At 49.7% G+C, this 72,089-nt stretch overlaps 1 protein-coding gene across 1 annotated transcript; it reads left to right on the forward strand.

Annotated features, from left to right (window-relative positions):
• The first annotated feature begins 12,365 nt into the window (after positions 1 to 12,365).
• Positions 12,366 to 24,363, forward strand: metrnl (meteorin, glial cell differentiation regulator-like). Its single transcript, NM_001017107.1, is given in 4 exon segments — positions 12,366 to 12,811; positions 15,887 to 16,275; positions 23,066 to 23,125; positions 24,043 to 24,363. Coding segments are annotated over 4 exon segments (861 nt in total). The 5' UTR covers positions 12,366 to 12,713; the 3' UTR covers positions 24,357 to 24,363.
• The last annotated feature ends 47,726 nt before the right edge of the window (positions 24,364 to 72,089 follow it).

The raw sequence follows: 72,089 nt of genomic DNA on the forward strand, positions 1-72,089 counted from the left end.
GCTGGGGTAAAACTCGCTGCCGCCTCGGATGGGGGAAATAACTTCATATCAGCGGGGCCACCGCCTTTTGTTTGATATTGGTTTGAGGTAGAAATAAATTCCTACGCTTGAGCCAAAAGCTGCGGTTTCTGTCAGGATTTGTAACGTATGTAAAGCAAAAACAAAAAAATCCCGTTACTATGGCGGCAGCCCGGAAAATGTCATTTCCAGCACAATATTAACATTCCTCACTTTGGAACGAGGGAGAGTGATCCCATATTTTAGCAAAAACCCTGTTTAAACATTTTTCCCCCAAATAAACACAAATCCTATTTAGTAGCCGGAGATACAGCGAAGGAATGCGGCCGTCTGGCTCGTAGCTACCTCATTCGTGCCCGGGAGCACCGCACACACACAGCACTGGGGCTGCACAACAAATCTTTTTGGTGCACAGTTTTTAAAAAGGGGTCCAAAAAAGCATTAACACTGCCACACTGGCCTGGATTTTCATGGGAAAAGGCGAGACTTTTTGCTTTTAAACAGAGCATTTATGGCAATATGCCTTATTTATGATAAAAAAAGTACAAACTTCAGGACCAAATATTGATGTTTTTTTCCCCAGAATTCCAGCACAACTGCAGCTGCATGTTATGTTAAGTCCACAGCAACTTGCTCAGGTTGCACCAATAAGGGTCCAAACTGGCAACTAATTAGGTAAATGGCACAAGTAGTCAGTTGCGGCTAAGGGAGCTGTGCAATTAGGGGTGGTACAGTTGTCCCAGGCACGGTGAAATCCTCTTCCATAAGGGGGCCCGGCCGTATCACAAATATTACGCAAATCATGTATAAAGTTACGGCAAAACTTATGCAATTTAGGGCTGTGACAGACGGGGAGATTAGTTGCCGCGCAACAAATCTCCCTTGTCGCAGGCAACTAATCTCTCCGAAATGCCATCCCACCAGCTAGAATGTAAATCGCGGTGGGATGGCATATGCGGCGCCACGATTTGCCGAAATCTTCTCCGACTTCGAGAAATTGCAGTGCCGTGTATTCCATCCCACTGGCGACTTACATTCTAGCTGGTGGGATGGTATTTCGGAGAGATTAGTCGCCCGCGACAAGGGAGATCTGTCGCATGGCGACTAAACTCTGTCTGTCACAGCCCTTACGTAACTTCCACAAAACTGACGTAATTTTCTTATCAAGCAAAAGAGAGAAGCAGAGAAGCTTTGCAGGGCAAACCCCACTGACCCCCAATGAAGTAAAAACTGAAAATCCCACTGCCCCCAAATAACTGACTGACTTATTAGCTCAATAATTATTCATTGTAACTATTTATATGAACTGTTTATTATAGAGTCACATTAGGGGTGTTGTCAAAATGTTGGTACTGTGCGCTTGTGTTCATGGGGGGTCCTATATCAATTACTTGTACGGAGCCCCAAAGTTTCTGATGGCGGCCCTGGTCACCAAACAAATGGATCTTTGCCCAGGTGTGCCTGAGTGTCCAGGTTTAGGGGCCCACCGAGCTGCCGCCTTTTGGTGCCCCCACTATAGTTGCAAGATTCTGCACCCCTCCCCAGCGCACCACACCCCCTCTGCCATTGGCTGGGAGCACCGCACACCTCGGTCCAGGTGGGGGAAGCACGAGCTCATGGGGGAGCGGGCTGGGTCGGCGGAGCCCACCAGGTTTTTCCCAGTGTCCCTGCTGGCCCAGTCCGACCCTGGGCTGATCCGATTCCTTTGTTGCCAAGTTGGCAATGTTTATATGCCTGGGTATTGCCATCTTTGCTCATCGAATGGTTTGTGGCAGTTCTCAACTAAAAAACCTCAGCAAAAAAAAAATGTAAATAAAGAAAAAAAAAAAAAAGTGGTTTCCCTTTTTAAGCCAAAATTAACTTTTTCTATTTTTTTTTGTTTTTTTTCCAATTTTGACAAATTGAAAAAAATTGCCCTTACCCAGCGCAAACGACATGTGGGAATGTTTAATAAGCGAATGGGTGCAGAGAGGAAGAGGGTGGTGTCTGTCAGTCATCAAATTCGGCTCTCACGCGTTTAAATACATAATGTATATACAGAGTTTATGTTCTGCTGGGGAAAGGATCTCAGCTCCCTGATTAATAGCCGGGGGGAGAAATTCTGCAAAAAGGAAATTTACATTGGAATAAAGCTCCTTGTCACACAGAGTTCATCATTAGAGTGGAAATGGCTTCTCCTTTCGCTAATACAAGTCCGAGAAGGGCTCTGCGCTCCGCTAATAGTGGCTCAAAGGGAAAGTTGTGCCTCTAGTATCATTTTTCCCTTACCTGTAGGAGGAGGTAGGCAGCGGTAAGAACATTTGCAGTTGGTCCTTATTTTTTATAGCCTTAAAGTGTCCCCATGTGTTAATAGATAAGACATAATAATACCAAATGATGAATTAGTGAACATTAATACAGATTTATACTACTGGAGTGTAACTCCACTGTAAATTACCATCAGAGTTACCAACTTCTTGCCCCTCCCTCTGTAAGCAGCCATCAGAGTTGTGACATAACAAACTGTAAAACTTGGATGAAACCAAGAGATATTTCTGTTTATGCTGAAATGTACCCCCTGCCCCCCTCCTACCTGTTGTAGCAGATGCATTGTGTAGGTTAATCTCATCTAGGTGTGTATTGTGTGTAGCCAGCCGGCTCTGTCTGGCCCTCCCCATGTAATTGCCCCTATTGTGAGGGCACACAGAGCCAGACCCCATAATGACACAATACACATAGTTACCCCTTGTGAGAGCAATGCTCTGTCTAGTAAATGCAAAAGACTGAACTGGGCATGCTCACTAGGTGGCTTCCCATAGGCCCAGTGGGATTAGCTATGATTGGCCCCTCTGGAAGCTGCCTTTGGGTTGGCAGAAGGAGTCAAATCCTGTTTTGGTTTTACGACAGGGGCTGCTCCCTTTCTGGCTACAAAGGTGGCTGCCAAGAGTTCCAAGGAGCCTTTTGTCTGGGGTGTAACCTTAGCTACGGCAGGACCCCCTCCCCTGTGTTCCCTGGAATCTACCTTAGCTGCGGCAAGAAGATTCCCCCCAACTGTGTGTATTTCCCTATTCCCTAAGGAACAAGAGTGCAGGCTGGCTACCACCTACTGGCTTATGGGAACCTGCTGATGGCTACTTGCCATTTCTCCAATAAACGCCTCATCCTGTGATACCAACTGTTTGCTCTTTGGGTCCTGCCCTATGTCTGGGAACTCACGGCCCTGAGGTTGTGACAAGAGTGTTCTAGTCTCACCCACTGCCTTTGGTGCCCACTCATTTATTGTGCCAGCTGCCATCATAATGTACCATTAAAGTACTCGTTTTAACACTCAGTTACCTACCTCCCTTTGGCTGGGGAGAATTATGGCTTCCAACAATGACAGTGATGCCTTGTCCTTCAAGCCTGGCTCTCCAATCTTCTATTTTCTGAGCAGTGCCATCCTGTGGTAAGGGCATAAATATGGTGTATGCATCAGTTACTGCCAGGAATGAGCTGCTGTACATGACTGCAAGGTTACTATATCACACAGAGAGCTTTGGAAGGGGTTACATTGAGCAGTAGCTAACCAGTTGCCTGCATCTTGCTTACCACCCAATCTATCATGGCTACGAATAAACCCAAAGCAGGTTCAAGTCCTAAAGGTGCAAAATGTACTGCCAAAGAGAGGTTCCTACAGGTTGGCAGTCCACATGGGTCTGAGGGGTCCTTAGTCTGTATGGGAAAAAACGTTAGGTCTGACATCAGGCCCCTGGTACCCTCATATATTAGGAACTTGGGGAGCAGCATTGTAACTTGGTTGCGCCATGCCACCCTGCAGAAAAATCTTTTGAGTGGACCGCACCGTTATATTTAAGGTAGGAGAGGGGCCAGGGAGGTGGGACTAAGGTACAGCAGACCCCATGGTCCGGTCCGTTACGCCACTGTTGGGAGGGGGGGGGTTGGTCTAATGGAGGACAAACATAATTATTTCAGAAGGCCCAACATGCAACCCAAAATTTATAGACGAGGAAAACACAGACTGAGAAAGAGGGTGGGAATAAGAAGCTGAGGTTGACTTCACAAGTGTTTTGAAAGGAAGGGCCCAAACTTTGGGCTGGGGACCTTGGGACAGTCAATGTCAACCTTAGGGGGTTCATAAGAAAGCTCAAACAAAATTGTTGGCCTGAATCTACCTAAAGGCGGCAAGGTTGCCAAACGATCTAATCAAGCCAATGGGCACAGGCACTGTCAGACTGAGGATCTGAGGATCGCATCAATGAGCAAACGCAGTCCCTGACGAATAATCAAACCTGCTCAATCGAGATCTACCCAATTTTAGGCCAGATCTCAGTTGGGTAGGCCCGTTGGGGGTGCCTTTACACAGGCATATAAGATGCCCAATCGGTCTAAAGGTCCCCATACACGGGCCGATAGTAGCTGCCGATATCGGTCCCTTGGACCTAAAATTGGGCAGATGTCGATCGGCCAGGTTCGAAAATTCAGTCGGATCGGGGACTGCATCGGCTCATTGATGCGGTCCCCGAACCGACTGCCCCATTGACGCCAATATAATTCGCCAAACTATCAAATTTTTTTTTTTTCACCTACACGCTCCCCGATATCGCCCACCCGTATGGGGCCTTAAAAGACCTAAATCGGCAAGTAAAATCTGCCCGTGCATGGCCACCTTAGGGTAAGCACCCATGGAGCAACTTACTCGTCCGTGATAGATCACTGCTATCGCAGGTGAGTAACCGAATCCGAAAAGGGTTTCCACCAGCAACAATAGAAGTCGCCGGTTGAAACCTCATCACACAGCCATGATGTGCTCTCAGGGAGATAAAGTCAATATGATAAGAGCCCCCACCACAGGCTGCGGCCAGGGATATGTTTGTTTTCCCAGAGACGTCCCACAAGATAAATATATTTGGACAAAAGAAACCCCATATTTGGATAGGAACAAGTCATGAATAGGAAAAGCGTTGTCTCTCAGTACAAAACCAAGTATCTCTGCAACGGATGGAGCGCTAACTACCTTACTGGCATCGTTGTAGATGGAGACCTCCAAACAGCCATCAAAATCTTGCTGTGCGACAGACTCCAAGCACTCATCGAGCCAGGCCTCGGCATTATACGCAGGGAGAATGATAGACTGCAACGGAACAATTACACATCCTGGTTAGTGACCTTTCATGGAAAGAAGCATTAGAAACACACCTATTGGTGACCCGAGGAAACCACTGCACACAGCAGTTTTCAGCAGTTCAATGTCCCTTTAATTTCATTTTTTTTTTATTTTTGCAGAAATGTGGGTTCTGTACTAACACAGCGCCGTTCCAGCAGGATGTTGAGACAATGTGCATCCTTCACAGGTCGAGGAATCCATCACATGCTACAAGCCCAACCATTGGCTTGGGCTGGACAATATCAACTGCAGCGAGCAGACAGGAGCCGGAGACTGCCGTTAAAGCCAAGAATTCCACTTAGAATATCCCCAGTTCAGCTTATAGTAACCTTTAGTGGATGCAGCATAGGTTTGAGCTCAGCTATGTGGAAGGGATGTACAAAGTCAGAGGAAAGATATAGATAGATCTAAAGAGTTGTTCATTTGGCAAGGTCACCAAGCGAGTGTGCAAACCTGATTTAAGGTGGCCACACATGTGGCGATTTGCGATCTTTTTTGAAAGATCGTTCAATTCACCACTAACGTTCAGGGCTGAAACGGCAGATACGGAGGTAGAAACAATACAATTTCTACCTCCTTTTGCCGATTCAGCCCTGAAGGCAGATTTTGCTCAGGCGCCTTCTATGGCGTCCAATTAACCCGCGCAATCGTCAAGTCGACCGATATCAGCAGCCTCCTGCGATATCGGTCGACTCGCCGACTTGCCATACACGCACCGAGTATCGCATGAAACGAGGTTTCGTACGATATTATCGGTGCGTGTATGGCTAGCTTAAGGCCAGTATGTGGGTGGCCAAATTAGGCTTATCCAACTTGGTCACTAATCGAAGCATACTGTAGGCCAGGGATCCCCAACCTTTCTTACTCGTGAGCCACAGTCAAATGCAAAAAGACTTGGGGAGCAACACAAGCACCATAAAAGTTCATGGAGGTGCCAAATAAGGGCCGTGATTGGCTATTAGGGGCCTCTATGCACCCTATCAGCTTACAGGGGGCTTTATTTGGTAGGAAATCTTGTTTTTATTCAACCAAAACTTGCCCCCAAGTCAGGAATTCAAAAATAACTCCCTGGTTTGGGGCACTGAGAGCAACATCCAAGGGTTGGGGAGCAACATGTTGCCCCTGAGCCACTGGTTGGGGATCACTGCTGTAGGCCTACTTACTCACTGCAGCCCTGTAGCCCTACCCCAGTAGAACTGTACTCACTGCAGCCCTGTAGCCACACCCCCAGTGGAACTGTACTCACTGCAGCCCTGTAGCCACACCCCCAGTGGAACAGGACTCACTGCAGCCCTGTAGCCACACCCCCAGTAGAACTGCCTCACTGCAGCCCTGTAGCCACACCCCCAGTGGAACTGTACTCACTGCCCCCTCCCCTACGTACAACACGGAGCATTAGTAGGAACTGACAGTCAGTAACCCCCCCGGCCCCACACACACACACACACACCTGCCTCAGCGGCACCGGCACTGGCACTGGCAGCGTGGGCTCCGAGGCATCACTACACCGTATCCGTGAGAATGAGGCCCCTGATTGGCCGTAATATCCCACACGGAGCCCTGTGATTGGCTCCTGGCGCTGCCTGTTTCCTACAGCCTATGACATAACTGCCTCAAACCATAAGGGCGGGAGAGATTGTTCTCAGGCTGAATGGCGGGGGAATCTGTGAGGGACAGTGTCCGTGTATAACGGAGCAGCCCCCCCATAATCTGGGGCGTTGGGGTTCCTTCCATTTGGTTCCTCCTGAGCTTTTTTTTACCTACTAAAGCCTTGCCCCCCCCCCTCGCATTAGCTTCCCCCCTGTATGAAATACAAAGGGCGCAGAGACAGGAATGGGGGGAACGGAGTGGGGCCCCCCCTTACAGTCACTTGAATTGGTATCGCCTGCCAGTGGGCGTGTCCGCGTCTATATTCCTCTCAGGGCCTGGTTCTGCCTATGACTGGTCCCAGTGTGTCCATTAGATTGTCAGCTCTGCAGGGGCTGATGGGAATGACCTATAACCTCTGCACAATCAGTACTATATAAATAAAGGATAATGAATTCTTTGTTCTGTTCTGATCCTCTCTCCCTCCTGTTAATGGGGAATATTCCTGATTGTTTTACACTGAATGTAATATCATTTGTTTGTTTATTCATTTAACGTGTGACAATGGCCCAATGATTAACTGCCCAAATAACTACCCCCGACCCCCGGAGATTTCTACTACTGACACCAACAGGGGTTCCTCTCATCTGCCCCTTTCCATACAATAGAGCCCCCGGCCCTGAGTGTCACATGAAACTGCCCCCCCTGCTCTGATACACTGGCTATTGTGTGTCCCTGTCACCCCCTGTGTCCCACCCCAACCCTGTCCCTCTCATTGGCACATCAGTGTCACCCCTTCCTGAGTAACCCCCATCTACTCACATACAGGATTCTGCCAACCCCGTCATGTAACCCTTATGGTCCCAAAGTGTCGGCAGTGACGTGTTTATGGGTCGGTCCCCCTAGGCCCAAACTGTACTAATGGCACCGACGTGTTTATGGGTCGGTCCCCCCTAGGCCCAAACTGTACTAATGGCAGTGACGTGTTTATGGGTCGGTCCCCCCTAGGCCCAAACTGTACTAATGGCACCGACGTGTTTATGGGTCAGTCCCCCCTAGCCCAACTGTACTAATGGCACCGACGTGTTTATGGGTCGGTCCCCCCTAGGCCCAAACTGTACTAATGGCACCGACGTGTTTATGGGTCGGTCCCCCCTAGCCCAAACTGTACTAATGGCACCGACGTGTTTATGGGTCGGTCCCCCCTAGGCCCAAACTGTACTAATGGCAGTGACGTGTTTATGGGTCGGTCCCCCCTAGGCCAAACTGTACTAATGGCACCGACGTGTTTATGGGTCGGTCCCCCCTAGGCCCAAACTGTACTAATGGCACCGACGTGTTTATGGGTCGGTCCCCCCTAGGCCAAACTGTACTAATGGCAGTGACGTGTTTATGGGTCGGTCCCCCCTAGGCCCAAACTGTACTAATGGCACGACGTGTTTATGGGTCGGTCCCCCCTAGGCCAAACTGTACTAATGGCACGCGACGTGTTTATGGGTCGGTCCCCCTAGGCCCAAACTGTACTGAATGGCACCGACGTGTAGGTCCCCCCCGGCCAAACTTTGATGGCACCGACGTGTATGGGCGGTCCCCCCTAGGCCCAAACTGTACTAATGGCAAGGGACGTGTTTATGGGCGGTCCCCCCTAGGCCCAAACTGTACTAATGGCAGTGACGTGTTTATGGGTCGGTCCCCCCTAGGCCCAAACTGTACTAATGGCAGCGACGTGTTTATGGGTCGGTCCCCCCTAGGCCCAAACTGTACTAATGGCACCGACGTGTTTATGGGTCGGTCCCCCCTAGGCCCAAACTGTTACTAATGGCAGTGACGTGTTTATGGGTCAGTCCCCCCTAGGCCCAAACTGTACTAATGGCACCGACGTGTTTATGGGTCGGCCCCCCTAGGCCCAAACTGTACTAATGGCAGTGACGTGTTTATGGGTCAGTCCCCCCTAGGCCCAAACTGTACAATGGCAGTGACGTGTTTATGGGTCAGTCCCCCCTAGGCCCAAACTGTACTAATGGCAGTGACGTTGTTATGGGTCAGTCCCCCCTAGGCCCAAACTGTACTAATGGCAGTGAGGTGTTTATGGGTCAGTCCCCCCTAGGCCCCAAACTGTACTAATGGCAGTGACGTGTTTATGGGTCAGTCCCCCTAGGCCCAAACTGTACTAATGGTACCGACGTGTTTATGGGTCAGTCCCCCCTAGGCCCAAACTGTACTAATGACACCGACGTGTTTATGGGTCAGTCCCCCTAGGACCCAAACTGTACTAACGGCAGTGACGTGTTTATGGGTCAGTCCCCCTAGGCCCAAACTGTACTAAATGGCAGTGACTATGTTTATGGGTCAGTCCCCCCTAGGCCCAAACTGTACTAATGGCAGTGACGTGTTTATGGGTCAGTCCCCCCTAGGCCCAAACTGTACTAATGGCACCGACGTGTTTATGGGTCGGTCCCCCCTAGGCCCAAACTGTACTAATGGCACCGACGTGTTTATGGGTCAGTCCCCCTAGGCCCAAACTGTACTAATGGCAGTGACGTGTTTATGGGTCGGTCCCCCCTAGGCCCAAACTGTACTAATGGCAGTGACGTGTTTATGGGTCGGTCCCCCCTAGGCCCAAACTGTACTAATGGCAGTGACGTGTTTATGGGTCGGTCCCCCCTAGGCCCAAACTGTACTAATGGCACCGACGTGTTTATGGGTCAGTCCCCCCTAGGCCCAAACTGTACTAATGGCACCGACGTGTTTATGGGTCAGTCCCCCCCTAGGCCCAAACTGTACTAATGGCAGTGACATGTTTATGGGTCACTCCCCCCTAGGCCCAAACTGTACTAATGGCACCGACGTGTTTATGGGTCAGTCCCCCCTAGGCCCAAACTGTACTAATGGCACCGACGTGTTTATGGGTCAGTCCCCCCTAGGCCCAAACTGTACTAACGGCAGTGACGTGTTTATGGGTCAGTCCCCCCTAGGCCCAAACTGTACTAATGGCAGTGACATGTTTATGGGTCAGTCCCCCCTAGGCCCAAAGTGTATATAATTGGGTTTATCTGTGCATGACATATTGGGGGGCCCCAGTAGTATCTAGCAGGGGGGAGTAAGGGGAAATCAAATTAATATGCAGAGGCAGATTTGCTGATTCAGCGCATGGCTCCATGGGCTGTAAAGTGATACCAGGGCTCCCTGCTGGGGCCAAACAGTACGAAAAAGAAGCCAAAAAATAATAATAACAAGCATGACAAGTGGCTATTCATAGAGATAAAAAGGCTCTATCTGTTCCATCACTGGCGTTACTGGCATCGCACAAAGCCGGAAATTAATCCCCCCCTCGGTCAGGCACAGACCCTGTTTCAAACTGAGAATCAAATAACAGAAAATCTTTCTATTCCAGCAAATGGATTTAGAGTTCTATTACTTTCTTGGCTGCGGGGCGCAGGGAGGAGGGGCTGGAGAGCTGGGGTGACCTCGGTCAATGTTAATTAGATTGTCAGCTCTGTGGCCAGGGGCTTGAAGGAAAGATACGCTAACGATTTGTGAGTTTAGTGAAGCAAGGAAGAGATCTGGCAGGTTAATGACATATGTGTTAAGTGCATGGTTCTGGTTGCTATGTTCACTGTCCTTAGAAATCAGCCATTGGTTAGAGTTTCAGAATATGGTAGACTAGTAGGCCAGTTAGGGGGGGATTTGGGGTGAGTGCTTATTTGTGCCCTGGGTACCCCTGGAACTATAGCAGGGTGACTGTTACCCCAATGTTTCTATATATCTGTAACCTTGTTATGGGCTAAGGGGGCCCAGCCTGAAGGCCAGTTAGGGGGGATTTGGGGTGAGTGCTTATTTGTGCCCTGGGTACCCCTGGAACTATAGCGGGGTGACTGTTACCCCAATGTTTCTATATATCTGTAACCTTGTTATGGGCTAAGGGGGCCCAGCCTGAAGGCCAGTTAGGGGGGGATTTGGGGTGAGTGCTTATTTGTGCCCTGGGTACCCCTGGAACTATAGCGGGGTGACTGTTACCCCAATGTTTCTATATATCTGTAACCTTGTTATGGGCTAAGGGGGCCCAGCCTGAAGGCCAGTTAGGGGGGATTTGGGGTGAGTGCTTATTTGTGCCCTGGGTACCCCTGGAACTATAGCGGGGTGACTGTTACCCCAATGTTTCTATATATCTGTAACCTTGTTATGGCTAAGGGGGCCCAGCCTGAAGGCCAGTTAGGGGGGATTTGGGGTGAGTGCTTATTTGTGCCCTGGGTACCCCTGGAACTATAGCGGGGTGACTGTTACCCCAATGTTTCTATATATCTGTAACCTTGTTATGGGCTAAGGGGGCCCAGCCTGAAGGCCAGTTAGGGGGGGATTTGGGGTGAGTGCTTATTTGTGCCCTGGGTACCCTGGAACTATAGCGGGGTGACTGTTACCCCAATGTTTCTATATATCTGTAACCTTGTTATGGGCTAAGGGGGCCCAGCCTGAAGGCCAGTTTAGGGGGGGATTTGGGGTGAGTGCTTATTTGTGCCCTGGGTACCCTGGAACTATAGCGGGGTGACTGTTACCCCAATGTTTCTATATATCCTGTAACCTTGTTATGGGCTAAGGGGGCCCAGCCTGAAGGCCAGTTTAGGGGGGATTTGGGGTGAGTGCTTATTTGTGCCCTGGGTACCCCTGGAACTATAGCGGGGTGACTGTTACCCCAATGTTTCTATATATCTGTAACCTTGTTATGGGCTAAGGGGGCCCAGCCTGAAGGCCAGTTAGGGGGGGATTTGGGGTGAGTGCTTATTTGTGCCCTGGGTACCCCTGGAACTATAGCGGGGTGACTGTTACCCCAATGTTTCTATATATCTGTAACCTTGTTATGGGCTAAGGGGGCCCAGCCTGAAGGCCAGTTAGGGGGGGATTTGGGGTGAGTGCTTATTTGTGCCCTGGGTACCCCTGGAACTATAGCGGGGTGACTGTTACCCCAATGTTTCTATATATATCTGTAACCTTGCCATGAGCTAAGGGGGCCCCTGCTTATTTGAATGTGTACATATGGGTGGGAGCTGCCATATTGCTTTCATATTGCCATCTAATTTCCCCCCTCACTCCATTTGTTCCAAGGAAGCACAGGTTGTTCTAGTTGCAGCACGTCTGGGCTATAGATAAGAGCTAACCGGATTAACCAGTCTGCCTGCTGACATTACCCTAAAAATAAAATCACCTTTTAGACTTGATTAATGCTGCGCTCATTACCTGACTCAGAAGTATTTATTGTCTCGTAGTCTCTCCTATAGCAGTGACCAACCTGTGGCCCTGTTGTTGAACTCCCTGCAAGGCTGGAATGCAGCCATTTGTGATTGGAAGCTTTCCCCTGTCTCAACTACTCCCTCAACAAACTGGTGGCTCTTACATAAGTCTATGCCCTTTTCTCAGCATGAAGTACTTTGGAATTCATAGGAAAGGAAAACTAGTTATTCTATTTTTTATAATAAAGAAAGCAGCAAAGTTTTTTAGGTTGGTTTTCCTTTAAGAAGAGTTTGTACCGCCCACTTTCTTGGGCCTCCTTTTGGGGTGGGGCTTATGGGGCTATTTTGTGATTCCTCCCAAACAAGCTCAGAGTGCAGTGAGGAAGGAGAAAGGAAGGACCTGTTGCTGGCTGCTCTGTGGATCCGCCCACTTCCTTGCCCCTCCCATGTGGGTGTGTCCTGTGCACTCTGTACTTGGAGGCTGGGCAGGCAGTATCAGTTTGCACTGAGCTGGGGCAGAGGGAGCGTCTGTGTGGGGCAGAGGAAGAGCTCAGTGCTTCCCAAGTGATGGGGAGATCTAGCCTGGGGGTCCCTGGATTACTACTGTTCAACCCTGGCTGGGAGGTGCCCATCTGCCCTTGCACTGCCCTGTGCCTGCCCGCCTGGATTACTGCCTGCTGCTGAGATTGGGATTTTATTTGCTCATTTAGCCCTGAGATTAGCCAATGTGCTGTGCCAACATGTTAAGGAGGGTCCTGCTGAGCTTCTTCATGGTGATTCTTATGGACCGGGGGACCTCGCAGCAATACTCCAGCGACATGTGCAATTGGAAAGGAAGGTAAGGTGCCCGGGTTCCTTGTGTTGCCCTATGCCTGCCAATGCCTCTGTAAGGTCCTGTGCCATACTGGGTGCAGCCTGTGCCAAGCTCTCCTACTGCCCATTGGGGACTTGTAAAGGCTATGGGGTCTCAAGGCTTTCAGTCTTTTCCCAGTCTGGGTGTTAAAATATATTCTCTCCAACTTGGGCACCTGTTTCTCTGGGTGTTACAGTGTATCCCCCCCAATGTGGGTAACTGGCTCTCTGGGTGTTACAGTGTATCCCCCCTGGTCTGGGCACCTGTTTCTCTGGGTGTTACAATGTATCCCCCCCAATGTGGGTAACTGGCTCTCTGGGTGTTACAGTGTATCCCCCCTGGTCTGGGCACCTGTTTCTCTGGGTGTTACAGTGTATCCCCCCCAATGTGGGTAACTGGCTCTCTGGGTGTTACAGTGTATCCCCCCTGGTCTGGGCACCTGTTTCTCTGGGTGTTACAATGTATCCCCCCCAATGTGGGTAACTGGCTCTCTGGGTGTTAGTGTATCCCCCCTGGTCTGGGCACCTGTTTCTCTGGGTGTTACAATGTATCCCCCCCAATGTGGGTAACTGGCTCTCTGGGTGTTACAGTGTATCCCCCCCTGGTCTGGGCACTTGATTCTCTTGTTGTTACTGCAATGTATCCCCCCCAATGTGGGTAACTGGCTGTCTGGGTGTTACGGTGTATCCCCCCTGGTCTGGGCACTTGTTTCTCTTGTTGTTGCACTGTACCCCCCAATGTGGGCAACTGGGCGAGCAGTAAAAGGACAGGTGTGAGTTGCAGTTTGACGCAGCTGTGAGGCACAAACAAAATTCCTTTACACGGTGGCCAGAGAGCGCACTCCGTTCCTATGGAATGTGGTTTACGTGGAGTGTGTGCCGAGGACTTTCCTCTCTGCCATATGAAGCCACAGGGTGATGAGATGTTTGTTATGCCCCAATGCCAGTGGGTATATATTTTATTCTGACTGATTCAACCAGTTTTGGAAAAGCAATGATTTTATACAGTGCCAGATGCCCCAAGATCAGGGGGTTTGGAAGTCATGGGATGGGGACCCTCCTGTTACACAATATACAGGTTTGTGTTTTCCCAGTTGTGGTGCCAATCTGAATGGTGGGTGATAAATTGGCCACCCAGGCGTTAAACTGTCTGTTTGCCGTGTTTATAACCTGCAGCTGATTAAAGGCAAAGGTTCTTTTCAGCCCGGTGTTTAGCCAGCCCAGTGTTTAGTCAGCCTTTATAGAGCGAGCGATTGTAAAAGCCAGCTGATCATCAGATGTTTGTGCACAATGGGGCATCTGGTGGAGCCCAGCGCTCCCCGACCCAGCGGGCAGGACTGCGTTCCTGAGCATTGAGATGCTGGGCAGGTACTGGGGGGCCAGGGAAAGTAATGTTAGGGTTCACTCACAGGGGGGCCAGGGATAGTAATGTTAGGGTTCACTTACAGGGGGGCCAGGGAAAGTAATGTTAGGGTTCACTTACAGGGGGGCCAGGGAAAGTAATGTTAGGGTTCACTTACAGGGGGGCAAAATTGTACAGAGGTGCCGCCATTCCCTTGGGTGGGCAGCCATGCCTTTACACTGCAGAGCTCTGCCATGAAAATATATTTGTTACTTGGTTCTGGATCACTAAAGTGCTTGGGCCACTCAATATAAATATATAAACATAGTGTTTAAAGAAAGGGTTAAAGCCCTATAGGCACAAAGCACAGGGGGGTTCTGGGGCATTGGAGCGTTCAGCTATGTTCTTGCCTTTCTCCGGGTCACTGCCCTTTATTTATTAGTTGTGTATTCAGAGTAAAATGAAACTGAAATCTGCCCGGGGCACTTAGGTTGGTACAGAGGGGTGTATAGCCGGTGCCAGGGTAAATCTGAAATGATCCGTAGTGCCCAGTAGGGCAGGTACTGACTGGAGTCACTATAAGGGCAAGAGTGATTTATTGCCCCCAATACATACCCACTGCATGGGAATAGGACATATATACAGTATATATAAGAATTAGTAGATACTCTATATTCCTATGGGGGGGGGGCTGGGTGCAGTTTTGGAGGGAAAGAACAGTTAATGGTAATAAGGCACCTTTCAGCCAGGGTTATTGAGAGGGGGGAATAGGCTGCCTAACACTGGGGGTTGGGAGTTTCACTTAAGCCCCCCCAGTGATACCAGCACCTCCGCACTCTCCTCTTTAGCATTTCCATTGTGTGCTGGGTTTCTGTACTTAGCATTTCTATAGCCCTCACTGTCCTGTGGGGACATTCCCTACCTCTCACTTGGTCATTAGTCGCTTCCACCTTCCTAAATGGACTCAGGGTTTTGCATTTATATCTAATCCATATAAGCCGGCACCAACCCACGGCAATTGTTCCATGAGATTCCATCTACATACTGCACTGTCACAGCTCATCCGATAAGCCCTTCCAATATCTACCCCAAATCTCTTCCTAACTGTCCTCCTAGTTGGGCTTTCAGGGGTATCTAGAAGTGCCAATAGGCTTTATCCCACAATCTCACCCCGACTGTCCTCCTAGCTGGGCTTTCAGGGGTATCTAGAAGCACCAATAGACATTATCCCCCAATCTCACCCTAGCTGGGCTTATAGGGGTATCTAGAAGCACCAATAGACATTATCCCCCAATCTCACCCTAGCTGGGTTTATAGGGGTATCTAGAAGCACCAATAGACATTATCCCCCAATCTCACCCACGCTGGGCTTATAGGGGTATCTAGAAGCACCAATAGACATTATCCCCCAATCTCACCCTAGCTGGGCTTATAGGGGTATCTAGAAGCACCAATAGACATTATCCCCCAATCTCACCCTAGCTGGTTTTATAGGGGTATCTAGATCACCAATAGACATTATCCCCCAATCTCACCCTAGCTGGGATTATAGGGGTATCTAGAAGCACCAATTAACCCTATCCCCCAATCTAACCCTAGCTGGGATTATAGGGGTATCTACAAGCACCAATAGGCTTTATCCCCCAATCTAGCCATAACAGGCCTTCTCATTCTGCCCCCAGCCATGGTATTAATTTCTTTTTTTCTGTTTCTTTATAGCGGCCTGACCCACGAGGGCCACACGAAAGACGTTGAGCAAGTCTACCTCCGCTGCTCTGAAGGTTCTGTTGAGTGGCTCTACCCAACAGGCGCCATGATTATTAACCTGAGGCCTAACACTTTAACGTCCGCCTATAAACATCTAACAGTTTGCATCAAACCCTTTAAAGACTCCAAGGGAGCTAATATTTATTCAGAAAAAACTGGAGAACTCAAACTTGTGGTGCCGGATGGAGAGAACAATCCGCACAAAGTCTACTGCTTTGGCTTGGATCAAAGGGGGCTCTATATCGAGGCCACCCCCCAGCAAGACATTAGCCGCAAAATCACTGGTTTCCAGTATGAACTGATCAGCCAGAGGACTCTCTCGGATTTGCACACAGTTTCTGGTAAGGAATCCATCCCTGGGATCTATAGCATCCGCCAGTAGGACTTTTCCAATGGCTCTGTATGCTGCAGTGTGGTTGGTGACCACTAGGTGGCAACATGGAGACAAAACCTGAGGCTGATGTTTCCATTGGAAAAATGTTGCCTAAATATTTAGCTTATACACTAATTAGAGTACATGTGCTAATTAATAAGCTATAATTATGAAATCTGTGCTAGAGGTACAGGTTCTCCTGAAATCCTAATCCCACCATCCCACAAGCAGGATCCAACCCATAGTAAACTGCTGGCATAAGCAGGACTCTAAAGCCGGGTAGTGATTGGCTGTCGGAGATAAGCAGGATCATAATTATGTAATTGATATAATTGCAAGTAACAAGTAGGTTAAACTCAACAACCCGTGTTCTGATACTGTATTTATGGCAAAAAGGGCTGGCCGGTTCTGGTTAATGGGAAACTCAGAGATTATGTGCTGTCAGTCTCACAGGGATCAGCAAGGGAATTTATATTTATAGATATAAGCACCTTAACTACTGGGTGTGTACCTACTGTATATCCTCACACTTACCTACACACCCACTGTTATAGATGTGCCATTAACTCTGCCTAACACACCCCCCCACCCACCCAGGCCCAAACTGTACTAATGGCACCAACGTGCTAATGGGTCGGTCCCCCCTAGGCCCAAACTGTACTAATGGCACCGACGTGTTTATGGGTCAGTCCCCCCTAGGCCCAAACTGTACTAATGGCACCGACGTGTTTATGGGTCAGTCCCCCCTAGGCCCAAACTGTACTAATGGCAGTGAGTGTTTATGGGTCAGTCCCCCCTAGGCCCAAACTACTAATGGCACCGACGTGTTTATGGGTCAGTCCCCCCTAGGCCCAAACTGTACTAATGGCACCGATGTGTTTATGGGTCAGTCCCCCCTAGGCCCAAACTGTACTAATGGCACCGACGTGTTTATGGGTCGGTCCCCCCTAGGCCCAAACTGTACTAATGGCAGTGACGTGTTTATGGGTCGGTCCCCCCTAGGCCCAAACTGTACTAATGGCAGTGATGTGTTTATGGGTCAGTCCCCCCTAGGCCCAAACTGTACTAATGGCACCGATGTGTTTATGGGTCAGTCCCCCCTAGGCCCAAACTGTACTAATGGCACCGACGTGTTTATGGGTCGGTCCCCCCTAGGCCCAAACTGTACTAATGGCAGTGACGTGTTTATGGGTCGGTCCCCCCTAGGCCCAAACCGTACTAATGGCACCGACGTGTTTATGGGTCAGTCCCCCCTAGGCCCAAACTGTACTAATGGCACCGACGTGTTTATGGGTCAGTCCCCCCTAGGCCCAAACTGTACTAATGGCAGTGACGTGTTTATGGGTCGGTCCCCCCTAGGCCCAAACTGTACTAATGGCAGTGACGTGTTTATGGGTCAGTCCCCCCTAGGCCCAAACTGTACTAATGGCAGTGAGGTGTTTATGGGTCAGTCCCCCCTAGGCCCAAACTGTACTAATGGCACCGACGTGTTTATGGGTCGGTCCCCCCTAGGCCCAAACTGTACTAATGGCACCGACGTGTTTATGGGTTTATGACCCAAAGTCTGAAGGTATTAGCTGGTCAGTGTTTCAAGGGGAAGCAATCATTCGGCTGGATACTAGGGTCCTTAATCACATGCAGCAGGAAGTCCTATTGTAATGCTATCACAGTGCGCAGTTGGGGGGGGTATATTTAGTGAGAGGAGGGAGACTTGGAAAGCAAACTTGTTCCTTTCCCTACACCCCAATCAATGGGGTTTGGCATAAATCTTTTTATTACTTTTTCACCCTGACTGATTGATGCGCTAAGTGGCATTACCCGCTGCATATTAATTTACACCGCCCTGCCGGCACTGCCTGCCTTTTCGGAGACTTTGACTAAAATCGTCTCGTAAACCGGTTGGCGCTTTGAGCTGACAGTTCTGGGAGTGCTGACAAATTGTCCCTGCTGGCAGCAAGCCCGCACATTAATTAGCCGAGCTAGCGATTTTTTTTTTTTTATATTAAATCAGGTTAGAATTGGATTAGTGCTGGTTCTTAGAGACTTTCTGGGACAGAAAGATTAGCCCGGCATTTAATGTGATTATTATTATTGCTCTTGTTCAATAGGGAACGTACCCCCATATACAGAGAAGGAAAGTTCTGGGCACACAATAAGCTGTACCCCCATACTGTACTGTCTAAGGGAAACACTATGGCACCCCCTACCCATATGTATAAATACAAATATACAGAGAGGGAATGTTCTGGGCACACAATAAGCTGTACCCCCCATACTGTACTGCCTAAGGGAAACACTATGGCACCCCCTACCCATATGTATAAATACAAATATACAGAGAAGGAATGTTCTGGGCACACAATAAGCTGTACCCCCATACTGTACTGTCTAAGGGAAACACTATGGCACCCCCTACCCATATGTATAAATACAAATATACAGAGAAGGAATGTTCTGGGCACACAATAAGCTGTACCCCCATACTGTACTGTCTAAGGGAAACACTATGGCACCTCCCACCCATATGTATAAATACAAATATACAGAGAAGGAATGTTCTGGGCACACAATAAGCTGTACCCCCATACTGTACTGTCTAAGGGAAACACTATGGCACCTCCTACCCATATGTATAAATACAAATATACAGAGAAGGAATGTTCTGGGCACACAATAAGCTGTACCCCCATACTGTACTGTCTAAGGGAAACACTATGGCACCCCTACCCATATGTATAAATACAAATATACAGAGAAGGAATGTTCTGGGCACACAATAAGCTGTACCCCCATACTGTACTGTCTAAGGGAAACACTATGGCACCTCCTACCCATATGTATAAATACAAATATACAGAGAAGGAATGTTCTGGGCCACACAATAAGCTGTACCCCCATACTGTACTGTCTAAGGGAAACACTATGGCACCCCTACCCATATGTATAAATACAAATATACAGAGAAGGAATGTTCTGGGCACACAATAAGCTGTACCCCCATACTGTACTGTCTAAGGGAAACACTATGGCACCTCCTACCCATATGTATAAATACAAATATACAGAGAAGGAATGTTCTGGGCACACAATAAAATAAACCCTTATCAGTTCAGATTTTAAAAGGAAAAGTGCTCCAAAAAACCTCCCCTATATTAATAAGTGGGCACTTAGCAGGCCTGTGAGTAGCTATGTAGAAATTAGTTGGTGGGGGATGGGAGCCCCCAGGCACTAGATTGTTAAGAGGGTAAACACAAGCAAATTGAGGAGGAATGCGTGCAATTCAGCAGTAATCTGGTCCCTTGTGGAAAAAAAAATACAAAATCCCTCTGAAATGTGTCCCAGGCTCCACTCAAAGGTTAATGGGATTATAACTGTGCAGCGGGGAGCACTGAATCGCAGTAACCCGGGGGAGCAGTTTTACTCTTGCACCAAGTGTTTCCTGCAGGGCAATAATAATAATAATATCTGCCACATTGCTTGCCCTTTGTGTGCGACTGGGGTTCGAGGAGCCCTCGGGCATTTGTCCTTCTTACAACCTCCCCCCAGTGCCCATAAGATTGTTGGGGGGGAAACTATATACTTGCCCTCTGGCTTTATAAGTCACCAAGCTAATAATATCCATGTAAGCACCCAGTTTGTAATAGTCCCCTGCCTGGGGCATTTCCTTTACCGGGGAAGGGTCACTAACTAGCCATGGGTAACCCATTAACCAGATTATGGGGGAGGGAGCGTTACTCCAGGGAGGAAGTGACTTTGGTTTAACCTTTATGTTTCCCCGCTTAATGTTAGGGACTTATTATATGGGGTTTTTGCATTGGGCAGTCCTCACCTGCAGAGCTTATAGTCTATAGCTTAATGTTAGGGAGTTATTATATGGGGTTTTTGCATTGGGCAGTCCTTGCCTGCAGAGCTTATAGTCTATAGCAGCTATAGAGGTGTGCTGGGAAATCTGTCCCTCCCCAACTGCCCACCCTGCTGGATTGGCTTTTTATTGGGCAGGGGCTGTAAGTGTTGGGGCAGTGAGTGTCACAAGTAGAAAGGACTGGGAGTAAGGGGCATAGGATGTTACTATGGCTAGTAGCCACTTTCCCCATGTCCCTTAGAAATAAGCAGAAATCACTAGCCCTATGGCGTTCCTACCCCCCCAGCTGCCTTGATAATAATCTCCATTTCCTCCCAATTTGTGTCCCTTATCTCTGTAGCCTGGAAATGAGGGGAATCCTCTACAGAGCAGGGTTTGTTACCCTTTATTTACTGAAAGCCAATCTGTTTGCTGTAAAACTGGGCCGGGGAGGGGGGTCGGTTTGGCTTGTATAGGGCAAATGGTATCCCTGGCAGCTCCCCCTCCAAATGATGGAAAGCCCAGTGAGACAAATAGGTCGGTTAGGGGTTAAGGTGGCCGATTCTTGCTGCCCATATCGGTCCCTTAGACAGATTCGTCAGCTTATTGGCCTGTGTAGGGGCACTTCTGACGGCCTGCCGACCGACATCTGCCCTGAAATTGGCCAGATATTGATAAGCAGGTTAAAAAATTTAGTCTGAATGTTGATGTGCTCCCCGAACTGACTGCCCCCATTGCCGTCGTTATAATTCGCCACCAGGGCCAAACGATCGAATTAGCCTCTATTTGCCCAATATCGCCCACCCGTAGGTGGGGATATCGGGAGAAGATCCGCTCACTTGGCGACCTGGCCAAACGAGCGGATCTTAATGCCGATTGTAGCTGCCGATATCGTTCCCTTGGGCCAAACGACCGAATTAGCCTAAATTCCCCCGATATGGCCCATCCATAGGTGGGGGATATCGGGAGTTGATCCGCTCGCTTGGCGACCTCACCAGGCAAACGGATCGTTACGTGTTTGGCCACCTTTAAGGCCTCCATACACGTTAAGATTCACTCGCACCTACGGGCGGACGATATCGGGGAATGTGTAGGCTAATTCGAATTATATTGGCGGCAATGGGGCAGTCGGTTCGGGGGCCGCATCAACGAGCTGATGTGGTCCCCGATACGACTGAATTTTCTAACCTGCCCGATCGAGATCTGCCCAATTTCAGGCCAGATATCGATCGGCCAGGCCTATCGTTTCTGCCCCTACACGGGCCGATAAGCTGCCGAATCTGTCCAAGGGACCCATATCGGCAGCTACAATCGGCCCGTGTATGGGGACCTTTAGTCTCTTCCCATTATACTCCGTAATAAACCTCCCCCATTTGGCACTCTGTACCAGTCCTTACTGTTCCTAGTAGGACCCGCTGGCATTGCCCAGTAATTAGCAGAACTTGCTCTTTGGTTCTGCTCTTATCCCACTTAATCCACATTCCAGAATGACCCCAGACATCCCCTATGAGACTCCAGGCCACTGTCTATATTTGGTTAAATAAGTGCCTCTGTCTAGACCTCTAATAGCCTGGAAAATTCTCTATAAAGGCAGCGAGTATAAAGTGACCAGGCCGGCCTTACTACGCACATCTGGGCCGGCCCGTTGGCTCGCTCAGCACTAAACAGCTGTGGGGGCCAGTGTTTGAAGTGGAACAATAGTGGGGCTTTAGGTTTCTTCCTCGGGGACAATTGGCTGGAAGGAGCGTACACACAGCTGCAGGGGGGCTCGCAGGGAAAGGAGACCCCTCTTGGCCGGGCTGGACAGGAATTGTGTGTCGGCACAGTAGGAATTGAAAAGCAATAAGCCGTCAGGTGCTGGGGTTAAGCCCTTGGGGGCTTTTATTTATTATTATATAAATAGTGCCCCCTCCTCCTAATCCTGTTCCTGAAAGCACTTCTGCCTATCCCTGCAATTGGGACTTTAGTAACCCCGCTCTGCGTTTCTTTGCATGCGGGTGGGAGCTGCCATGTTGCCTCAATTCTTGTACAATCCTCATTTTGTGAAACAATTAGGACTTTATGATAAACAGAGGGTCAGTAGGAAACTGGAGAGCTGTTGCTGGTTGCACTGGGGCCCCCCCCTGGTTAGGATCGCTAATGTAATTACATCTCCTGGGCCGGCCAGAGAGACACAGAGGGCACAGGCCCCGGCCACCGCCTCGGGTTACCTAAGGATAATGTCCGAATCTGTTAGAGATATTCCCCCCCGCAGGTTTGGGCATCTCCCCTCTGACAATGGCGGCTTTATCCTGGGGGTAGCGGCGTTACACTCCCCTGGGCTTTGGAGGGACGCTCTAAAATGCCGCTCTTTTTCCCTTTATGAATGGGGGTTTGTTAGGGACCCATCCCAGTAAAACCAGCAGAATCCCTGGAGCTGCCCTTATATAAATGGGGAGCCTGTTTGTTTGCTGTATGATGTGCGCAGGGAATATCTTCCCCCCAGCAAACCTAAGATCGGAGTTATTGTGTAATTATTCCCCCATGGCATAAGGGATCATAAGGGATAAGGAGGAATCTCTCGGCAGGTATTTATAGACTGGGTCCGTCCTGCTCAACCAGAAATGTGCCCTTTGTATCCTTCTAAATGCCCCCAGGCCCCGCCCACCAGCGCCGTTACGCAATCCTTCCCTTGTCACATGACTGAACGTGTAAAGGGGACAAAGGTTGTGGCGGAATATTAACGCCAAGTCCTGGTATCATCCCATTGGGCAGATATACTGGGTTTGTCCATCCCAGTATCACCATTATGGTAACCCTTGTACAGTATTAAGCTGCAGATATTAGATTGCAAGCTCTGTGGGACAGGGACTTCCTGCCTGCAGCCGTGGGCCCATTTTGCCCCCAGTTGAAGTCATTTCTCCCGTTTCTGTTTCAGATCCGTGCCGCCCCTGCAGTGATACAGAAGTCCTGCTCGCCGTGTGCATCAGTGATTTCGGTGAGTCCTTCCTATTGGTTCTTAAAATCGGCATATTGGGAATAAAGAAAGTCATTTAGAACAAAAGAGGAAAGAGTTTCTGGTTCTTAGTAACGACCCGAGATAGAGGCTATGAATAAACTAACGAGGCTCTGTTCACTTCTGACCATCAGCTTTGCACTTAAAGGGGAACTAAACCTTAATATAAAATCTTGCTTAATGAAAGATCATGTAATTCTGAGCATGTTTCCCATAAACAATCATTAAACTTTGTTGATGGCTGTAAATATATTTGTCAATGTAACTGCAATTGAAGGCGGCCATTTTCTGACCCCTTATAATTCTTGCAACAATGTATCAAGTCTGCCGGGACTGCTCTGTCTGCTACAATGTTTCACACAGACCAACAGACACTGCTCCCAGTAGCATGTGTAATACATGTGTTTTGGGAAGTTGCTTGGAATTATTTTTTCTTCTGCCTCTTTGCAGCTTTCAAATGGGGGTCACTGACCCCGGCAGCCAAACCCTATTGCTCTGTGAGGCTCCAGTTTTATTGTTATTGTTACTTTTTATTCCATATCTTTCTATTCAGCCCCTCTACTGTTCCTATTTCTCGTCAACCACTCCCTGGTTACTAAGGTAAACTGGACCCTAGCAACCAGATAGCTGCTGAAATTCCACACTCGAGAGCTGTAGAATAAAAAGTAAACTAATTAAACACTCCAATAATAAAAAATTAAGACCAATTGCAATTTCCTTTTAGAATATTACTCTACTAGGGATCCACCGAATCCCGGATTCGGTTCGGGATTTGGGCTGAATCCAGGCTTTTTTGGAAGTATTCGGTTTAACATCCCCTTTAAAACTATCAGTCCAATCTACCTACAGATTTCTTTGGACCATCCAGTAAAATTCTCCCTATGTTTGTTGTTTTGCAGTGGTGAAAGGGACAATCGGCACCGTGACCAACGACGAGGAGTTGCAGGAATCTCTTATCGGGGTGACGGTGGATAAACTGTACAGGCAGAAGAGTAAAATCTTCCTTCCCAAAGAGAATGGGGGCTGGGAGGGAACCATACGGACTCCTCGGGAATGCGGGGTTAAAGCCGGATCGGGCAGCTTCCTGTTCACGGGGCGTATGCACTTTGGGGAGCCCAGGCTGGGCTGCACGCCCCGGTATAGTGACTTTACAAGGATATACCTGGAAGCGAAAAAGCAAGGGTTAAATCCATGTGAAATCAGCACAGACTGAAGGCCGCGGCCGCCATTTTAAAGACGTTTTCGTTGACCCGTTGGGCAGAACTCCCATTGCCAACGACCATTCTCTGAAGTAACTGCCAAGGCTTTGTGGGGTCTGGGGCTTCTCTAGTTATTGGGGGGGCCCAGTATCAGTTGGACTGTGTAGGACCCTCGGCTCTTGTTGGACTGGGACTTGCACTCAAGTACTGAAGGGGCTGCGGGTCAGGGCAGCAGTGAGTGTCGCCATCTTGCCCTGCTCTCTCCTTCATTCTTCCTACCTGGAGGGTTTGGGGTTCACAGCAGCCCCCCCCCCAAAGCAGTACGTAATGACACTAATGAAACGCTGGAGGTACGACCCAAGCCTGCCACAGAACCAGAGCGGACCGAACCTTCCCTTGGGATGATTAAGTTATTATTCAGGGGCATTTCCAGTGCCGGAAGCCCAGTGCCTTGTTGTGCTGAATACGGAGAGAGGGGTTTCCCAAGGAACCATACAGGGGCGTCGGCTCTCTGGGTCGGCAGTTGGTTCAGAATACAGTTGCTTTGTAAAAAGCTTGATGTACAGTTTCTCAAATTGTTTCTTATGAAAGAAATGAAAAGACGCTAAAACTTTTTATTGTTCTTTTTTGTTTTGTTTTGTTCTTTACCCCCCCCCCCCCCCCAAAATGTACATTCGTAGTCTGGCGTTCTACGCAGACTTGTGAATCATTTCTCTTCCAGAAAAATAAAACATTTGCCGGAATAGACTCTTGTCTGTCATGTTAATGATATGCTTTAAGGGGTATTGTACCCCCTACTGTAAATGATAAGGATATTAGCAGTCACTGAGGGATTCTGTGCCCCCCATATAAAGGCACAAGGCTGCAGGCTGAGTTATACAGGGAACTCTGAGTATCACTCATGTATTATAAGGGATAATGTACCCCCTACTGTAAATGATAAGGATATTAGCAGTCACTGAGGGGTTCTGTGCCCCCCATATAAAGGCACAAGGCTGCAGGCTGAGTTATACAGGGAACTCTGAGTATCACTCATGTATTATAAGGGATAATGTACCCCCTACTGTAAATGATAAGGATATTAGCAGTCACTGAGGGGTTCTGTGCCCCCCATATAAAGGCACAAGGCTGGCAGGCTGAGTTATACAGGGAACTCTGAGTATCACTCATGTATTATAAGGGATAATGTACCCCCTACTGTAAATGATAAGGATATTAGCAGTCACTGAGGGGTTCTGTGCCCCCATATAAAGGCACAAGGCTGCAGGCTGAGTTATACAGGGAACTCTGAGTATCACTCATGTATTATAAGGGATAATGTACCCCCTACTGTAAATGATAAGGATATTAGCAGTCACTGAGGGGTTCTGTGCCCCCCATATAAAGGCACAAGGCTGCAGGCTGAGTTATACAGGGAACTCTGAGTATCACTCATGTATTATAAGGGATAATGTACCCCCTACTGTAAATGATAAGGATATTAGCAGTCACTGAGGGGTTCTGTGCCCCCCATATAAAGGCACAAGGCTGCAGGCTGAGTTATACAGGGAACTCTGAGTATCACTCATGTATTATAAGGGATAATGTACCCCCTACTGTAAATGATAAGGATATTAGCAGTCACTGAGGGGTTCTGTGCCCCCATATAAAGGCACAAGGCTGCAGGCTGAGTTATACAGGGAACTCTGAGTATCACTCATGTATTATAAGGGATAATGTACCCCCTACTGTAAATGATAAGGATATTAGCAGTCACTGAGGGGTTCTGTGCCCCCCATATAAAGGCACAAGGCTGCAGGCTGAGTTATACAGGGAACTCTGAGTATCACTCATGTATTATAAGGGATAATGTACCCCCTACTGTAAATGATAAGGATATTAGCAGTCACTGAGGGGTTCTGTGCCCCCCATATAAAGGCACAAGGCTGCAGGCTGAGTTATACAGGGAACTCTGAGTATCACTCATGTATTATAAGGGATAATGTACCCCCTACTGTAAATGATAAGGATATTAGCAGTCACTGAGGGGTTCTGTGGTTATATAAGGGTCATGGAATTCCGAGGTAACTATCCTCATTCTAAAGTAAGAGGTACATTATTTTGTATAATACACAGTAACACAAGAGTCATGTTCTATAAAAAGAAAGGGGTTTTTCACCTTTGAGTTAAGTTTTTAGTATGACATAGAGCGTGATATTTTCACACCATTTGCAATTGGTCTTCATTTTTTATTATTTGTAGTTTTTTTAATTTTTGTTCAGCAGCTCTCCAGTTTGGAGTTTCAACAGCTATCTGGTTGCTAGGGTCCAAATTACCTTGGCAACCAAGGAGTTGTCTGAATGCGAGACTCATCTATATATAGGAGAGAGCCTGAAGAGAGAAACGTTTTATACAAAGTAACAAAAACAATAAAACTGTAGCCTCAAAGAGCAAAGAAGACCAATTGAAAGGTTGCTTAGAACTGGCCATTCTATATATATATACATATTGTTGTTCATGTAACAATAAAGGCCCGGTAACTACTGGGAGTAAGTGCATAGTAAGGGATGATGAACGCTCTCTAATGAGCAGCACTGCAGGGCACAGGGGGCTCCCAAGATAAATGAGAGGGTCAGAAGTCACTTGAGAGACACAGAGGGACGAGACAGTCGCTAATCTTATCGGATTCCCCAGATAATTCTGCTAATTTATCCGAGACAAACTTCCATCAGTGCAAAGAATCCTCTCAGCCGAGAGTAACCCGGAATCCACTGTTATTTGCATTACAAAGGGCAAGTAAAACCAAATGGGGAAAGTCATCTAACACCTTGGAAGTGTCGCTTCGGACGCGGATACATTCCTAACAGCAGCTGTTTTAAAGGGACAGCGTCCCCATTTCCTTTTGTAAGCGGAATATTTATATGTATAAATCTCTATATTCCCTGTATGTATATTCACCATGGGGCGGAAAGCTTATTACTGGGCCTATTTATGGGAAAACTATATACTGCAAAGTTGCTTAGAATTTCGTATGTTCTGGGTTGACTTGCCCTTTAATAGACATCATCAAAGCCTCCTTCCCCAGCAGCAGCTTTCCTTTTGCTCAGCTTTATTTCCAGCCGAGTTCTTACTTGATGGTGATTGCAGACAAAAGGAGCCACTTCAGTAACCCTTCATCCTGCCCCGGGGGAAGGAACGGGGACCATAAAAGGCGGGGAGCAGCGCCGCGAACAGGAAGTCACAATAAAAAGTGGGAAAGGGAAGGTTCTATCCTGTGTAATAATAAGGAAAAGTGACAGGGCCATATAGAGACCTAGCGCTTAGTCTTTATTTCCAGTTATTTACTGTATATACATTTCCGCAGCACTTCACATCTGTCCCTGCCCCAGTGAGCTTACAATCTAAGGTCCCTATCCCATTCCCATCAGCCCCTGCCCCAGTGAGCTTACAATCTAAGGTCCCTATCCCATTCCCATCAGTCCCTGCCCCAGTGAGCTTACAATCTAAGGTCCCTATCCCATTCCCATCAGCCCCTGCCCCAGTGAGCTTACAGTCTAAGGTCCCTATCCCATTCCCATCAGTCCCTGCCCCAGTGACCTTACCATCTAAGGTCCCTATCCCATTCCCATCAGTCCCTGCCCCAGTGAGCTTACAATCTAGGTCCCTATCCCATTCCCATCAGTCCCTGCCCCAGTGAACTTACAATCTAAGGTCCCTATCCCATTCCCATCAGCCCCTGCCCCAGTGAGCTTACAATCTAAGGTCCCTATCCATTCCCATCAGTCCCTGCCCCAGTGAGCTTACAATCTAAGGTCCCTATCCTTTCCCATCAGTCCCTGCCCCAGTGAGCTTACAATCTAAGGGCCCTATCCCATTCCCATCAGTCCCTGGTGAGCTTACAATCTAAGGTCCCTATCCCATTCCCATCAGTCCCTGCCCCAGTGAGCTTACAAGTCTCACAGGCCCGCTATCTTCCATTCCATCAGCCCCTGCCCCAGTGAGTTACAATCTAAGGTCCCCTATCCCATTCCCATCAGTCCCTGCCCCAGTGAGCTTACAATCTAAGGTCCCTATCCATTCCCATCAGTCCCTGCCCAGTGAGCTTACAATCTAAGTCCCTATCCCATTCCCATCAGTCCCTGCCCCAGTGAGCTTACAATCTAAGGTCCCTATCCCATTCCCATCAGTCCCTGCCCCAGTGAGCTTACAATCTAAGGGCCCCTATCACATTCCCATCAGTTCCTTGCCCCAGTGAGCTTACAGTCTAAGCCCCTATCCCATTCCCATCAGTCCCTGCCCCAGTGAGCTTACAATCTAAGGCACCTATCACATTGCCATCAGTCCTTGCCCCAGTGAGCTTACAATCTAAGGCCCCTATCACATTCCCATCAGTCCCTTGCCCCAGTGAGCTTACAATCTAAGGTCCCTATCCCATTCCCATCAGCCCCTGCCCCAGTGAGCTTACAATCTAAGGTCCCTATCACATTCCCATCAGCCCTGCCCAGTGAGCTTACAATCTAAGGTCCCTATCCCATTCCCATCAGTCCCTGCCCCAGTGAGCTTACAATCTAAGGTCCCATTCCCATCAGCCCCTGCCCCAGTTATCTTACAGTCTAAGGTCCCTATCCCATTCCCATCAGTCCCTGCCCCAGTGAGCTTACAATCTAAGGTCCCATTCCCATCAGCCCCTGCCCCAGTTATCTTACAGTCTAAGGTTCCTATCCCATTCCCATCAGTCCCTGCCCCAGTGAGCTTACAATCTAAGGTCCCTATCCCATTCCCATCAGTCCCTGCCCCAGTGAGCTTACAATCTAAGGTCCCTATCACATTCCCATCAGCCCCTGCCCCAGTGAGCTTACAATCTAAGGTCCCTATCACATTCCCATCAGTCCCTGCCCCAGTAAGCTTACAATCTAAGGTCCCTATCACATTCCCATCAGCCCCTGCCCCAGTGAGCTTACAATCTAAGGTCCCTATCACATTCCCATCAGCCCCTGCCCCCCCCCATGTCCCGCTGTAATGGGATAGGGCTGTTTCCAGTGTATAAATCACATGACGTGTGCCGGTGTTTGTATTGTCGGGAAGCCACAAAGTGACTTTTATCTGGGCAGTATCACTTTCAAGGGGGAAAAGAAGCCCCGGAACGAATTGTAAGATCTAAGGGAGAAGCCTCTGAAGTTTGAGAGATCGTGTCACACACTGGCCCCTGGGGTGACAGAGATACAGCTACACACACACATACACACACACACACACACACACTGTCATTTGTTTGGGGCAAGGGAAACCTGCTACTTTGTTTCTTGTTCCAAGAGCTTACAATCACAGCAATCAATCCTCATATGGCTCCATACAATAGGGCACAATGCCTTTATGAAACAGGCATTTCTGGTCGCACGTGCATAGACTGAGGCTGTGTGTCTCCCGCACCGGAAAAACTGGTTCTGTATCGGCCCAAAGTGTGTGTCACTGCCGCAGGGAAGTCTGGGACGTGTGTGTTTGCTAATCCGGCACCAGATGGTACAGAACATTGTGTGCCGGGGATCTCTCTATTTATGGGCCTTTGGAGAAGGTGAAGCACCACCCTGTGCCACTTGGTACTGTACTTGTACTAAAGCACAATGTACTAAAGTGTTGGGCACGTTGGTGGCTTGGGATATACCAATGGGAATGCCCGGGGGGGAAAAAGGAGAAAAGGAGAAAATGTCCCATAAGAACAGCCATGGGGCCACACAGAGAAGAGTCCGAAAGGGGATGTTCACCTTTGCGTTAGGGATATAGGGAGTAATATACTGGTTGATAGGATCCAAATTACCATGGAGACAGTACGGCAAGATGGAGACAGTAGGGCAAGATGGAGACAGTAGGGCAAGATGGAGACAGTACGGCAAGATGGAGGCAGTAGGGCAAGATGGAGACAGTAGGGCAAGATGGAGGCAGTAGGGCAAGATGGAGGCAGTAGGGCAAGATGGAGGCAGTAGGGCAAGATGGAGACAGCAGGGCAAGATGGAGGCAGTAGGGCAAGATGGAGGCAGCAGGGCAAGATGGAGGCAGCAGGGCAAGATGGAGGCAGTAGGGCAAGATGGAGACAGTAGGGCAAGATGGAGACAGTAGGGCAAGATGGAGGCAGTAGGGCAAGATGGAGGCAGTAGAGCAAGATGGAGGCAGTAGGGCAAGATGGAGACAGTAGGGCAAGATGGAGACAGTAGGGCAAGATGGAGACAGTAGGGCAAGATGGGGACAGCAGGGCAAGATGGAGACAGCAGGGCAAGATGGGGACAGTAGGGCAAGATGGAGACAGTAGGGCAAGATGAAGACAGTAGGGCAAGATGGGAGCAGTAGGGCACAACACCTGGACAATATGGAGACAGTAGGACAAGATGGAGACAGTAGGGCAAGATGGAGACAGTAGGAGGAGATGGAGACAGTAGGGCAAGATGGAGACAGTAGGGCAAGATGGAGACACCTGGACAATATGGAGACAGTAGGGCAAGATGGAGACAGTAGGGCAAGATGGGGACAGTAGGGCAAGATGGAGACAGTAGGGCAAGATGAAGACAGTAGGGCAAGATGGGAGCAGTAGGGCACAACACCTGGACAATATGGAGACAGTAGGACAAGATGGAGACAGTAGGGCAATATGGAGACAGTAGGGCAAGATGGAGACAGTAGGGCAAGATGGGGACAGCAGGGCAAGATGGAGACAGCAGGGCAAGATGGGGACAGTAGGGCAAGATGGAGACAGTAGGGCAAGATGAAGACAGTAGGGCAAGATGGGAGCAGTAGGGCACAACACCTGGACAATATGGAGACAGTAGGACAAGATGGAGACAGTAGGGCAATATGGAGACAGTAGGGCAAGATGGAGACAGTAAGGAAAGATGGGGACAGTAGGGCAATATGGAGACAGTAGGGCAAGATGGAGGCAATAGGGCAAGATGGAGGCAATAGGGCAACATAGTACTGTGGGGATGATGACGACACTGCCAACTCCATCCCTCCAGCACAGCCAAACGGGCACAGGGTAGTCACTAGCCAGTCCCTAGTTGCCCTGCATTACCCGGGCCGGCACTAGCCCTGCCTGTAGCCGGTGGGTGCTGCCAGCTACCCCTGCCCAACAAGGTTCATTATCGTTCCTCCCCATGAAATCGATGAGATGAGGCAGATGAGGCAGTTGTTCCCTTCCTGGGAGTGATATCAGCGGAGCATAAAGGCCTTTTTGTTCCATGACAAACTCCCGAAATAACCCGAGAAATCTCTCGTTCCACTCACAGAAACGCAACTCACTGAGCCCCACGCCCTGCAACTCACCCCCGTGTTACCCCCATCCTGCTGCTGCTCAGTCAGTCTCTGCCCCAGCGGAGCTGACAATCTAATTGCTCTAGGGGGCTTTACAGTGTCGGTGTAACAGATTCCTGCCCAGGCAGAGATTATTAAGTTTACTTCCCCTTTAAACTGAGCGAGGGAACAGAGCCTTTCCCAGCTTGACTTTCCAGCGTTTCTCCTGCTCAGGGCAAATGTTTCTAATAAACCTTATTCCCCCCTCGGCTGCCAGCGGAGCGTGACGTGGGGGCAGGGGGGTAATTCAAGGAGGGATCCTGTGCAGGTTTGATGTTGTCAGGAGAGAGGTTTTGGGAAGGGGGGTCGGGGGGGGGGGCACTATAGGAATGAACCACCTGCTGGCACATTGTCTCTAGGAAAGGCCCTCCTTCCCTCTCCCCCCAGGGCAGGCAGCATCTAAACCTAAAGGGAAAGTAAACCCAGTTTATTCGTTCACCTTTAAGTATGTTATAGAAGGGCCATTTCTAATCAACTTTTCAATTGGTCTTCATTATTTATTATTTAATAGTTTTTTGATTATTTGCCTTTGTTTTCTGACTCTTTGCAGCTTTCAAATGGGGGCAGGGCCGCCATCAGGGGGGCACAGGGGGTACAACTCTCCCGGGCCCGGGTGTTTTTAGCTTTAAAGGGGGCCCGGCCGCGCTAGAGTTTCCGGCCCCCCTTTCATCAAGCCCGGCCCGGGCCCAATCTTTGCTTCCGTCTTCTTCTATGTGCCGCGGCTCTCTGCCGCATCCTCGCTTTTATAAGGTTGCGCCCGTGCGTACTGACGTCATACGCACGGAGCGCAACCTTATGAAAGCAGAGAAGCCGCTGAGAGCCGCGGCACATAGAGGAGGACATCACGGGAGCTGGAGGCTGCTGGGAGGAAATGGAAGGTGGTTGGGGGCCCTGGGGGAAGCTGAAGGATGCCCTGGGGGAAACTGAAGGATACTTGGGGGGCCCTGGGGGAAGCTGAAGGATGCCCTGGGGGAAGCTGAAGGTTGCTTGGGGGGGGCCCTGGGGGAAGCTGAAGGATGCTTGGGGGGGGCCCTGGGGGAAGCTGAAGGATGCTGGCGGTGCCCTGGGGGAAGCAGGAGGATGCTGTGGGGGAGCTGGAGGATGCTTGGAGGCCCTGGGGGAAGCTGAAGGATACTTGGGGGGGCCCTGGGGAAAGCTGAAGGATGCTTGGGGGGGGCCCTGGGGGAAGCTGAAGGATGCTTGGGGGGGGCCCTGGGGGAAGCTGAAGGATGCTTGGGGGGGGCCCTGGGGGAAGCTGAAGGATGCTTGGGGGGGGCCCTGGGGGAAGCTGAAGGATGCTTGGGGGGGCCCTGGGGAAGCTGAAGGATGCTTGGGGGGGCCCTGGGGGAAGCTGAAGGATGCTGGCGGTGCCCTGGGGGAAGCAGGAGGATGCTGTGGGGGAGCTGGAGGATGCTTGGAGGCCCTGGGGGAAGCTGAAGGATACTTGGGGGGGGGCCCTGGGGAAAGCTGAAGGATGCCCTTGGAGAAGCTGAAGGATGCCCTGGGGGAAGCTGAAGGATGCCCTGGGGGAAGCTGAAGGATGCTGGCGGTGCCCTGGGGGAAGCAGGAGGAAGCTGTGGGGGAGCTGGAGGATGCTTGGAGGCCCTGGGGGAAGCTGAAGGATGCTTGGGGGGGGCCCTGGGGGAAGCTGAAGGATGCTTGGGGGGGCCCTGGGGGAAGCTGAAGGATGCTGGCGGTGCCCTGGGGGAAGCAGGAGGAAGCTGTGGGGGAGCTGGAGGATGCTTGGAGGCCCTGGGGGAAGCTGAAGGATGCTTGGGGGGGGGCCCTGGGGGAAGCTGAAGGATGCTTGGGGGGGCCCTGGGGGAAGCAGGAGGATGCTTGGGGGGGCCTGGGGGAGCTGAAGGATGCTGGGGGTGCCCTGGGGTATGAGTAATTTGGGGGAGGACCACCAATGTTTTAGGGGGCCCTGGGCTGGCTAGCAATGATTTAGGGGGTACCTGCCCTCGCACCAATGCAAAACGTAACCCCTGGCTACCAATGTCTGTATGTCTTTTGTATTAATGGGGGGGGCACTGGGGGAGGGGCCATTGGAGGTGTGGGAGGAGGGGGGCCCAGAAATTTTTTTTGTGAGGGGCCCCGTAATTTCTGATGGCGGCCCTGAATGGGGGTCACTGACCCCGGCAGCCAAAACCTATTGCTCTGTGAGGCTCCAGTTTTATTGTTATTGTTACTTTTTATTCCTTATCTTTCTATTCAGCCCCTCCCCTATTCATATTCCAGTCTCTCATCCAAACCTTTCCCTGGTTGCTAAGGTAATTTGGACCCTAGCAACCTAATAACTGCTGAAACTCCAAACTGGAGAGCTGTTGAACTCCAAAAAACTACAAATAATAAAAAATGAAGACCAATTGCAAATTGTCTCAGAATATCCCTCTCTACATCATACTGAAGGTTAAATCCAGAGAGTGTGACGGGCAGTAGGAAGGCAGGAGGGGGCTATTCTCTTTGCACCCCCGGGCACTTGGGAAGTAAATAAGGAATCTCAGATTGGGCGGCCCAGTTGGCCCGGGTTATCCTTATGTGAGAGTGGCGCTGAGCACGCTACATACAAACTGCACAAATCATACTCAGCTCAGTGCCCCCGGGGATCGCCGGGTATGTGACATTGTTGTGACATGGGAAGCAACACAACTTTGTAGCTGGAACAAAATAGACAATAACAGTGTTGCCTTTATTCTGTTCCAAGGTTGTAACGTTCCCACCAACCCGGCTAAGAGCAGGGGGGGCCAGGACTCACCAGCCTATTAGAACAGGATGCAGTTGGGGGGGCAACACAACACTGGGGGCCCCCACACCTATAGGGCCCCGTTCAGCTTCAGCAACCCTAGTTACAAGAAATAGTGATTATTATTTTTATTACTACCTGTCTCTAATTGCCTTAGAATAACACTAGGCTGCAGCTTAGTAAAAGTTAACTTTCCCTTTACATCCATTTTTGTTATTGGCCCAGTCACCGCGCAGCTTCTAATGCTCAGGCTCCTATGTGCAGATCAGCGCCGGGGATGAAGGGAGTGAAATAGCCAAACATGGCCGCCGCCAACCATGCTCCCCCCAAGGATGCATCAAACTTGTAGAGTGTAAGCTCTTTGGGCAGGGCTCTCTTCCCCTCTTGTATCGGTTACTGATTGCTTTATATGTTACTCCTTGTAGAGTGTAAGCTCTTTGGGGCAGGGCTCTCTTCCCCTCCTGTATCGGTTACTGATTGCTTTATATGTTACTCCTTGTAGAGTGTAAGCTCTTTTGGGCAGGGCTCTCTTCCCCTCCTGTATCGGTTACTGATTGCTTTATATGTTACTCCTTGTAGAGTGTAAGCTCTTTGGGGCAGGGCTCCCTTCCCCTCTTGTATCGGTTACTGATTGCTTTATATGTTACTCCTTGTAGAGTGTAAGCTCTTTTGGGCAGGGCTCCCTTCCCCTCTTGTATCGGTTACTGATTGCTGTATATGTTACTCCTTGTAGAGTGTAAGCTCTTTTGGGCAGGGCTCTCTTCCCCTCCTGTATCGGTTATTGATTGCTTTATATGTTACTCCTTGTAGAGTGTAAGCTCTTTTGGGCAGGGCTCCCTTCCCCTCCTGTATCGGTTACTGATTGCTTTATATGTTACTCCTTGTAGAGTGTAAGCTCTTTTGGGCAGGGCTCCCTTCCCCTCCTGTATCGGTTATTGATTGCTTTATATGTTACTCCTTGTAGAGTGTAAGCTCTTTTGGGCAGGGCTCCCTTCCCCTCCTGTATCGGTTACTGATTGCTTTATATGTTACTCCTTGTAGAGTGTAAGCTCTTTTGGGCAGGGCTCCCTTCCCCTCCTGTATCGGTTACTGATTGCTTTATATGTTACTCCTTGTAGAGTGTAAGCTCTTTTGGGCAGGGCTCCCTTCCCCTCCTGTATCGGTTACTGATTGCTTTATATGTTACTTCCTTGTAGAGTGTAAGCTCTTTTGGGCAGGGCTCTCTTCCCCTCTTGTATCGGTTATTGATTGCTTTATATGTTACTCCTTGTAGAGTGTAAGCTCTTTTGGGCAGGGCTCCCTTCCCCTCCTGTATCGGTTACTGATTGCTTTATATGTTACTCCTTGTAGAGTGTAAGCTCTTTTGGGCAGGGCTCCCTTCCCCTCCTGTATCGGTTACTGATTGCTTTATATGTTAGTCCTTGTAGAGTGTAAGCTCTTTTGGGCAGGGCTCCCTTCCCCTCCTGTATCGGTTACTGATTGCTTTATATGTTACTCCTTGTAGAGTGTAAGCTCTTTTGGGCAGGGCTCCCTTCCCCTCTTGTATCGGTTATTGATTGCTTTATATGTTACTCCTTGTAGAGTGTAAGCTCTTTTGGGCAGGGCTCCCTTCCCCTCCTGTATCGGTTACTGATTGCTTTATATGTTACTCCTTGTAGAGTGTAAGCTCTTTTGGGCAGGGCTCTCTTCCCCTCCTGTATCGGTTACTGATTGCTTTATATGTTACTCCTTGTAGAGTGTAAGCTCTTTTGGGCAGGGCTCCCTTCCCCTCTTGTATCGGTTATTGATTGCTTTATATGTTACTCTGTATGCCCAATGTATGTAACCCACTTATTGTACAGCGCTGCGGGATATGTTGGCGCTTTATAAATAAATTTTAATAATAAGAATAATAATAATAGGGGAGCTGGGCCGTTTTGGGGAGCCCAGAGCTTGGGGAGAAGGGCTGTGGGCTTAGGTTTCCCTATTAAAGGGAAAGAGTCTAAAGTTTTATTGTTATTGTTACTTTTTGTAACTTTCTTTACTATTAAGCCCCTATCCTATTCATATACCAGCCTCTCATCCAAACCACTCCCTGGTTGCTAAGCTAACTTGGACCCTAGCAACCAAATAGCCGCTGAAACTCCAAACTGCTGAATTGAAAATGAAATAACAAAAAAACTACAAGTAATAATAAATAAAGACCAATGACAAATCGCCTTGGAATATCACTCTCTACGTCATTCAAAGGTGAACAACCCCTTTAAGACATATTTTCCCCCCATTTAAGTGCTTATAGAAACTCAGCGCCATGTTTGCCTTTAGAGGAAATAATACTGGGGGGGTTGGAATGTTTCTATTCTCTCTGTGGCTCAGTCCCCGGGTATCCGAGGGTGAGTGCACTGTGTAGGCAACGGAACAATGGAGTTTCTATCCTCGGATGAACAGCGCCTGACAATGGCCTGTATTTTTGTCTTTTCTCATTCCAGCACGAAATTTCACAAACAGCCAATAAGTCAGGTGACGGATTCCCGGGCCACCTGCCATGACGTCTCGACAGGGGCGCTTTATGGCGTGACGCAGGTGAGCGGCTTTGAAGAGGAGATTCCACAAGCAATGAGTGGAGAGGGACCTAGCGCCCCCCGATAATCGGCTCTGAGCAATTGTTTTGGGATGGGTACCTTGGTTCCCTACATAGTCATGCTGAAACAGAAGAATCAGAACCGGTTCCAATGTGACAGAATGAAGCAGCCAAGGGTGGAGCTCCTGTAGCATCACTGTGGGTTCTTATGGCTGGAGTCGGAACAGGCAGAGTAGGGAAAGTGCCCCCTATAAACACTGCAAGGGGAGATAAAAAGCAGCCGGGACCAACCATGCTATGAGCAGATACCTGAACGGCAACTCAGTCACGCTTTACGGCTAGCAGTGTGCTCAAGCTGAAGCTGAGTAAAGAAAACCACTGGAAGGAACAATGACAGTGGGATTCTCTGAATGAGAGAATAAGGGAGACTGAATGTCCGGACTGACACAAATAAATAGTGTGTGACTGACTGTGTCTGACTCGGTACAAAAATACTCCACTTAACAAACCCGTTGGGCCAGGCTTTTCATCGGCACAGTTAGTAGCAATGAGCTCAGCCAGGCGTGCCCGCACTATTTACTATAATTACCAGCGGGCGCTCACAAGCGCACTCATCCTTTCCTGCACAGACTTGCGGAACCTGCTAGTGAGCGCAGCGGTTACACCTGGGCCCTACGCAGACCAGAAGGGCGCGGCGTGTCGGCCTGACCCGGAGAAGCCAGCACGGCCCAGTGACACATACGGCTCCGACACCCAACATTGTGCCAAGCCCAAGTGCAATACACCTTCTGGTATAATCCTGCGGGCTGCTAGCCTGCCTATTAGCCACCCTAAAGTAGGGCTTTGGGGGCCAGGGGTTTACAAGTCTGTGGGTGGCCCCACCTGGCCAAATTGGTAATGCATTGGCCCTTGTCTGACAGCCTGCCCAACTGATATCTCAGAGAATATTGGGCACATCTATTGGTCAGGGTCAGTGGCGTAACTTGGTCGCTCCAGGCCCCCCTGCAGAAAAAGCTTTTGAAAGGGTCTGGCGCGACCAGTCCCTTCTCTCTAAACACGTCTGTTCCACACCTCCTGGTCCGACCAGTATATTTAAGGTACAAGAGGGGCCAGGAAGGGGGGGACTAAGGTACAGAAGACCCCGCAGTCTTGGTCACCCTGATGCCCACCCCCCCGTGACCACTGTATTATTATTATTATTATTAACATTTATTTATAAAGCGCCAACATATCCCGCAGCGCTGTACAATAAGTGGGTTTCATACATTGGGCATACAGAGTAACATATAAAGCAACCAGTAACCGATACAAGAGGGGAAGAGAGCCCTGCCCAAAAGAGCTTACACTCTACAAGGAGTAACATATAAAGCAATCAGTAACCGATACAAGAGGGGAAGAGAGCCCTGCCCAAAAGAGCTTACACTCTACAAGGAGTAACATATAAAGCAATCAGTAACCGATACAGGAGGGGAAGAGAGCCCTGCCCAAAAGAGCTTACACTCTACAAGGAGTAACATATAAAGCAATCAGTAACCGATACAGGAGGGGAAGAGAGCCCTGCCCAAAAGAGCTTACACTCTACAAGGAGTAACATATAAAGCAATCAGTAACCGATACAGGAGGGGAAGAGAGCACTGCCCAAAAGAGCTTACACTCTACAAGGAGTAACATATAAAGCAATCAGTAACCGATGCAGGAGGGGAAGGGAGCCCTGCCCAAAAGAGCTTACACTCTACAAGTATCTATAGTAACACCACTGGGCAGGGTAGGGTATACTGTCTCCTGAGTTTGACCTAGTCATGGAGAATGTTCTGATCCATTATAGAGGAGTCTGGGTAGCCAGTCTGTGTGCAAGGTTGGACTGGCTACCAACCTGGTGGGCCCGGGACTGCACCCCCCGCCGGAGAATGTGGGTGCTCACGCTCCATCCCCCCCATTACAGCCACAAGCATGTACGCAGTGTGGGGGGAAAGAGGGGTTAGCATTGGAGTAGGACCTCATGACTGGGGTGGGGGGCCCCCAGGCAGAATCCCCAGTGGGCCCCTGGCACCCCAGTCCGACCCAGTGCCCATGTCACTGATGGTTCCTGTTTGAGCCGCCGGTGGGAAAGTGGGGAGTTTGCCGTGGGAAGGGCGGATATCAGGGAGGGGGCTGTGACCTTGATTCCATGCGCTGCGTGGGGCTCAGTACAAGGAGCTCTTGCTGCTCAGTTTTCTGCTGACGGAACGATACTGGGACAGTGGGTGAAGCTCGGCTAATGAATTGCTGCCTTGTGCTCTGCGAAACACCATGAATATTATCTGGGCCTCTGCCAAGCACAGGTTTTATCTTCCCAGGGGCAGCGTGGGTCCAGCAGTAGCCCCCCTTGTACTGATTGCCCAGGAAACACTGCTGCCTGTTATACAGGGGGGCATCACCCTTATATCTTATGTATCTTATGCTCATAGCAAGGTTACAGATATATAGAAACATTGGGGTAACAATCACCCCGCTTTAGTTCCAGGGGTACCCAGGGCACAAATAAGCACTCACCCCAAATCCCCCCCTAACTGGCCTTCAGGCTGGGCCCCCTTAGCCCATAACAAGGTTACAGATATATAGAAACATTGGGGTAACAGTCACCCCGCTATAGTTCCAGGGGTACCCAGGGCACAAATAAGCACTCACCCCAAATCCCCCCCTAACTGGCCTTCAGGCTGGGCCCCCTTAGCCCATAACAAGGTTACAGATATATAGAAACATTGGGGTAACAGTCACCCTGCTATAGTTCCAGGGGTACCCAGGGCACAAATAAGCACTCACCCCAAATCCCCCCCTAACTGGCCTTCAGGCTGGGCCCCCTTAGCCCATAACAAGGTTACAGATATATAGAAACATTGGGGTAACAGTCACCCCGCTATAGTTCCAGGGGTACCCAGGGCACAAATAAGCACTCACCCCAAATCCCCCCCTAACTGGCCTTCAGGCTGGGCCCCCTTAGCCCATAACAAGGTTACAGATATATAGAAACATTGGGGTAACAGGTCTGAATCAGACAGGAACTTCCCTTTTGCTGTTAAATAGTTCTCACATTAAAGGGGAAGTTAACTTAAAGATAAACTTTTACTATACTGTAAAAAAATCCAACTTGTCAGTACTATTTGTAATTTATTGGGTTATTATGTATGTACACAGGGCACCTTTATGGGTGATATACAGTCCAGCCCAGCTGTAGGTAGAGGGGCCAGGGCTGTAGGTAGAGGGGCCAGGGCTGTAGGTAGAGGGGCCAGGGCTGTAGGTAGAGGGGCCAGGGCTGTAGGTAGAGGGACCAGGGCTGTAGGTAGAGGGGCCAGGGGTGTAGGTAGAGGGGCCAGGGGTGTAGGTAGAGGGGCCAGGGCTGTAGGTAGAGGGGCCAGGGGTGTAGGTAGAGGGGCCAGGGCTGTAGGTAGAGGGGCCAGGGCTGTAGGTAGAGGGGCCAGGGCTGTAGGTAGAGGGGCCAGGGGTGTAGGTAGAGGGGCCAGGGCTGTAGGTAGAGGGGCCAGGGCTGTAGGTAGAGGGGCCAGGGCTGTACGTAGAGGGGCCAGGGGTGTAGGTAGAGGGGCCAGGGCTGTAGGTAGAGGGGCCAGGGCTGTAGGTAGAGGGGCCAGGGCTGTAGGTAGAGGGACCAGGGCTGTAGGTAGAGGGGCCAGGGTGTAATAGAGGGCCAGGGTGTAGGTAGAGGGGCCAGGGGTGTAGGTAGAGGGGCCAGGGCTGTAGGTAGAGGGGCCAGGGGTGTGAGTAGAGGGGCCAGGGCTGTAGGTAGAGGGGGCCAGGGCTGTAGTAGAGGGGCCAGGGCTGTAGATAGAGGGGCCAGGGCTGTAGGTAGAGGGGGCCAGGGGTGTAGGTAGAGGGCCAGGGGTGTAGGTAGAGGGGCCAGGGGCTGTAGGTAGAGGGGCCAGGGGTGTAGGTAGAGGGGCCCAGGGCTGTAGGTAAGAGGGGGCAGGGGTGTAGGTAGAGGGGGCAGGGCTGTAGGTAGAGGGCCAGGGGTGTAGGTAGAGGGGCCAGGGCTGTAGGTAGAGGGGCCAGGGGGGGTGTAGGTAGAGGGGCAGGGCTGTAGGTAGAGGGGCCAGGGGTGTAGAGTAGAGGGGCCAGGGCTGTAGGTAGAGGGGCCAGGGGTGTAGGTAGAGGGGCCAGGGGTGTAGGTAGAGGGGCCAGGGCTGTAGGTAGAGGGGCCAGGGGTGTAGGTAGAGGGGCCAGGGGTGTAGGTAGAGGGGCCCAGGGGTGTAGGTAGAGGGGCCAGGGTGTAGGTAGAGGGCCAGGGGTGTAGGTAGAGGGGGCCAGGGGTGTGGTAAGAGGGGCAGGCCAGGCTGTAGGTAGAGGGGCCAGGCTTAGTAGAGGGGCCAGGGCTGTAGGTAGAGGGGCCCAGGGTGTAGGTAGAGGGGCCAGGGGTGTAGGTAGAGGGGCCAGGGCTGTAGGTAGAGGGGCCAGGGGTGTAGGTAGAGGGGCCAGGGGTGTAGGTAGAGGGGCCAGGGCTGTAGGTAGAGGGGCCAGGGGTGTAGGTAGAGGGGCCAGGGGTGTAGGTAGAGGGGCCAGGGCTGTAGGTAGAGGGGCCAGTAGAGGGCCAGGGCTGTAGGTAGAGGGGCCAGGGGTGTAGGTAGAGGGCCAGGGGCCTAGGTAGGGGCCAGGGGTGTAGGTAGAGGGCCAGGTAAGGGGGCCAGGGGTGTAGGTAGAGGGGCCAGGGCTGTAGGTAGAGGGGCCAGGGGTGTAGGTAGAGGGGCCAGGGCTGTAGGTAGAGGGGCCAGGGGTGTAGGTAGAGGGGCCAGGGGTGTAGGTGGGCTTTGTCTGCAGCTTGTTTAGGTGTCACAGGGTGGTCCCGGGCAAGCAATAGGCCAAACAAAGCCCATAAGGGATGCCGGCTGCCTAGGTTACCCCAGAAAGACATGTGACATCCGACTGGGAATGGGAAGTTGCAGAATGCATGGAATTCTCTGACTGCACAAAGGATTTATTGCTCACTCTCTCCCTGCCGAGCTGCCTTCATACCCAGCATTGTTACCCAGCGTAGGGCACATTGCGGCCGAGATTAATGCCCGGCGTGTTGGAAGCCCTATGGGAACAGCGGCCTCAATGGGACCAACCTCGCCCTTCCTCGGGGGCCCCTTAATGGCTTCAGAGCCCGCTGCTCCCCCCCCTCGACATAAGAATTAATGGGCACACATCTTGCTGACAAATTGCAGGAAGGAAAACTAATTAGGACATTAATTGATTTTTTTTTTTTTAATAAATACCAAGGGACGCATTAATCAGGCGCTAAACGGCTATAAAATAGTCACCAGGGGGCAGAAATGAAACAAATACTTACCCCCCCCAACTGATCTGCACTTAATCAGTAAGTCCAGCGGCGGTGAATCATTTACAGTAGAGAAATGGATATGAGAGAAGTTTAATGGGATTATAAATTAGCCACAGCAACAGGGTCCAAAATAAGCTTTCGGCAAAAGCAACTACAAGTATCGGATCCCTTATCCGGAAACCCATTATCCAGAAAGCTCCAAATTACAGAAAGCCTGTCCCATATACCCATAGACTCAAATTTAACCAAATAATATAGAAATTTAAAACTGATTTCCTTTTTCTCTGTAATAATAAAACAGTACCTGTACTTGATCCCAACTAAGATATAATTACCCCTTATTGGGGGCAGAACAGCCCTATTGGGTTTATTTAATGGTTAAATGATTCCCTTTTCTCTTTAATAATAAAACAGTACCTGTACTTGATCCCAACTAAGATATAATTACCCCTTATTGGGGCAGAACAGCCCTATTGGGTTTATTTCATGGTTAAATGATTCCCTTTTCTCTGTAATAATAAAACAGTACCTGTACTTGATCCCAACTAAGATATAATTACCCCTTATTGGGGGCAAAACAATCCTATTGGGTTTAATTAATGTTTTATTGATGTTTTAGTAGACTTAATGTATGGAGATTGAAATTACGGAAAGACCCCTTATCCGGAATACCCTTGGTCCCAAGCATTCTGGATAACAGGTGCTATACCTGTACCAATGGGTGCTATGACCCAATCATGGGCTTGGTTCTGACAGTGTCAATATGCCGGACATTGATCAGTCAGCAGCGAATCTTGAATATCATCCGTGCCCCCTCCTGTGCCCAAAGCGTTTATGCACCATTGGCTAATGAGGGTACCCAGCAGTGCCCAGTCTGGCAGCTCCCTTACTGGCATACGGACTGGATGATTCCTGCTGCGGCCCTTCCCCTGACTCCCCAATGGATCTGTTTTTGCCATAACCCCCCCCCCCCACTTATCCTGTCTGGGCTCCCTGGCAGCCGCCCAACCCGACGCACTGCTGGGCTGATGCACAATCCAGGGGCAGATTTCCACCTATTTTCCAGGGGGGGGGGGGGGTTGCGTCACCTCATTATTCTGGGTTGGATTTCTAGACACAGGTTACAGCGGAGACAGGGAAAGGGTACGTTTTCCTACGTCTGCTCCCGGCTAATGGCTTTGCCATAGGAATACAGAGCAGAACCAACAGCTCCTCTATCCATGCTGGATGGAGTGTGAGCACATACGGTGCAGCTGGGCTTCCCATCAGCCTATACTGCTCTCTCTTTTATTCACACATATTTATAACCCAGACGTATTTATTCATTGATTCTGCACTTGGCCACTAGGTGGAGCGGGCAGTAATAACCCACTTTTTGCGTAGTCCCCGGAATACGGCACTGCTGCAAAGCCTGGAAGCTAGAACTTTCATGGCTGTCTGATTAGACCCGAACAGAACCCAAGTGCATGGATCCAGCTATCATTCCTTAGTTAGTAAAGAGACTTTAGGATTGAATACTTGGCGTGACCCGCGTTGTCTCTCTGCTAAGTCAATATATGGGATAGTATATGGGAAGTATTGATCGTGTTAGTGAACATTTAGCCGAGGGAAGTTAATGTTTAGGTCCATTAACAATTAATTTGTTTCCTGAGCAAATATCTCTAATCTGCTGATAAAAAAAAAAGATATCTGTCTTAAAGGAGCAGCAACGGCATTTATATAGATAATAAGGATGCGGAGACTTTATGGGGGGAGCCTATGGGGGCCGCGTATGCACAAATTGGGTCAGGAAGATGGAACGTACCATCTGGCTAATACATTGTGCCCATACACATGGGTCCTTTAGATCAATTCAGCAGATTATCTGCCCGTGTATGGGGCCCCCCAACGTGCCTACCCAACCAATATCTGGCCTGCAATTGGGCAGGTTTTATTTTCCAACAGATCGGGGGCCACATCAGCTCTTTTGTGTGTGTTTGGCCCTAGGGTCAAACGATTGAATTAGCCTGATATTGGGCACCTTTAGGTCGGCATATCGGCAACCTCGTCAAATGAGTCTATCTTACCGTCTATGGCCACCTTAACTGCCATTGGGCCATTCCGTGATCCTATCAGATTGCCCAAAGCTGAGAGGCGGCAGTGGTAACCCGTTGTGCCACAGTACTGCCCCTCTGTGCCTCATCAGATCAATGCTGTGTGTGTGGCTGGGAGTTGCAGTTCATTACAATATAGCATTATACCATGGACAGTTTTGCCCAGGTTGGGAGACTTTGAACCAAGGAATGTACAGGGCCAGTTGGGCCCTGGAATAACCATGTTAAAACTGATTAATGTCTAATTACAGCAGTGGGCGAGGGCCCAGGAGCGATGCCCCGTCTTGCCCAAACCATCCCAGTTGGCAGCGATAGTGGTGGAACCTGCCTATTGACCGGTGCCGTTAGACTTGGCTCGCCCACTTCTTTATAGAGATATTTACTGAATGAAAGCAAAGTGGGGGTGTTGGATTAAATCCTGCCGTTACTGTAACCCAAAACCTCTCGGGCCAATCCCACGTTAGCGCTCGTTTCCTGGGCGCAGATCCCGCCGCCCGATAGGCTCGTCCCGCAGGTGCCCAAACGCTCATGTTTCCTGCCTGTCGGGCTCTACTAGCCGATCTGTCTTCCCTGGCAGCCTAATGGGAGCGATCTGCTAAATGGTTTGCACAAAGGGAAACAACACGAGAGATGAAGGGCCATTGCATTTAATCTTCCCTCACTGCCCCGAGGACTCAGCCATCAACAAAGCCCTAAAACGCTAACAGGTGCCGGCCCATTGTGCTTGATAAATGACACTTGCACGGGCGGCAGTCTCGCACACACACTTGTGTATGGAAGCGTCAACATTTTTCCACAGCGCTGTACAAACAAGAAAGCCCAAAACACACAATACTGGCCGCCCTACCCCCTCCCAGCTTGCCCCTTTGGGGATAAACAAGTAAATGTCCTATTGACTCCCAAATAGCTTCTATTTCTGCAGACAATGCTGGTCTGGGGGCCCGATACCTATAATCTCTCCTTTCCTTGCCCTATGCCCCCCTATGCTTCACTCATTCATTCTTACCCCCATATGTAATAAAACAAAATTTGCCCAGGAGCAGTAGCCCATAGCAACCAATAAAATGCTTGCTATAAAATAAGCGGCGAGTAAATGCTACCTGCTGATTGGCTGCTGTTGGTTATAAGAAGTGCAGCAAACGTTGCTCCTCTTATTACATAAACCCATAAAAGAGCAAGCAGTATGACAGCTCCCACCTCGACTGACCAACTGCAACAACCCCAAAGAAAGCTGCACCATGGATATCCCTGGCCAGAGGTAAGGTTTTGCCCGATACAAGCCCAGTTGCTATGTAACATGGGCCTGAGTAAGGGCAACTTACCTGCATGTTTATATGAGGCCATTACAGTCAGTTCCGAGTTATGGCCAATGGCTCCACGGGCCCGGGGACTCTCAAGTGTTTGCGTTCCTGTGCGGTATTTGTTTAGGGATTTATTTGTAAGCACTGTATTTGGTTAACTCGCTACACTAGCCTTAGGCTAAGGGCACACGTGGCAGAGAAACGCCAGCGCCCGCCCCATCCTGCTCCCATCTGGCGCTGCTCCCTCACAGGTTATTTGGGCCCAAGAACGTGCATGAAGAGCCAATGGATATAGATGGTGGCCAATACCGACTAGTCCAGCCTGGCCCAGCTGTGAGGTGCCATAGGCAGTGACTATTTATCCGGCTGGTAGGGACTGTTTGGGCCTCTGGGTAGACAGTAGGGCAAGATGGAAACAGTAGGGCAAGATGGAGACAGTAGGGCAAGATGGAGACAGTAATGCATGATGGAGACAGTAGGGCAAGATGGAGACAGTAGGGCAAGATGGAGACAGTAGAGCAAGATGGAGACAGTAGGGCAAGATGGAGACAGTAGAGCAAGATGGAGACAGTAGGGCAAGATGGAAACAGTAGGGCAAGATGGAGACAGTAGGGCAAGATGGAGACAGTAGGGCAAGATGGAGACAGTAGAGCAAGATGGAGACAGTAGAGCAAGATGGAGACAGTAGGGCAAGATGGAGACAGTAGAGCAAGATGGAGAAAGTAGGGCAAGATAGAGACAGTAGGGCAAGATGGAGACAGTAGGGCAAGATATAGGCAGTAGGGTAAGATGGAGACAGTAGGGCAAGATGAAGGCAGTAGGGTAAGATGAAGACAGTAGGGCAAGAAGGAGACAGTAGGGCAAGATGGAGACAGTAGGGCAAGATGGAGACAGTAGGACAAGATGGAGACAGTAGGACAAGGTGGAGACAGTAGGGCAAGATGGAGACAGTAGGGCCAGATGAAGACAGTAGGACCAGATGAAGACAGTAGGGTAAGACAGAGACAGTAAAGGTAAGATGGAGACAGAAGGACAAGATTTTCAATGCCAGTCCAATAACATTCTTTCTAAACTGGTGCCACCAGAGCCTCTTTCCTGCCCTGATGTCTGCCCCTCATCTTGCCCCACTTGGCTAACAGTGGAGACCAGCCTGCAATGGAACAGGCCCCACATTTGTTTCCCTACTGCTCCTTTAAAACCGTGAGTGCAAGAAGTATGGTATTAGTTTGGGCACAGTAGTGGGCACAGTAGTGGGTATTGGGCCTGACTGCCCGTCCCTAACATCAGCATGCCCCGATCCTCCAGCCGTCCCTCTCCTACCCCACTGCCCACTCCCAGCGATGGGCACTAAGGGCGCAGGTATATTAGAGATGGCGGCATGGTGGGTCAGGTTGGGTGTGGGTTGGGGGTGGGTAGGTTGGGGTTGGATGTGGGGTAACTCTATGTGTGGTGCCCTGTGTGCGTATGGGCAGTATCCCTGGCACCGCTGTCAGGTTTCAGTTGCAGAACAGGCGGGAAGAGGACAATGAATCCAAATGGCCGTGTCCCTGGAAGGGAAGGATATTCTAGCCGGGCCCAGCTGTTGTTATGGCTATTAGGGTTTATACTGACTGCCTGCCCCATCCTCTCTAATGATTTCCAGCCTCCCCATCCCATGGAAGAATTAGGGGCTAATGGGCAGACCCCCTCGCTTGGTGCCAAAGAACAAGGCCCTTGATATATAATGTGTAACTGGGGGGGTGGGGGGGCATAGACTGGCGTCAGGGAGAGAGGTCTAAAGTCATACCGTATCCATGGCACTTTGTAAGGCTGTTTGTACAAACTAGTACTGTCCAACCAATAGCCATTCGTCTTTCTTACAACCCCCTGTAACCTACACTGCAGGGCTGTGGCTTGATAAGAACCGGTACAATGTAAATCTCACTACCTTACCCAGCTGTCCTACTGTCTCCATCTTGCCCTACTGTCTCCATCTTGTCCTACTACCCCCATCTTGCCCTACTGTCTCCATCTTGCCCTACTGTCTCCATCTTGCCCTACTGTCCCCATCTTGCCCCACTGTCTCCATCTTGCCCCACTGTCTCCATCTTGCCCTACTGTCTCCATCTTGTCCTACTGTCTCCATCTTGCCCTACTGTCTCCATCTTGCCCTACTGTCCCCATCTTGCCCTACTGTCCCCATCTTGCCCTACTGTCCCCATCTTGCCCTACTGTCTCCATCTTGTCCTACTGTCCCCATCTTGCCCTACTGTCTCCATCTTGTCCTACTGTCTCCATCTTGTCCTACTGTCTCCATCTTGCCCTACTGTCTCCATCTTGTCCTACTGTCTCCATCTTGCCCTACTGTCTCCATCTTGCCCTACTGTCTCCATCTTGCCCTACTGTCTCCATCTTGCCCTACTGTCCCCATCTTGCCCTACTGTCCCCATCTTGCCCTACTGTCTCCATCTTGTCCTACTGTCCCCATCTTGCCCTACTGTCTCCATCTTGCCCTACTGTCTCCATCTTGCCCTACTGTCTCCATCTTGCCCTACTGTCCCCATCTTGTCCTACTGTCTCCATCTTGTCCTACTGTCTCCATCTTGTCCTACTGTCTCCATCTTGCCCTACTGTCTCCATCTTGCCCTACTGTCTCCATCTTGCCCTACTGCTTCCATCTTGCCCTACTGTCTCCATCTTGCCCTACTGTCTCCATCTTGCCCTACTGTCTCCATCTTGCCCTACTGTCTCCATCCCTAGTTGCAACATCAAACCAACACTTTTTCTTGTTGTCGTAGAGGGACTGGGACTTGGGTTTTTCCCCGCTCTCTTGCCACCTATAACTTTTCCCCTGTGGGCCCCATATATTAGGGCCCTGTGCAGATACCAGCCCCCCAAACACAGACACTGACTGGATGATATTCCAGCAGGAATTCTGGCTTTAATTATCTAATTCCGATAATTTTCCCCCCCTTTTTTTAACCTAACCTTAACAATAAAGGGCAAATCTGCCTGAAACTCTGTAAGTGTTGGAAATATAAATGTTTTGTACCTTATATATATATATATACACACAGTTGGTAGAAAAGCACACAGTAATGTTTTTTGTTTGTGTAAAGGAAGGAGGGACGGGAGAGATCAGTTTCAAAGCTCCGGGTGGCATCCATCTTGCTGGTACAGCCCCAAACATACTGGGAGTTTAATGCCCATCAATCAGCGGCTGTGTTTACAGAAAGCAGCAATGTGCAGATATCACCGGGTGCCTTTAATTGCCCCCATTCCTACACAGCCATCAATCAGCCCCCTGACTCTCCCCCACAGGGGAACGGCCTCCGACATGTGAGACATCCCCAGGGAAAGGCAAACAGATTGGCCCCAAAGCTCCCTGGGTATCAAATCCAACCAGGGGCTTAACTGGGAGTTACTGGGCCCCCGGCAAAGCCATTTTAGGGCCCCAGTAAACTTTGCTAATAAGATATTATCCATTAAAAAGTTCCCCTTTATGTTAACCTTTAGTATGTTACAGAATGGCTAATTCTAAGCAACTTTTCAATTGGTCTTCATTATTTATTTATTATAGATTTTTCATTATTTCCCTTCTTCTTCTGACACATTGTAGCATTCAACTGGGGGTCACTGACCCCGGCAGCCAAGAAACTACAGTTTAACTGTTATTGTTACTTTATATAATTTATTTTTCAGCTCCTCTATTACTAATATATCACTCTCTCATTCAAAGCACTAGCTGGTTGCTAAGGTAACTTGGACCCTAGCAACCAGATAGCTGCTGAAACTCCAAACAAGAAGTGAAATAATTGAAAAAAAACACAAAAAATAAAGACCAACTGCAAATTGGCTCATTGAAAGGTTCCCCTTTATGTTAATGTTTATGTCATAGAATGACTAATTCTAAGCAACTTTTCAATTGGTCTTTATTTATTATAGTTTTTTTTTCATTTGTCTTCTGACACAGTCGTGCATTCAACTGGGGGTCACTGACCCCGGCAGCCAAGAAACTACAGTTTAACTGTTATTGTTACATTTTATAATATATTTTTTTTCTAATCAGCTCCTCTACTATTAATATATCAGCCTCTCATTCAAAGCAGTCACTGGTTGCTAAGGTAGCTTGGACCCTAGCAACCAGATAGCTGCTGAAACTCCAAACAAGAAGTGAAATAAAAAAGGACCAACTGTGCCCTGAATATATTGGCGTTTTTCTTTTATCCTGCAGGAAAGGTCTGTGTGTTAGAGAGCGGGGAAAGCGCCACAGAGGCCATATTGTTTGGTGATGGGCAGCGCTCCCCGACACGTCTGCTCCCCGCACCCGGGGGTTAAAGGCGCTTCCCTTGTTTTCCTGCCCGGGGGGAGAAGCTCTTTTCAGCGCTGCCAAGTTACACAATCTGAGCAAGGTGACATTTAAAAGGAGGAAAAAAAGGGCAGAGGAAATAGGACATGTCTTATCCTCCCATTGATGCCTTCGGGTTTCCATCAGTTTTCCCTGACAGATATGGAAGAGTGCCAGCTCCTCGAGCCAAACTCAAGTCATAAAGGTCACGTCTGTGCTTCTTTGTACTTTATTATCTAGGCATCCGCTCCCCGAGCCCAAATCTGCTTCTTCTCTCCAACCAGCAGCGCAGCTTATACAGGGAAACCCAGCGGCCCCAAGCACATCTGTTCCACCCCTAATATCCTTATCATATACAGCAGGGGGTACATTATCCCTTATAATACATGAGTGATACTCAGAGTTCCCTGTATAACTCAGCCTGCAGCCTTGTGCCTTTATATGGGGGGCACAGAACCCCTCAGTGACTGCTAATATCCTTATCATTTACAGTAGGGGGTACATTATCCCTTATAATACATGAGTGATACTCAGAGTTCCCTGTATAACTCAGCCTGCAGCCTTGTGCCTTTATATGGGGGGCACAGAACCCCTCAGTGACTGCTAATATCCTTATCATTTACAGTAGGGGGTACATTATCCCTTATAATACATGAGTGATACTCAGAGTTCCCTGTATAACTCAGCCTGCAGCCTTGTGCCTTTATATGGGGGGCACAGAACCCCTCAGTGACTGCTAATATCCTTATCATTTACAGTAGGGGGTACATTATCCCTTATAATACATGAGTGATACTCAGAGTTCCCTGTATAACTCAGCCTGCAGCCTTGTGCCTTTATATGGGGGGCACAGAACCCCTCAGTGACTGCTAATATCCTTATCATTTACAGTAGGGGGTACATTATCCCTTATAATACATGAGTGATACTCAGAGTTCCCTGTATAACTCAGCCTGCAGCCTTGTGCCTTTATATGGGGGGCACAGAACCCTCAGTGACTGCTAATATCCTTATCATTTACAGTAGGGGGTACATTATCCCTTATAATACATGAGTGATACTCAGAGTTCCCTGTATAACTCAGCCTGCAGCCTTGTGCCTTTATATGGGGGGCACAGAACCCCTCAGTGACTGCTAATATCCTTATCATTTACAGTAGGGGGTACATTATCCCTTATAATACATGAGTGATACTCAGAGTTCCCTGTATAACTCAGCCTGCAGCCTTGTGCCTTTATATGGGGGGCACAGAACCCCTCAGTGACTGCTAATATCCTTATCATTTACAGTAGGGGGTACATTATCCCTTATAATACATGAGTGATACTCAGAGTTCCCTGTATAACTCAGCCTGCAGCCTTGTGCCTTTATATGGGGGGCACAGAACCCCTCAGTGACTGCTAATATCCTTATCATTTACAGTAGGGGGTACATTGTACATGAGTAATGAGATACAGAGTTTAGAATAGCAGAGAGTTGCAGTTGTTGGCAGCAGTACCTTTATCTTTACTTTCCCTTACTTTCTGCTTAGTGGGTGCCAGAGCCCCTTGCAGACAGGGTGGGGGGGGGGGTTGCTGGGAGCCCTTGTAGCTTTGTATTCAGCTAACACAGCCTTGTCCCATAACCCCCGGTGGATGTGCCTGAACTGCTGAGGTGCTCTGTGGCAGGGAAAACCCATTCATCCCCCACGTTATTGATGGGCACTGACCTAATTAGCAGAACTGCACCTCCCTACACTCAGAGAGAAGCACATTTGCATATTTAAATCAGCCCCCAAAAAATCAAATGACTGAGGGTAATTGTGCGGCCCCTTTCAGAGTTCTCCTGCGCTCAGTTGACCATTTGGGCCTTAATTACGCATTGTTCGGGCAGTTAAAGGCAATTTGCCAATGAGTTGGCAGGGCCAGTGGCCATGGGGCCGGGGATGTAATCAGGAGGCAGATTGGAGGTGACAGGCGGGATTTACATGGCTGCTGCCCGGCTCTGCCACTTGTGAATCAGCCATGGGAATGGGGCATTTTCACACGACGGGACTCACTCGTCAGTTTAATTGCCCGAGGTCAGCTGATCATAACAGCATGGCTGGAATGCTATTGTTGGGCCCCAGTGGCACATAGAGCGAGGCCTGGGATACTTTCCCCTTATTAGCAGCGTTCCGTCATGGCCGCCATGTATGCTTGGGTTCCGTGTCTCTGTCTCTATATAGCCATTAGCCCCATATATATAGCCATCAGCCCCACATATATAGCCATCAGCCCCATATACAGGTCCTTTTCAAAAAATTAGCATATTGTGATAAAGTTCATTATTTTCTGTAATGTACTGATAAACATTAGACTTTCATATATTTTAGATTCATTACACACAACTGAAGTAGTTCAAGCCTTTTCTTGTTTTAATATTGATGATTGTGGCATACAGCTCATGAAAACCCAAAATTTCTATCTCAAAAAATTAGCATATTTCATCCGCCCAATAAAAGAAAAGTGTTTTTAATACAAAAAAAGTCAACCTTCAAATAATTATGTTCAGTTATGCACTCAATACTTGGTCGGGAATCCTTTTGCAGAAATGACTGCTTCAATGTGGCGTGGCATGGAGGCAATCAGCCTGTGGCACTGCTCAGGTGTTATGGAGGCCCAGGATGCTTCAATAGCGGCCTTAAGCTCATCCAGAGTGTTGGCTCTTGTGTCTCTCAACTTTCTCTTCACAATATCCCACAGATTCTCTATGGGGTTCAGGTCAGGAGAGTTGGCAGGCCAATTGAGCACAGTAATACCATGGGCAGTAAACCATTTACCAGTGGTTTGGCACTGTGAGCAGGTGCCAGGTCGTGCTGAAAAATGAAATCTTCATCTCCATAAAGCTTTTCAGCAGATGGAAGCATGAAGTGCTCCAAAATCTCCTGATAGCTAGCTGCATTGACCCTGCCCTTGATAAAACACAGTGGACCAACACCAGCAGCTGACATGGCACCCCAGACCATCACTGACTGTGGGTACTTGACACTGGACTTCAGGCATTTGGCATTTCCCTCTCCCCAGTCTTCCTCCAGACTCTGGCACCTTGATTTCCGAATGACATACTTTGGACCACTGAGCAACAGTCCAGTGCTGCTTCTCTGTAGCCCAGGTCAGGCGCTTCTGCCGCTGTTTCTGGTTCAAAAGTGGCTTGACCTGGGGAATGCAGCACCTGTAGCCCATTTCCTGCACGCGCCTGTACACGGTGGCTCTGGATGTTTCTACTCCAGACTCAGTCCACTGCTTCCGCAGGTCCCCCAAGGTCAGGAATCGGTCCTTCTCCACAATCTTCCTCAGGGCCCAGTCACCTCTTCTCGTTGTGCAGCATTTTCTGCCACACTTTTTCCTTCCCACAGACTTCCCACTGAGGTGCCTTGATACAGCACTCTGGGAACAGCCTATTCGTTCAGAAATTTCTTTTTGTGTCTTACCCTCTTGCTTGAGGGTGTCAATGATGGCCTTCTGGACAGCAGTCAGGTCGGCAGTCTTACCCATGATTGCGGTTTTGAGTAATGAACCAGGCTGGGAGTTTTTAAAAGCCTCAGGAATCTTTTGCAGGTTTTTAGAGTTAATTTGTTGATTCAGATGATTAGGTTAATAGCTCGTTTAGAGAACCTTTTCATGATATGCTAATTTTTTGAGATAGGAATTTTGGGTTTTCATGAGCTGTATGCCACAATCATCAATATTAAAACAAGAAAAGGCTTGAACTACTTCAGTTGTGTGTAATGAATCTAAAATATATGAAAGTCTAATGTTTATCAGTACATTACAGAAAATAATGAACTTTATCACAATATGCTAATTTTTTGAAAAGGACCTGTATATAGCCATCAGCCCCATATATATAGCCATCAGCCCCACATACAGTGGAGGAAATAATTATTTGACCCCTCACTGATTTTGTAAGTTTGTCCAATGACAAAGAAATGAAAAGTCTCAGAACAGTATCATTTCAATGGTAGGTGTAACAGTGGCAGATAGCACATCAAAAGGAAAATGGAAAAAGAAACTTTTAAATAAAGATAGCAACTGATTTGCATTTCATTGAGTGAAATAAGTTTTTGAACCCTCTAACAAAAAAGACTTAATACTTAGTGGAAAACCCCTTGTTTGCAAGCACAGAGGCCAAACGTTTCTTGTAATTGATGAGCAAGTTTGCGCCCATTTTAGGAGGAATGTTGGTCCCACTCCTCTTTGCAGATCATCTCTAAATCCCTAAGGTTTCTGTCTCTGTGCAACTCTGAAGCTGGCCATACACGTGGCGATCCGACGATGTTTCGTACGACCATCGGTCGCACGAAACATCGTCAGATCCGCCACACACCATTCAGGGCTGAATCGGCAGGTAAGGAGGTAGAAACAATAGGATTTCTACCTCCTTCTGCCGATTCAGCTCTGAAGGGAGAATTTTGGTCAGGCGCCTTCTATGGCTCCCGATCAAAATTTTCTAACCTGGCCGATCGGCGAGTCGGCCGATATCAGCAGCTTCCTGCGATATCGGTCGACTCACCGACATACCATACACGCACCGATTATCGTACGAAACGAGGTTTCGTACGATAATATCGGTGCGTGTATGGCCACCTTGAGCTTGAGCTCCCTCCATAGGTTTTCTATTGGATTAAGGTCCGGAGACTGACTAGGCCACTCCATGACCTTAATGTGCTTCTTCTTGAGCCACTCCTTTGTTGCCTTTGCTGTATGTTTTGGGTCATTGTCGTGCTGGAACACCCATCCATGACCCATTTTCAGTTTCCTGGCAGAGGGAAGGAGGTTGTCGTTCAGGATTTCACGATACATGGCTCCGTCCATTTTCCCGTTAATGCGAATAAGTTGTCCTGTGCCCTTAGCAGAAAAACACCCCCAAAGCAAAATGTCTCCACCCCCATGCTTGACTGTGGGGACGGTGTTTTGGGGGTCATAGGCAGCATTTTTCTTCCTCCAAACACAGCGAGTTGAGTTAATGCCAAAGAGCTCTATTTTGGTCTCATCAGACCACAGCACCTTCTCCCAGTCACTCACAGAATCATTCAGGTGTTCATTGGCAAACTTCAGGCCTGCACATGTGCCTTCTTGAGCAGGGGGACCTTGCGAGCCCAGCAGGATTTTAATCCATTGCGGTGTAATGTGTTTCCAATGGTTTTCTTGGTGACTGTGGTCCCTGCTAATTTGAGGTCATTAACTAACTCCTCCCGTGTAGTTCTAGGATGCTTTTTCACCTTTCTCAGAATCATTGACACCCCACGAGGTGAGATCTTGCGTGGAGCCCCAGAGCGAGGTCGATTGATGGTCATTTTGTGCTCCTTCCGTTTTCCCAACAATCGCACCAACAGTTGTCACCTTCTCTCCCAGCTTCTTGCTAATGGTTTTGTAGCCCATTCAGCCTTGTGCAGGTCTACAATTTTGTCTCTGACATCCTTGGACAGCTCTTTGGTCTTTCCCATGTGGAGAGTTTGGAGTCTGCTTGATTGATTGATTCTGTGGACAGGTGGTGTCTTTTATACAGGTGACTAGTTTAAGAACAGGTGTCCTTAATGAGGCTGACTAATTGAGTAGAAGTGTCTAACCACTCTGTGGGAGCCAGAACTCTTAATGGTTGGTAGGGGTTCAAAAACTTATTTCACTCAATGAAATGCAAATCAGTTGCTATCTTTTATTTAAAGTTATTTTTTCGATTTTCCTTTTGATGTGCTATCTGCCACTGTTAAACCTACCATTGAAATGATACTGTTCTGAGACTTTTCATTTCTTTGTCATTGGACAAACTTACAAAATCAGTGAGGGGTCAAATAATTATTTCCTCCACTGTATATAGCCATTAGCCCCATATATATAGCCATCAGCCCCACATATATAGCCATCAGCCCCACATATATAGCCATCAGCCCCACATATATAGCCATCAGCCCCACATATATAGCCATCAGCCCCACATGTATAGCCATCAGCCCCACATGTATAGCCATCAGCCCCACATGTATAGCCATCAGCCCCACTGGCTAACCCCAGCCTTCTATTACTACCTGCATTGCCCTCATTGTAGGAAAGCAGCATGGCACCGGCCTGCTAGCCAATAGGGCAGAAGTGGGCATCACTAGGGGCATCACTAGGGGCATGGAGTGCTCAGCTCACTGATACTATTATGGGATTATACAGTCATTTGGATAAATAAGGACAACAACAGTGTAATTGTGGGGAAGCTGCATTCTGGGTAGAAAGAGAATTCCCTCTGATACTGATAGGAGCCTGTAATGTTGGAAAGGGGGGCGGGGCTCTAATTAGTAATCAGTTTCAATATGTCTTAAAGGGGTTGTTCACCTTTGAGTTCACTTTAAGTATAATGTAGAGAGTAATATTCTGAGACAGTTTGCAATTGGTCTTCATTCTTTATTACTGGTAGTTTTCAGCAGTTTCAGCCGCTATGTGGTTGCTAGGTTCCAAATTACCTTAGCAACCAGGAAGTGGTTTGGATGAGAGGCTGGTATATGAATAGGGGAGGGGCTGAAAAGAAATTAAAGTTATAAAAAGTAACAATAACAATAAAACTGGAGCCTCACAGAGCAATAGGGTTTGGCTGCCGGGGTCAGTGACCCCCATGTGAAAGCTGCAAAGAGTCAGAAGAAAAAGGCAAATACAGTAGATAAAAAACTATAACAAATAAATAATTGAAAAGTTGCTAGGAATAGGCCATTCTATAACATACTAAAAGTTCAAAGGTGACCCCCCCTTTTTTTGGGGGGCCCTATATTGAATTAGCTGCGGGGCTCAGTAACATCTAGTTGTGCTTTCCTACCCCCCTCTCAAACAGAAGCTACCCCCCCCAGCCGGTAACACTAAGCTAAAGGTGCTTATAATAACGGCCAGGGACCCCCAGCAGGAAGCACCTGTTTCTCCCCCCCCCCCCCAGCCCAGGATGGGGGTCTCCTTCTCCCCAGCAGCCTCTAACAGCTGTAATAGTGAGTGAGTCTATAAATGCCCTAAATTCCAGCCCAGGCTTTTCTCAGGCCGGGGATAAACCCATCACCCCCCCCCCCCCCCACACTAAAAATAAATAAATTGGGAAAGCGGCGAATGAATTTTCCTTCTGGGACAGTGAGCGCTCGCTATTGTTCCGGAGCGAAACTGCGGCCAACTTTCCTTTTTTTTTTTTAATTTTCTCTGAACTTTACAAAGATCCTGCTTTTCCATGGATACGGGAAGGGGGGGGGGTTGCCATAGGGAAAAAAAAGGGCAATCGTCCCGCAGGGTAACCCCGTCACTACCAGAGGGAGCAGAGCAAAATGGCTGCCTAACAGGTAAAACCACGGAACGTTCCGACCCAACCCCGGCAGGTCTCGGCTCATTTCCCGTCTTAAAGGCCAAGCAAAGCCAAAAATAGCATTTTGCATAACTATGTTTGTAAAGTTTGCAAATGGCTGAATGTGTAGGAAGCCTGGGTGGGAAGGGGTTAAGTTGCCACCCATAGAAGCAGACCCTAGAAATAGATTTCTGCCCTAGGGAAGAAACCCCATAATTAGATTGTCAGCTCTAGTGGCCGAGGATTTGCTAAGGTGATATATGGCCCGGCTGGTAGAAATACATGGAGCAGCTGCCATGACCCCCCAGCAGCTACTGACCCCCTTCTACCTCTCCTATTCAGCATCCCGGGAGTTTTTCGTGGTTTTGACGCAATAAAAAAGTCGCGGTTTCAGAAAAACAACTTGAAAAATTCGATACTTTTCTAATCGGATTTTTTTAGTAAACGTTGGACATTCGAGGAAACGAGTTTAGTCGAATTTGAAAATGTAACAAAAATGATCAAAATGGGAATTTATGGCTCAATACATAGAATCTCCCCCACGTTCTATTCATTCCTATGGGATTTATAGACTGAAGAATTAAAGGGGAACTATTTTATGTTGAGTTGTTTAAAAGATATAAAGAGGTTAACCCCTTCCGCCCCTCATCCCTGATGGAAAGGAGCAGAACCAGGGAGGGAGGGAGAAGTATTAACCCTTTATATGGGATATGAACATGGCTCAGGGGGCACTTGGCTGGCATTTTGTTGCCCCATAGGAATGCCAAGCTCCTCCCCTTAACCCTATGTTGGTAGGGATACCCCCACGACACCCCATTGGGATGAGAAGGGCACCCCGGAGTCTTGCCCTGGACACGGGTTTACATGTCAGCACCGTGAATCCGGTTCCGCAGCCGGTTTTGTTAGACGTGCAGCTCCCGGCCACTCGACTGGAACCGGTTTAAGGTGCCGCTTCCTCTTGCAACAAAGAAGCGTGTCTGACAGGTCTGGCGCTGGGGAACCGGCTGCTATTGACTCTGGGGCGGCACAAAGCGCCTATTCACGTGCATTACTCACACACACATGCAGGGTATTACTGTGGGGCAAAATGAAAAGAACATAATGCCCCCCCCCTGCCCCCAGTGATTTATTTTTGATGTTTTGTATTCGTTTACTCAGCATAAAATCCTTTAAACCCCCCATTTCCCTTAAACACTTACACGCATGGGGTGAGATCTGCGTGGGTTGGGGGCAACTCCACAAATGTTCATAAACTGTTTCACAGAGTCGGAATGGGGTGTCCTGGGTCCACCGGGGCTGCCACCTAGGGTCCCCCCACCGCTAATACACTGGCTGCCACCTAGGGGCCCCCCCCTCCCGCTAATACACTGCTGCACCTAGGGCCCCCCCCCCCCGCTAATACACTGCTGCCACCCTAGGGCCCCCCACCGCTAATACACTGGCTGCCCAACCTAGGGGCCCCCCACCCGCTAATACACTGCTGCCAACCTAGGGCCCCAGCTAACACTGGCTGCCACCTAGGGGCCCCCCACCGCTAATACACTGGCTGCCACCTAGGGGCCCCCCACCGCTAATACACTGGCTGCCACCTAGGGGCCCCCCACCGCTAATACACTGGCTGCCACCTAGGGGCCCCCCACCGCTAATACACTGGTTGACACCTAGGGGCCCCCCACCGCTAATACACTGGCTGCCACCTAGGGGCCCCGAACCCCAGTCCAGACCTGCTACACCCCCCTTCAACCCCCCACCGCGTACTGCCCCCTGCGTCCTTATGGCCCCAATGGGAGGGGCAGTGCTGGCACTCGCAGTCATTGGCAGGCTGGGGTTGCCCAGGGTCCCTATTTTTTCCCGGTGCCCCATTGGCCCAGGACGACATTGCCCATTTATGCCCCCAGTCTGCTTCCTTGTGGGCAAAAGAAGTGACACTGGTGAATGTTTAGATGGTGTCGAGCTGGTACAGCGCTAGGTAGGCAAATGGTCAAGGAGCAGGGTAGTGACCCCCCAGGGCCAGTGGCGGAACTAATGGGGGGGCGGGCTGAATCTGGGTCCCCCAACCTATAGGGTCCCATTACTGCCCAGGGCCACCATCAGCAATTATGGGGGTACCATACTACAGGGTCCTCTCCCTCAGGGGGCCCCAATTATTAGCCTGCCCCCCTGTGAGCAGAATGGCTCCCCAATTAAAACAAAATACCCCTTTGCATGCATTGCTGCCCTGCATTGGTCCAGATTGCCCCTTCATTGCCGTTTCTATTCTGTTCTTCTGGTTCAGTGGTTTTGTTTGTTCTGCCTTTGCTAAGGTTTATTATATAGATTGTAAGCTCTACGGGGCAGGGACCTCCATCCTCTTGTGTCTTTGACTCTTAACTTATTGCAACTGTATCTTGTATTTATTTGTATTTATTGTTATACTGTGTATTTATCTATTATTATCTTAATAACCCCTGTTTGTATGAATGTATTGTACTGTACAGCGCTGCGTACATAAGTAGCACTTTATAAATAAATACATATATACATTATCTATCCCACTGCCACAATCTTTCCCAGACATCGGCCTCTCATACCCAGGGGTAACCGGCCCTGCCACATGCCTTGCTCTGATCCAAGTGTGTATGTAGAATCCCTGCCATAAAGCAAGGTTGAGCTGCTGTGTCACTGCCAGCAGGGAATACAATAATAATACATTCTGAGCAGATGACGGTATCCCTTTAATTGAATTCCTGCCATATAAGGCGTGGGGGGCCCAGTATGATGTAGGGCTGCTGATTCAGCACGTGTGGTCTGAGTGGTCAGTAGGTCCCCGGGGGGCCACGGCCTGCAATAACCTCCCTGCCGGGTTATTTTGGGCTTTCCCCACTCACCAGCTGGACATGTAACTTGCACTGCCCAGTTCTGCCCGAATTCCGGAGGCACCTTAGTGCCCTACAGCTTTCCCATTCCTCCCAAGTATTCCCATAACCCGCAGGGGTCAGGCACAGCTGTGCCAGGGGGCACGGGGCAAGATTCCTCCTGAGCAGAGATGGCTCCATGTAAATCTCCGGAGCTCCGTGTGAACTCCCTTCCCGATGGGATCCCGGGCGCAGCTCACATAGCACTGAATGCCACCCTGTCATACGATCTGCTGACATTTACTTAGCAGCCTTCCCTTTTTATAAAATCCAACAACCCCAAAGCTGATTAGAGCGGTACTTCCCCTTTAAATTAACAATCTAGCATGATGTAGACAGGGATATTTGCAATTGGTCTTCATTTTTTGTTGTTGTATTTTTACAGATAAAAAAAGAACTAAAAATGCTGTTGTGGGGGGGGGGGGGTTGATGCTCCCACTGTGCAATGACAAGCGTCGGGGGCAATGACAAGCGTAGGGGGCAATGACAAGCGTTGGGGGCAATGACAGGCGTCAGGGGGCAATGACAAGCGTCGGGGGCAATGACAAGCGTCGGGGGCAATGACAAGCGTCGGGGGCAATGACAAGCGTCGGGGGCAATGACAAGCGTAGGGGGGCAATGACAAGCGTCGGGGGCAATGACAAGCGTATGGTGCAATGACAAGCGTAGGGGGCAATGACAAGCGTCGGGGGCAATGACAAGCGTCGGGGGCAATGACAAGCGTAGGGGGCAATGACAAGCGTCGGGGGCAATGACAAGCGTAGGGGGCAATGACAAGTGTTGGGGGCAATGACAAGCGTCGGGGGCAATGACAAGCGTATGGTGCAATGACAAGCGTAGGGTGCAATGACAAGCGTCGGGGGCAATGACAAGGGAGAGCAGTAAAGGTGACCCCTCATCGTTGTGCCCTAGGCAGGTACCTCTTCTGCCTACCCCTATTACTGGCCCTGGTTGCTAGGGTTCTATTAACCCTAGTAACAAGGCAGAAACTGGAAATTTCAGTGCAATTTGCCCCCCCCAAAAAAAAAGAACTAAAAATGCTGTCGGGGGGGCACAATGACAAGCGTCGGGGGCAATGACAAGGGAGAGCAGGAAAGGCACCTCCTCATCGTTGTGCCCTAGGCAGGTACCTCTTCTGCCTACCCCTGGTACTGGCCCTGGTTGCTAGGGTTCTATTAACCCTAGTAACAAGGCAGACACTGGAAATTTCAGTGCAATTTGCCCCCCCCAAAAAAAGAACTTAAAATGCTGTCCGGGGGGGGCACAATGACAAGCGTCGGGGGCAATGACAAGGGAGAGCAGGAAAGGCGCCTCCTCATCGTTGTGCCCTAGGCAGGTACCCCTTCTGCCTACCCCTAGTACTGGCCCTGGTTGCTAGGGTTCTATTTACCCTAGCAACCAGGCAGAAACTGGAAATTTCAGTGAAATTTGCACCCCCCAAAAAAAGAACTAAAAATGCTGTCCTGGGGGGGCACAATGATAATCGTTGGGGGCAATGACAACCGTCGGGGGCAATGACAAGGGAGAGCAGGAAAGGAGCCCCCTCATCGTTGTGCCCTAGGCAGGTACCTTTTCTGCCTACCCCTAGTACTGGCCCTGGTTGCTAGGGTTCTATTTACTCTAGCAACCAGGCAGAAACTGGAAATTTCAGTGCAATTTGCCCCCCCTAAATTGCACTTAGTACACTCTGATTGAACTCTTTAATGAGCCCTACTGCCTGGTGGCTAGGTTGGTGGGATACAAGGAACCGGATAATATGGGGAGACAGTGGGTGGGCCGAGATGCCACCGGGCAGCCAGTTCCTAGCATTGCTGGCCAGCACTTAGCTGCGGATTCTTGCCCCCGAAGGGGTGACAGCTGCCCCGCACAGTTGCTGGTAATGATTTCACTGAAAAGTTCACTGCTTTCCCCCCCGGCCAGAATAGCTGCGCCCAAGGCTTGACCCCTGCCACTAGAGCCCCTGCACCCCCCTCCTGTCGGCTAATTATACACCGGGGCCACCACTGGAGCGGGGAGAGCGGGGGCCCCTGAGCAACGGTGACAGCACCTGCCCTTAGGGCGCGAGGCATCAGCACTTTTTTGAGATGGGGGGAATTCCTTGTGGGGCGGCTGCTCCCTCAGTCTTACAGAATAAGCCACATGTTTATTTGGGGTTCAACAACTAAAGCAAGCAGGGGTGGGGGGGCCTAGGGCAGAACAAATTTAGGGGAGCCCAGCCGTACTGAACTTTGCTTATGTAGCTATGGACTGGCCTGCACGTCATACATGATATGAGTACCTGTAAGGGGCTGTTCCTGCTGAATTGTGCTTAGTACAGGGGAATCCCTATGTGCCATAGTTTTATGGTATCTCTCTGTACAGGCTATGAGCAAACTTAGGGGGCTGTTCCTGCTGAATTGTGCTTAGTACAGGGGAATCCCTATGTGCCATAGTTTTATGGTATCTCTCTGTACAGGCTATGAGCAAACTTAGGGGGCTGTTCCTGCTGAATTGTGCTTAGTACAGGGGAATCCCTATGTGCCATAGTTTTATGGTATCTCTCTGTACAGGCTATGGGCAAACTTATGGGGGCTGTTCCTGCTGAATTGTGCTTAGTACAGGGGAATCCCTATGTGCCATAGTTTTATGGTATCTCTCTGTACAGGCTATGGGCAAACTTAGGGGGCTGTTCCTGCTGAATTATGCTTAGTACAGGGGAATCCCTATGTGCCATAGTTTTATGGTATCTCTCTGTACAGGCTATGAGCAAACTTAGGGGGCTGTTCCTGCTGAATTGTGCTTAGTACAGGGGAATCCCTATGTGCCATAGTTTTATGGTATCTCTCTGTACAGGCTATGGGCAAACTTAGGGGGACAGGGAGCCAATGAGTGTGCAGGGATTTTATTCTGCCTATAATACAGTGCAATAGTGGGTCAGGGCCGTACATATGATACATAGCTGGATAGCGCGGATATCGTGCCCCCGGCTTTATTTTGGGAGATGGGGATTTATCAAGCGGCGGTTTATTTGTAGTGAATGCCACGGGGCCCTTCATTAATCCATCTGTTTTAATCCAACCCTGGGAACCAGGCCCGAGCCAATGCAACAGGGTATTCCAGTTACCCCCCGAGTCTCTCCTTGCTGGGAAGCCTCTCAGCTGTCGGCGGAACCGTGTAAGGAATGTCCCGGCTGATCATTCGATCCAATTATCGCCAGTTAGCTTATGGCAGTCATGTCAAGGACTCGGCCCCGGGGCTCATTCCCTGCATTCTGCTCCAATGGAAAGGTTACTGTAAATAGCGTGGCCCCCAGAAAGGCCAGAACCTTCAGGCGCTTGGGGCCACCCGGCCATAATCATTATTGTGGGGGCACAGGTGGCGCGGCCCATTGGATATATGAGAGGCATAAACAATCCCACTATTCTACTGGTGCCGCCGGGGTGGCTCCGTGCCGACCCGTGTTCAGTCACTGTTACACGTATGTATATCTGGCAAAAGGATACGTCCCATGTACAGAGCATGGCAAAGAGAAGCCGCCATTCTAACTGTCCCTTGGTTTCACTGGCACAGGAGAGAGAAGCAGGGGCTCCACCTTCTGGGTGACAGGGAGCACTGCAGCTTTCCAGCAATGATGGTTCTTTTGAACGTGGTACAACATTATGTCCCTTTGTGCACATAAGGCACGCTAGAAGCAGGGGCTCCACCTTAAGACGCTCTAGCGCAGGGGTAGGGAACCTATGGCTCGGGAGCCAGATGTGGCTCTTTTGATGGCTGCATCTGGCTCGCTGCCAAATCTTTAATAAAAAAAAACAAAAAACAGGGGGCGTCCTCTTCCGCATGGCATCCTTGGCACCCACCCTACCTTGCCACTGTGCTCGGCGGATAGAAGAAGTGTTCTAAGCCTTAGAACACATCTTCTATCCGCCGAGCACAGGCCACGCCCTCCTCCGCATCGCATCCGGCATCCTTGGGACCCCCCCTACCTTGCCCCGCAGCATCCGCTGCCAAACATATTGTATGGCTCTTACGGAATTACATTTTAAAATATGTGGTGTTTATGGCTCTCTCAGCCAAAAAGGTTCCTGACCCCTGCTCTAGCGTGAATGGTTATATGTGAATTAGCCGTAGGAACCCCTGGCTGTACAGTTCTGTGCATCATCATCCCTACTGAGCGTAGGAGTCAGAACCAGCAGTTCCCCCCACTACACACACAGATAAGGAACGATTACTGTTTGTTTAAATGGCTGATATTGAAGCTCCAGATGTTCCCAGCCGCCCTGATAACCGCGGTAAGGGCACGTCCCCAACACTTCTGCGCCCCGCGTTTATCTTGGCACGCCGCACTGCGACACAGCCACAAGAAAGCACAGTCTGTGGTGTTACATTTGGACTCAAGCTGATAGGGACAATTTTGTAATTCAGAGGCGGCACAATAAAGCTATTATGGGCCGCTCAGTTATGCGCAGCACGCAAGAAAAATATGGGAACGATTGTGTTGGATTTTGCAGTGTCAGAATGTGCAACGGTGGGGGAAGAAGGGTGGCGAATGTGCAAATACCCCTGCGTGGCAGGGGGGCAATGTCCTTAATACTGTTTGCTTGCACACAGAGCCTCATTTTGCTGAATATGAGGTGCCAACCTGTGCCCAAGGATACACGAAGATGCCCCTTGTGCCCAGGCTTGGTGGCACTTGCTGTACCTATTGCAGTGATTATGTGCAATCCATGGCACAAAGGAGTACTACCTGGCAACATGGCTCCAGGCACTGGCACCTAGTTGACTTTCCAACGCCAGTGCAGCAGTGCCATCAAGCAATGATCTGGCCATCCCCAAATATGTATAATATATATATCTGGATCCACTAACGGGATAATGAGCTGAACAGGCGGAAACTTGGGTTGAATCAAGGCTGGAAAAAAAAGAAAAGAGAGAGTCCGGCCGGCGTGCCAAGAACCCATCGGGATGATTTATGGAGGGAAATACCTGGTGGCTCTTCTTCGAATGGGATGGCAACAGTTAAGAGCAGATAACAAAGCCGAGGCCGGCCATTGGCAGTGCCCGTTCCCCTGCCGGAGCCAATGTAGACACAAGTGGAATAAACAGAAGCCCATAATTCTGCCTCTGTCCTCGGGGCTATTTCAGGCCAGGCTCTGTCAATGCACTCAGACCCTATAAAACTCTGGAGGACAACAGGTTTTTGGAAATAAAAACAGACTTTGGCAGCTTGGGGAGGGGGGGGAAGCAGCCGGCAGCCCCCATTCACTTGGCTTCTCTGAGGTTCCTATGGAATAATTAATGAGGGGGGAGGTCTGCAGGGTGCAAGGGGCTCGGTGCTACTGGAGCGTGGATTTAGGGCTCGGGGGAGAGAGACCACTCTATTCTCTTGGTTACAGGGAACCCAGGCTCCCCCACTCTTCATTTACTCTCAGGAAGGCCCTGGGGGTCAAGTTTCTCTTCCCATTTACCCTTCTTCCCTACATTCTGCCCCATCCCTAGTCTCCCTGTTCCGGCCTTTTGTGATGTAACCTCCAATGTCATATACTCTTCTCTTTCTAATGCCTGTAGATTGGGGGCTACTTACCTTATCCCTCTATTCCAGCCATTACCTTTACACCTAGGTTCCTTCTTTATCCCGGGGTCCCATTAAATTTGGATAACAAGTTTCATCAAGTCTTCTGTACTGGGCAGCCATATTGGATATTGGATCCTGTCTAAGACTTGGGTTACTCATGGCTGCCATGTTGGATCTGTAATGCTAACCATGGGAACGCTGTAATATTTTTTCCAACTGGAACCAAGGGGCAAATTTCTTAAAACCAAATGAGAGTTTTTGGAACAGCTTTTGAGCGGAAGTTACTGCAGCTTTAATGTAAAAATGTGGCTATTAAAACCTGTCCGGCTTCCACTGAAGGTAATAAAAGGGGTATTTTCAACATTCAGCTTATCTGCCCGTGTATGGGGCCCTCAGACAGGCCTCCCCAACCGATATCTGGCCAAAAGGACAGGCTTGATTTTTGCATCGGATCAGGGACGGCATTGGCTCATTGATGCGGCCCTCCCTCCGACTTTTCGTATCCCCTTCATTGCAATGTGATTTGGCCCTAGGTGGGCATATGGGGGGAAAGACTTGCTCCTTTGGTGATCTCACTAAACGAGCAAATCTTACCGTGTTAGGCCAACTTTAGTATACGGTGTATGCATGGGGGGGTAGGGGCTGGCGGTGGATGAGTGGTCAGGTGGTGGGGGCCCTAGAGGCAGGGCCAGACCAGGGGAGGCAGGGCCCTGCACCCCCCAAGGGACCCTCGCCATGGTACCCACACACCCCACTCGGCCCCCAAGTGCCCATACTTAGGTGCGTCGGGAGAGGGGCCCCGGAGAACCCAGCAGGGAATGGTTCTGGGCAAGCAGGGCCCACCAGGTTTTTCCCGGTGTCCCTCTGGCCCAGTCTGACCCTGCCTATAGGGGTTGTGGGAGTCCCGGGTGGGCCTCTTACACCCCAGTCCGTGCCCAGGACCTTTTGTTCCAAAAGAAAAACTTTAAACATTTTCTGCAAATACGAGGAAACAAATTCCTGACTCATAATAATCATAATAATACTCATAAAAATATGCGCATCCCTTTCCTGAGTCGCTCGGGGGCAATAGAACCTAATTTGCCATTGGGCGCATTTATCCCTCATGTTGGATTTCCCATTAGGAAGAGTTGAACTGGGCGGAAGGGACACAGAACAGGTAAATAGTGTGCGTTTATAATGCCAGTGATCCCACCGGTGCCATAATCAGCCCAAACATCAGCCCAAACATCAGCCCAAACGCCGGCACATTTGTGCAACAGACGCTGCCGAGGCCTCGGAGGGTGTTGGCCGCAATTAATCCGATCCTTCAGACTTTTTCCTCCCTTTTCAAATGACCATTTTTTTTTCCCAAGGGAAAAGCCTCGGGAATAATGGCACAGCGGTTGTAAAGGTCTGCTAGTCACAAGCCAAAATAATAACGGCGTGACCTCTGGGGAGATTCTCCTGTCGGCCGGGGGATCCCTCGGAGTCTGAGGGGCACATCCTGTGCACAATGCGCCCCCGGCACAGCTACACTGGGATAGAATGCACGGCTACATTGGGATAGAATGCACGGCATGCGTTTATGGGCGCACAAACTCCTCTTTCTTTACGTTGCATTGTGCGACACATTTCCATATGAAACGTTCCAAAAACCTTGTTTACTTATTTAAATGCACGTTGCAGCCCGGCTGATGCGAGGGCCGTTGCCATGGATAGCCGGCAACGGGCTGATGTCATGGGCCTTTGTGCGGCCAGGGGCTTTTCAGCTGAGAAGCTCTGACTCGGGGGCTATTTAAAAATGCCAAGACAGCGGGCGATTCTCCCAAAGCTCCCAGCATCCGAGAAGGCATAAAAGATGTGAATTGGATGGCACCGCCAGGCTGCTGGGGGAAAAGTTTGGGCATGTCGGCATTGAGCGGCCTCCAAGAGCATTGTAGTTCAACAATGGCACTAGTGATGGAAGTACAAGGGACTGGAAGCCAATTTAAACCAATGAATGGACGGTGGGGGGGAGAAAAAAAAAGTAAAATAAAAAAGTCAGTCGAGAAATGCAGGAAATCAATCGGAAAATATGAAAGTTGGACGTAGAATATAAAAATGAGTCCGGCAGCAACGGCCAAGGGGAAAGGAGGTCTCGCCAGCAGCAGAGTTGGGGTTTATTGATGATAACGTTCCTATCAAGAGAGGTGGTAGATTGGGGGGGGGGGCAATAATGGGGTGTATAAATAACAGACAATCAGGAGAGCCAATGGGAAGATGTCCCCCCATGGGGAGCCTGGTCGGCACCGCTGCTCTTGGATCAACTGGATATTTACAAAGCCCTGAACGTGATAGATTTGTGTCTTTTATCAACCTAACCCTCTGTGTAATTGAAGATCCCGTCTCCCCCTTGTCGCTTTCTCTCGGGGCTCTGTAAATATTCAATCTCCTTGATATCTTTGTGTGGTCGGGGGGCTGATTCTGTGTGAGTCCCCGCTGCCCCTGAGAATGTACAGTAACCAATTTCTGAGACAAAGGAGCCCAAATATAAGTCACCGGGTGCCAGATGGAGCTGACATGTCGTTACCAACGGCAGCCGCGCCGGAATGCGTTGTGAGTCACTATAATAATATGGGCAGTGATTGGGCGGCCGGTGGGGGGGGGTGAGGGCCGGTACCCCAGCTGTCAGGGATGGAGCAACTAGGAGACTGGCCTGGGCCAGTACAGAACATTTAGGCCTAAATCCTTATCATCTGTAGGGTTACTTACTGCATGTACGTTGTGCCGCATATAGCCCCCCCATCTGGCTGCTGTAAGGTGCCACAGACAGTCACTATTTATTGGGCTGGGGGGGCTGTTTGTGCCTCTGGGTACTGGGAATGCCAGGGGGGCTGTAAGGTGCCACAGACAGTCACTATTTATTGGGCTGGGGGGGCTGTTTGTGCCTCTGGGTACTGGGAATGCCAGGGGGGCTGTAAGGTGCCACAGACAGTCACTATTTATTGGGCTGGGGGGGGCTGTTTGTGCCTCTGGGTACTGGGAATGCCAGGGGGGCTGTAAGGTGCCACAGACAGTCACTATTTATTGGGCTGGGGGGGCTGTTTGTGCCTCTGGGTACTGGGAATGCCAGGGGGGCTGTAAGGTGCCACAGAAAGTCACTATTTATTGGCCTGGGGGGCTGTTTGTGCCTCTGGGTACTGGGAATGCCAGGGGGGCTGTAAGGTGCCACAGACAGTCACTATTTATTGGGCTGGGGGGGGCTGTTTGGGCCTGTGGGTACTGGGAATGCTGGGGGGCTGTAAGGTGCCACAGACAGTCACTATTTATTGGGCTGGGGGGGCTGTTTGTGCCTCTGGGTACTGGGAATGCCAGGGGGGCTGTAAGGTGCCACAGACACTCACTATTTATTGGGCTGGGGGGGCTGTTTGTGCCTCTGGGTACTGGGAATGCCGGGGGGGCTGTAAGGTGCCACAGACAGTCACTATTTATTGGGCTGGGGGGGGCTGTTTGTGCCTCTGGGTACTGGGAATGCCAGGGGGGCTGTAAGGTGCCACAGACAGTCACTATTTATTGGGCTGGGGGGGCTGTTTGTGCCTCTGGGTACTGGGAATGCCGGGGGGGCTGTAAGGTGCCACAGACAGTCACTATTTATTGGGCTGGGGGGGCTGTTTGTGCCTCTGGGTACTGGGAATGCCAGGGGGGCTGTAAGGTGCCACAGACAGTCACTATTTATTGGGCTGGGGGGGCTGTTTGTGCCTCTGGGTACTGGGAATGCCAGGGGGGCTGTAAGGTGCCACAGACAGTCACTATTTATTGGGCTGGGGGGGGGGCTGTTTGTGCCTCTGGGTACTGGGAATGCCAGGGGGGCTGTAAGGTACCACAGACAGTCACTATTTATTGGGCTGGGGGGGGCTGTTTGTGCCTCTGGGTACTGGGAATGCCGGGGGGGCTGTAAGGTGCCACAGACAGTCACTATTTATTGGGCTGGGGGGGGCTGTTTGTGCCTCTGGGTACTGGGAATGCCAGGGGGGCTGTAAGGTGCCACAGACAGTCACTATTTATTGGGCTGGGGGGGGCTGTTTGTGTCTCTGGGTACTGGGAATGCCAGGGGGGCTGTAAGGTGCCACAGACAGTCACTATTTATTGGGCTGGGGGGGGCTGTTTGTGTCCTCTGGGTACTGGGAATGCCAGGGGGGGCTGTAAGGTGCCACAGACAGTCACTATTTATTGGGCTGGGGGGGGGCTGTTTGTGTCTCTGGGTACTGGGAATGCCAGGGGGGCTGTAAGGTGCCACAGACAGTCACTATTTATTGGGCTGGGGGGGCTGTTTGTGCCAGTGGGTACTTGAACCCTATCTCTGGGAATGAAGCCCCTGTGGCTATGCATTTATATGAGTGGGGCTGATATAATCACAGGCAGAGGTGGGGGCCCCTGTGACGGATGTGGGCAGGCTTCTATAAACATCGAGCCCAAAATAGGGCTCATAATGGCCCCCTTCTATACCCAGCGGCCCCTCCCATACAGGGAAGGTAGCAATTGTGGCTTTAGAATGAAAGCTCAGCAGTTTCTCAGGCAGCTGCGCGGGATCTGACCTGGAACATATATTTAGTTCTGCTGGCTCTCATAGGCACTTAAAGGGGAAGTAAAGCCAAAAAAACTCGAGTTAACTTTTAGTATGATGTAGAGAGTGATATTCTGCAATCGGTCTTTATTTTTTATTACTTGAAGTTTTTTAATTATTTCACTTTTTGTTCAACAGATTTTCAGTTTGGAGTTTTAGAGGCTATTTGGTTGCTAGGGTCCAAATTACCTTAGTGACCAAGAAGTGGTTTGGTTGAGAGGCTGGTATATGAATAGGGGAGGGGCTGAATATAAAGATAAGGAATAAAAAGTAGCAGTAACAATAAAACTGGAGCCTCACAGAGCAATAGGTTTTGGCTGCCGGGGTCAGCGACCCCCATGTGAAAGCTGAAAAGATTTAAAAGAAGAAGGCAAATAATTCCCACTGCACAGGGATAAATGTAGAGGGGGGGGGGTTCATATCCATGGGGAGGGTACATATACATGGGGGGTATATACATGGGGGTGTACGTATACATGGGGGGTACATATACATGAGGGGTACATATACATGGGGGGTACATATACATGGGGTACATATAATTGAGGGGGTACATATACATGGGGGGTATATACATGGGGGTGTACGTATACATGGGGGGGTACATATACATGAGGGGTACATATACATGGGGGGTACATATACATGGGGTACATATAATTGAGGGGGTACATATACATGGGGGGTATATACATGGGGGTGTACGTATACATGAGGGGTACATATACATGAGGGGTACATATACATGGGGGGTACATATACATGGGGTACATATAATTGAGGGGGTACATATACATGGGGGGGTACATATACATGGGGGTACATATACGGGGGGGTACATATACATGGGGGGGTACAGATACACGGGGGGGTACATATACATGGGGGGGTACGTATACATGACACTTGCCCCAAACAGCTCTCGCCAGGTTGCTGACAGACAGACTATGGCTGAGGGGGGGTCACTGTTCTTACCTTTCACATAATGACTTTCAAACAGCCAATTAAGTGACTTCAAAGGCCCCTCTTGCTGTGTGACAGGCCTGGGGGGCGGAGCTGTGTGACAGGCCTGGGGGGCGGAGCTGTGTGACAGGCCTGGGGGGCATACAGTAAATGCACAAAGGAAACGGAGTAATAATGGCTTATGGGTAGTAGCTGTTCCCAACAGAACTTATAACTGAGCCCCCCCCCCATTACTCCTCCTTCCATGTTCCACGTATTCCTCTTCCCTCCTGCAGATACCTCTCATGTACATCTCTCCCTGTGGGGATTCCCTATAGCCCAGCCCTCCATGTAATCCCAACCCCCAATGCAAAGCCTTTATCCAACCCCCTCATTACTCCCCCCCCCAAGTTCCATGTATATCTCTTCCCCGACCCCCTCGTTGCTCATTCCATGTATATCTCTTCCCCGACCCCCTCGTTGCTCATTCCATGTATATCTCTTCCCCGACCCCCTCGTTGCTCATTCCGTGTATATCTCTTCCCCGACCCCCTCGTTGCTCATTCCGTGTATATCTCTTCCCCGACCCCCTCGTTGCTCATTCCATGTATATCTCTTCCCCGACCCCCTCGTCGCTCATTCCGCATATATCTCTTCCCCGACCCCCTCGTTGCTCATTCCGTGTATATCTCTTCCCCCGACCCCCTGGTTGCTCATTCCGTGTATATCTCTTCCCCGACCCCCTGGTTGCTCATTCCGCGTATATCTCTTCCCGACCCCCTCGTTGCTCATTCCGCGTA

This window comes from Xenopus tropicalis, chromosome 10, assembly GCF_000004195.4.
Source record: "Xenopus tropicalis strain Nigerian chromosome 10, UCB_Xtro_10.0, whole genome shotgun sequence".
In the NCBI taxonomy this organism is placed as follows: domain Eukaryota; kingdom Metazoa; phylum Chordata; class Amphibia; order Anura; family Pipidae; genus Xenopus; species Xenopus tropicalis.